A 72,089-nucleotide genomic window follows, 5' to 3' on the forward strand; every position below is an offset into this window, starting at 1 on the left:
GAGAAACCAGAGACTCAGATTTTTTCTTTTTAATTATGAAATCCTCCACTTTTTAAAAGCTGGCTCATGTGTTATGGGGAAAAAAAGATGTGGCTAAAGAAAATATGTATGTGGACTTAATTTATCTGATGGGCTACAAACTCATGGCTTCTGCAATAAGAAGTAACAATTATCTGTTTGATGACAGGTCAGGCACTGTGCTCAGTGATTTACATAACTTATCCTAAAATAATTTCTTTTGTGTGTATATGTATTCATATGTGTGTATGCATACATATATGCATATAGGATGTTATGTATGTTTTCCTGAAAACTCTTCCTTTGGCGTAGGCAATAATTCTCTCTCATTTTGCACCAATTTGGGCAATTCACATTAACCTGGTTTAATTGTCATCTTCTCCACACAGACTTCTCTAACAGTGATGTCTCCTATCTCTGAATCCATTTATAAATATTATCTTGCCACTAATTTGCTATTTAACAAATATTGTTTTATGGAATCTCTTATAGCAACTATAAAACAGTATTTGTCAAATCTCTTATAACAGCTATTCAACTTGTCTTGACTCTTATGTCTCGTTTTCTGAGATAGATTATAAGCTATTTTTTAGTTAAAAATTTTTTTTAAAAGATTTTATTTATTTATTTGACAGAGAGAGAGAGAGAGAGAGGCAGAGAGAGAGGGAACACAAGCAGGGGGAGTGGGAGAGGGAGAAGCAGGCTTCCCGCGGAGCAGGGAGCCCGATGGGGGGCTCAATCCCAGGACCCTGGGATCATGACCTGAGCTGAAAGCAGACACTTAACAACTGAGCCACCCAGGCACCCCGATTATAAGCTTTTTTAGCAAAAGGAATATAGCCTTTTTTTCTTAGCCTTTTCTAATGAGGTGTGTATGTATAGGGTAGGCTTATCAAATATTTGAATGAATGTTTAAAGTCAATAACTCTATGCCAAGATATACATAGATATTTAATTTTTTTTAAGTTTTTATTTACTTATCTGACAGAGAGAGAGCGAGCACAAGTAGGGGGAGTGGCAGGCAGAGGGAGAGCGAGAAGTAGGCTCCCCGCTGAGCAGGGAGCGCGATGCGGGGCTCGATCCCAGGACCCTGAGACCACGACCTGAGCCGAAGGCAGACGCTCAACCGACTGAACCACCCAGGCGCCCCAGATATTTTAATTTCTTAATTGAATATACAAACTTTATTGGGTTCTTGTTGGGCACTGTGTTAAGGGCTTAAAAGTCTTATTAGTTGGGTATTATTAGCTCTATTTTATAGAAGCAAAAAATTTTGAAGTTCTAAAAGTTAAATATTTTGTCTAAGTCACATATATTATAAGTTGCAGAGCTGGAATGTACTGTAATATTAGAAGTACTCATAATAGGCATGAACATGGACATGAGATGTGCAACCAAAAAGATGAAAATGCTCTAAACCACTGTAATCACCCACAACTCAGCACAAAGCAGCATGAAAAGAATTTAAAGACATGTGTTGCTACTTTCCATTCTCAGATGATACTAGTTAAGGCTTATCATTTAGAGCACTGACGCCAACACTGTAGCTATTCTCAACTTTTTAAATACAATGTTTTGTCTTCTCCACTCACCTATCTTGGAAGGATTCATTTTTTCAAAAGCTAGAAGCCTGAGTCATAAAAAAGAGACTGTTGGAATTAGAAGGGATTTTAGCAGCTATGTGGTCTAACCTATTCTTTATCAAATGAGAAATATAGACACAGGAAGAGATTTGCCCAAGTACTACCTACCCAGAAAATAATTAGTAGAACTAGTACTGTTTTTCCATAAGAAAAAAAAAATTTTTTTATTCTTAGGAAATATTTTTTATCCTGTGTAAGAGTTCTGGAGCCTAATCTCTTGATTGACAGAGAACAAATGCAAATGGGTTGTTGGCAGCTAATTCTTTATCCGGATTGACAACAATAGTCCTCTCCATTGATCTGAGCCAGCTGGATGGAGGAAGCTGTGGTAGATGAAGCTTGTGACAGATGATCAAATAATACGGAAACTGCCTAGTTCTCAAGTAAATATAACTGAGCTCTTCAAGAGCAGGAATGCCATCTTAGTCATTTTTATTTTCCAGGAAACAGCTGAGTGCATGACACTCCTTGCTTAAAGGAATGGTAGATACTTTGCTTCTGCTTTGATCCAATTAATATTTAATGATTGCTTTCTGTATGCTAGACATTGTACCTTAAACTATCACCTATATGAATCTCACTTATTCCTCACTAAAACCAGACAAAAACTGGTGAGATAAGTATTATCCCCCCATTTTGCCGATAAGGTCACAGGTTTAGAGGTGGAAATTGTCCCCTACCTGCCATTAGTAAAACTGATGCTAAAACATTTGATTCCAAGTCCAGAACCCTTTAGACCATACTTTTTCATCTCACACTGTCTGTTAAAAACATTTGTATTTGAAGCTGTCTGAGCAAACATTATACCATTGGGATCAGAGTATTGCACATTCACTACAGTGAAAACAATGTTATGCCCGTCTCAGCAGGAGGTGATTGTTGATGATGGTAACTAGGGTAAAAGCTGATTTTTGAACAGACATGTCAGACCTAAGCATCCAAAAAAGTATTGGCCCTCACTGGGAAGTGGTATTGTTCAGTCAGGGAAGAGCCACGGAGTTTGGAAGAAAATAACAAAGTCAAATATTGCTTTCTCCTCTACAAAAAATTATAAATATTTATAAAACCTGTCCCAGGAGACCCAAGCTATGTAATAGAACAGAAAACACTTGGATCAATGTCTAGGGAAATATATAGGCTGAAAGGATAAAACAATATTCTTGTCTGAGCCTGAACTCATGGACAGCAGAGACCAATTTTCCTTTATCTCTAAAACCAGGTACATGGCAGATGCTCAACACAGTGGTGGATGAATCCTAGAGCTAATTAGGAAAAAGTCCTCTTTTCCTGTTCCACAGGCTAAGCAGGTAAGAATACAGGAGGAAGACAAGGATTTTTTTTAAATCAAACGTTTAGAGTTGCTTATAATTACCAGATTTAAGTATCATTATGAACTTGTTTTTGTTTTAAAAAAGAACATAGTTATAGCCTTATTTAAGAGTATCAGAAAGGTGCATAGAAAAAAAAAAGCCTTGTTTCAACAATCAATATTTCTAAGAGTTTGTAGAGAACAGTTTAATATTCATTGAAGTATATCGCAGATCTAACTGTTCTGTCATTTACATTCCTGTGTTTGCAGTGATAAACATCAGTTCATCTTCTCTTTAAATCACCGAGATATTTAAATAAAGTTTTAATAAAACATAAAAATAGCTTTATTAGACACCTGTAGATTTCTATATAATGTACTTTGCAGACCTGACTTTTGAGAGCAGATATAAAAAGCAGCACAAATTGAGTTAATTTAAACTCAAACAAAAGGTCAGCTGGCAAAAAGTAAAGACCTCTGTGACCTCTTGTTCAAATCCTGGAAGCTATAAATCCCACTAAACTACTTAGGGCGTTATTAAGCAAGCCCAACAAAAGATAATCAACATTGTAATTATTGTTCAATTATAGACAGAATAATAAGCCTGGTTTTTATTTGTCAAAGCAACAAGCCTTAAGTTATTTGCAAAACCATTTTAATGAATAGGAGAAGGCTGCAGGTTACATAAGCAATTAAAGAAAAATCATAAAACCAAACACTTAAAATTGGTCGAAGCCCTAACAGTATCCATCAAGCTTTTTGAAAGTCAAGGTTACAAGGGTAACTAAAATGCAAAACTCAAGGATGAAATCCATTCAGGTTTCACAATCTCCAGTGTCTCATTTTTATCAAAAAGTTCAGCCAAAGAGAGAAGAAAAATTAAAAACCTGTAGGACTCCAAACCGCAAGTTGAGTGACCTTGATTTTTTTTCTTGTGAAGTGTCTCAAAAACAAGAAGCAGGATGTTCTGTAAACCAAAAGTTTAAAATCTGGGGTAATACTTTATGATGTATTTTATAAGTACTTTTTAAAAAAAAACAATAAATGACTGGAAGAAAATTGTATCCTTAATTATTTTAAGATGTATTTGTGCTTCATCGCTCATGTAACACATAATGCAATGTGTTTTACAAGGCCCTTAAAACTGATTATTAAATAATTTTAAAGCACTGTATTATTTCCTCAAAGCCTGCTAAGTTATTATAATCATTGAGTGGAAATAATTTTGAAAATATGTTTTTATTGAATTTTTATATTTGATACTTTGCAATTAATGATCATAATTTTTATAAATAAAAATTACAGAGGTGCCAGTTAACAATTTTCCTTTTCTAAATATATTTCTGTTGTTGATTAAGAAGTTAAAAATGGAAAGATAGAATGACACCTTGAAAAGAATTGAGTCCCTCTTGAAATGTAAACTGCTTGGTTTTTCTGTCTGAATATATGTTTTAAATTTCAAAAGTCTATGTTTTTGGCTTTGCATTGTAACTGAACAGCTTTGAGTGAGCAATCCCCAAGGTTATAGAAACCTTGTATAATCATCCTATTGGAGAAGCTTCATAAAACCCAAACAAAACTTCAAACCCTTCAGTACATTCCTACAACAGGGAGAGAAAAAGGGTGTCATGATAAAGTGAGAATAGTATCAACCAGCCTCTAGGGTTTGGTCTTGTTTTGTGTTGATCACTGATCGAAAGAGGAAGTAAATGGGGTAAATGAGGAACCCACTGAAACCTCCTGGTTTTGGCATTTCAACCAGGACTCAAACCTCTGACACAACACAGCATTCTGTTTCTAAGACAAGAGGTTTACAAAGCTCAGAAAACCTTGGACATCAAATAGCTCTTACAAAACAACATTTTGATGATTTAAGTGTAAATGAATCAGAAACATATGGATTAAATTTCTCTTAAAATACACATGGGTTTAAAAATAAGGGTGAAAGTGCTTGGCAAAATGAGTTTTTAGTTTTACCGAATCCAAAAGGTTTGAAAAATAGTTCAAGTTGTTTGAAGAACCCAGTGCACAGCTGGATTTTTCAGTGTTTGGTAGTATGAATCAACTCTGACCTCAGACACTGTGGGTTTCTGCTGCATTCAAAAGGTGAGTCAGATGCGGCCTTAGTCTGTTCCAGTTGCTATAGCAAAATACTATAGGCTGGGTGGCTTGTAAACAACAAACACTGTTTCTCATGGTTCTAAGGCTAGGAAATCCAAGATCAAAGCCACAGCAAATTCAGTGTCTGGTGAGAGCCCACGTCCTGGTTTATAGGTAGCCAACGTTTTATGTCTTCCCATGGCAGAAGGGGCAAGGGAGCTCTCAGGCATGAGACCTTTCATGGGAGGATGGATCCCATTCATGAAGGATCCACCCTCTGACCTATTACCTCCCCAAAGTCCCACTTCCAAATTTTATCACATTGGGCATTAGGTTTTAATATATAAATTTGGGGTTGATGGTAGGGGCACAACCATTCAGTTTATATCAGAGACATTCTTGTCGTTGTATAATCACCAGCAAGGTGGGTACACCAACCACTTAGGTATAATAGTTTAAATTATACATTAAATTATGTAATGTTCTATTTATATCTAAATCTTACAATCGTTGTTTAATCATTCCAGGAAACCAGAAAGAGCTTTCAGAAATTTGAAAGCAGGTCCAAACTCTTCCTACTTTTGCAAAGTTCAGAAGTGCTGATTACATCAAATGCTAATGTTTTCCAAAGTGTGGAATGCAGATTATCTATGTCAGAAATACCTAAATTCTTATTAAATCTGCAGACTCATAGTTCTTTTTTTTTCAGATCTACCGTATCAAAGCCTCTGGAGACGGGGCTGGGCATCTCCATGTTATACAAGCTCTGATTCTTATGCCTTCTAAACTTTGAGAATCACCGCTTTAATACAGGAGGTGAATACTATTAGATCTCCTGAGGGAAGGATATTATCATTTTCTGAGCTACATTGAATGTCCTATTGGTTTGATTTCTGGACTAAAAAAATTCCCATGGGCAGGAACTCTCCACTCACACTCACCATTGTATTCTCAGCCCCATACAAGTCATAAAGTAAAAACGAAGGTGTTCTAATAAATTCAATGAACTAAAAGGCAGACATTTTTCTTTAAAATCTTGGCCTGAAGGAATATACTTTGAGATATTTTTGAAGGGGCATGAAGGTATTAAATATTGTTCTATCCAACATTTAATTTTTTTTATTTTTATGATTGGATCTTAAAACGTAAATGAGAGAACATTTAAATAATTTTGTACACCAGAATTACAGAGAAATGGCTGAAAACTTATTGAAGCTTTACTCTAAGTAATATCAGTTCACCTAAATTGATCCTCCTCTGCTAAATCCCATGAATAATTCTGTCATGGGAGTAAATGTTAAATCCAGGATACAGTATCTTTACAAAGTTACTTGCTTAATGACTCCCTGTCTGTGTCTGGTATCACAGGAACAAGCAGAAAGTTTATCCCTGTAAGGTGATACTACAAAAGAAAAATAAGTGATGAATCACAGCCAGTTAAAATATTTATGCCAAAAGACACAAAGAAATGTAATGACAGATCTTAAAAGGATTATTTTTAGGTATAATTATTGCATATGTATTGCTTTTCTTTGTTTATAAAAGAAATATTTTATGTGTGTTAATGTTTGGGGAAAAAAAACCCAACGTATGAATAAGAAATCTCACAACCCAAAATCAGTACAAATGCTAATGACTATCCCTACCCACCTCACCACATCAGGTTTTCAAATGAGTTACACATGTACATGCACACTTTAAAATATACTGAAATTTGGACTTATAATTACAAGTGTGTTTTTCTAATTAATATGACAATACAAATATTCCTTATTTTAATGACTACAAAATAGCTCTTCTAAGCTATTTAATTGTCACCTGTTTTATATATCTAGCTCATTTGTCAATTATTAGATATTTATTCTCTATTGACTATTAAAGTGCATTTTAAAGCCTATCCCTCATAATGATCTTAAGATAACTCTTAATTCAAAATTAATAATGCTAATGACTATTGAGCAATTTCTATAGGTCTGACCCTGAACTAAGCATTTCATAAACATTAGCTTATTTATCTCTCACAAAATACCTGTGAGGTAGGTATTAATTTCCTATTTTATATACTCAGGGTCAAAAAACTAGTAAGAGTTAAAGTCCGAATTTGAAACAAGGACTGACCCATTCCAAAGCCTGTATTCTTCACGTAGATAAAATTAATGTTTTAAGGAATGTTTGAACAATTTTAAGGTCAATACCAAGTTGTTCTGTAGAAAGACTAAACCAGTTTTTACATACTATATGACTCAACAGTGTTAATTTGTTTGACAAAAATATAAAAACATAAATTTTTACTTGCCTTCTGTTTTTTCTCATTAACAAAGCTGAATCTTTTTTATAAGTTTGTATCCATTTAAATTTCTGTGAGCAGCCTGTTTTGTCTTTTGTCCTTTTTCTTACAGTACTTTTGAATTGTTTGTGAAAAAAACACTTCAAATATTTTCCCATTTTGGTATTTGCCTTGGTTTTTATATGGTATTTTTGATTTACAGAAGAATTACATTTTTGTGGAAGGAAGAAATACTGATTTTTTGTATGCTCTTGTTGGGTCTTATATTTAGGAAGCAATTCCCTTTTTATATGAACCTAAAGTTGTATTTCTACTTTATGTTTTCATTTTTCACATTCAACTCTTTAATTCATCTGGAATTTGTTTTGATATCTAAGCATCATATGTTAAATATTAATTTACTCATTATTTGGGGTTAATCTAGATGTTTTAAGTGTTTTCTATGTGTAAAAGTCTATAATCTGCAAATGGAGTTTTAGTTCCTCCTTTCCAAGTTTTGTGATTTTAAGATTTTTTCCTTTTCTGATTGCACTTACTAAGACGTTCTACACAACATTCGACTAAAGTAATAATAGTGAGTATCTTCATCTGGTTCCTCAGTTAATGTTTCTTTCTGGAGAAAACTTCTAACAGCAGCAAGCTTCTTACATTTCCCTATTTATTTTTTAAATAAGTATTATTTGCCAGTCCTTATTTTAGGCACTTGAGATAATACCTACGAATAAAATTCCTTGCCTTGAGGAACTCTTTGGATGATTATTTATCTTTTTTAGGTTAAGGATATTCCCTTACATTATGTTTATTTGTTTGTTTTTTAATCATGAATGTGCTGAATTTTCTCAAGTGTATTTTCTTTTCTGACTTTACTGAGATGATGTTTTTTCCTTCAATCCGTTAAGGTAGTGATCCACATTTATAGATTTTCTAATATTAAATCTTCCTTGCATTTCCAGGATAGATATAACTTAATTGCCATGTATTGCTTCTTTACACACAATTTTTTTGGAAATATTATGTTGATAATATTCATGAATGAGGTGGATCTCTAGTTTTCACATTTTTAATTTAGATATCTAATTTTGTTATCAGAGTTATATTGTTATATATTGGCTTTATAGAATGGAATGGAGAGGATTCCTCCTTAATCTATTTTCTGTAAGAAGTTAGATTAGAAGAATCTGTTCTTTGAAAATTTGGTAACACTCACTTGTAAAATTATCGGAGTGATATTTGCTCTATGGGAAGATTCATAATTGTGAATTTATGTTTATAGTTATAGAATACTCAGACTTTTTAAAAATCAGTTTATCTACTTTGTTTTTTAATTTATTACTATAGATTTATTGACAGTATTTGCCTATTCTTTTTAAAAGTTTAACATTTGTTTATGCTTTTCCTTAACATTTATTTATTCATCTGTTGTCTTTTTAATTAATCACACTGAAGATTTATATAAATTGCATTTTTTAAAAAAAGAACTCTTGTATGATTAAGCTTGCTATTAAGTTTATGTATTTTTTTTGCATCGATTTCAGCTCTGATATTTATTTTTTAACTTTGGGGCTTTTATTTTTTGTTTTCTTCAAATATTATGAGGAAGGCCTAGAGAGTCAGTTCAAGCACTTGCAAAATCACTCAAGTACTCATGCCTAGGTAATGGAGCCCCAGTAAAAATTCTGGACACCAGAGGCACCTGGGTGGCTTAGTTGGTTGAGCCTTGGAGTCTTGATTTCCACTCAGGTCATGATCTCAGGGTCCTGAGATCAAGCTCTGCATCAGACTCTATGCTCAGTGGGGGAGTCTGCTTGGGATTCTCTCTCTCCCTCTGCCCCTCCCCCTGCTCATGTTCTCTCTCTTTCTAAAGTAAATAAATAAAATCTTAAAAAAAACAAACAAACAAACTCTGGACACCAAAGATGAGATGAAATTCTGGGCTGGCAATACTCCATGCATATTGTCACACATCAGTGCTGTAGGGTAATATGTCCTGATGACAATCAAAGCTTTGCATTTGGAACTTGCCTAGATTCTGCCCTGTGTGACTCTTTTTTTCACTGATTTTAATGTATCCTTTCCCTATAATAAATTATACATATGAGTGTAATAGCTCCTGGTGAATTCTGTGGGTTCTAGCACATTATGGAAACCAAGTATGGATTTGGGAGCCCCAAACTCACAGCTGGTTTTAGAAATCTTGGGCAGACTTGGCAGTCTGGAGGACAGTGCCCTCAAATCTTATAGTTTAGCTACCTCTGGGGAGGTAGATATACCCACTTTATTTTAGGTAGCATTTTCTTGATATCTTTTGTTTAGTCTTTTAACTTTCAACCCTTCTTTGTACTTAAATTGTAAATAATGCTAAATTTTATATGTATAATCCAATCTGAAAATACCTTTCTTTTAACCAGAAAGTTTATTCTACCTATATTTATTGTGATAATTTATATGGACTTGTTTACAATAATTTACTTAAAAATTTCTACTTTGCCTTATTTTTCTGTTTCCATTTTGTCCTTTATTACTTTTTTCCTTTTAAAATTATCTTTTAAAGATTTTATTTATTTATTTGAGAGAGAGAGTGAGCAAGAGAGAGAGAGAGTGAGAGAGAGAAAGCATGCATAAGCAGGGGGAGGGGCAAAAGATGAGGGAGAAGCAGACTCCCTTGCTGAGCAGGGAGCCCAGTGCAGGGCTCGATCCCAGGACTGCGGGATCATGGCCTGAACCAAAGGCAAACCCTTAACTGACTGAGCCACCCAGCTGCCCCTCCTTTTAAAATTATTATAGTTTAGTTATTTTTCCTTCCACTTCTTTTTTTTCTTTACTGACTTGGAATTATACACTTTTTAATTATTCTTATGCTAATTAACTTGAAATTCTGTCACATATGGATTAAGAATATGAAAAAAAAAAGACTTTATTTTCATTGATTCCATTCCTGATACTCTTTCTTTCTTTATGTAGATCTGAGTTTCTGACCTATATTATTTTCCTTCTCCTTGAGAAACTTCTGGTACTATATCTGCTGGTAATGAATTTTCTCTGTTCTTGTTTATCTGAGAAAGTTTTTTTAAAAAGGTTTTATTTTTTAGGTCAGTTGGTTTTAGGTTCACAGCAAAATTAAGAGGAAGGTACAAAGATTTCCCAAATAAATTCTACCCACAATACATGCATAGCATCCCCCATTATCAACATCTACCATCAGAGTGGTACATTTTTTAAAATTGATGAACCTACATTGATACACCATTATCACCCAAAGACCATATTTTACTTTAGGGTTCACCCTTGATGTCATAGAATCTATGGGTTTGGGCAAATGTACAATGACATATATCCATCATTATAGTATCAGACATAGTATATTCACTGTCCTAAAATATTCTGTGCTCTGCCTATTCATCCCTTGCCCCTTCCTCCCCAACCCCTGGAACCACTAATCCTTTCACTTATCTTCATAGTTTTGCCTTTTACAGAATATCATATACTTGAAATCATATAGTATAGAGCTAATTGGAATCATACAGTATGTAGCTAATTCAAATTAATTTCTTTCTCTTAGTAACATGCATTTAAGTTTCCTTTATGTATTTCCATAGCTTGAAAGCTCATTACTTTTTAGCACTGAAAAATATAATATTCCATTTCATTCCTATTTATTTATATCCATTCACCTACTGAGGGACATCTTGGTTGCTTCCAAGTTTTGGCAATTATGAATAAAGCTGCTATAAACATCAGTATGCAGATTTTTTGTGTGGGTATTAGTTTTCAACTCCTTTGGGTAAATATAAAGGAGCATAATTGCTGGATCCGATGGTAAGAGCATGTTTAGTTTTGTAAGAAATCACCCGACTGTCTCTCAAAGTGGCTGTACTATTTTGTATTCCTGCTGGCAGTAAAGGAGAATTCTTGTTGCTCCACATCCTCTCCAGTTTTTGGTGTTGTCAGTGTCCTGAATTTTGCCCACTCTAATAGGTGTGTATAGTATCTCATTGTTTTAATTTGTATTTCTCTGATGACATATCATGTGAAATATTTTTTCATATGCTTATTTACCATCTTTATATCTTTTTTGGTAAGATGTCTATTATGATCTTTTGCGTGTTTATAAAACAAGTTGTTTTCTAATTCTTGAGTTTTAAGGGTTCTTTGTATATTTTTAATAATAGTTCCATTTTTTTTTAAATTGTATTTTTAAGTAATCTCCACACCCAATGTGGGCCTTGAACTCACAACCCCAAGATCAAGAGTGACATGCTCCACTGACTGAGCCAGCCAGGTGCCCCTGGATAATAGTTCTTTATCATATACATCTTTTGCAAATATTTTCTCCCAATCTGTGTCTCATCTTATTCTCTTGACATTGTCTTTCACAGAAGTTTTTAATTTTAATCAAGTCCAGCTATCAATAATTTCTTTTATGGGTCATGCCTTTCGTGTTGTATCTAAAAAGGCATCGCCATAACCATGATCATCTAGATTTTCTTCTGTGTTATCTTCTAGAAATTTTATAGTTTTGTATTTCACATTTGGGTCTATGATCCATTTTGAGTTAATTTTTATGAAGGGTGTAAGGTCCATGTCTAGATTCATTTTTTTTGCATGTGACTTTCCAGCTGTTCCAATACCATTTGTTGAAAAGACTATCTTTGCTCCATTGTATTGCCTTGGCTCTTCTGTCAAAGATCAGTTTGCTATATTTATGGGTGTCTATTTCTGTACTCTTTATTTTGTTCTATTGATGTATTTGTCTATTCTTCATCAATACCACCCTGTCTTGATTATTGTAGCTTTACAGTAAGTCGGATAGCATCAGTCCTCCCACTTTGTTCTTCTTTAAATTTGTGTGACTATTCTGAGTCATTTTCTCCATGTAAATATTAAAATCATTTTGCTGATAGCCATAAAATAACTGGCTGAGATTTTGGTTGGGATTGCACTGAATCTATAGATAAAATTGAGAAGAACTGACATCTTAAAGAGTCTTTATATCCATGAACATGGACTATCTATATATTTTTTTTTATTTTGTTTAGCAGAATTTTGTAGTTTTTCTCATATAGATCTAATGCATTTTTGTTAGATTTATAGCTAAATATTTTATTTTGTGATGTTAATATAAATGGTGTTGTGTTTTTAATTTCTAATTCCATTTGTTCATTGCTGATATATAGGAAAGCAATTGACTTTTGTATGTTAACCTTGTGTCCTGCAAACTTGCTGTTATTGCCTGTAAGTTCCAGGGTTTTTGTTGTTGTTGGTGTTGATTCAAATTTTCTACACAGATAATCATGCCCTCTATCAACAAACACTTTTTTTATTCCTCCTAATCTGTATACTTTTATTTCCTGTTATGTTTTATTGAATTAACTAGGACTCTCCTATACTTTTGAAGGATAGTTTCACATGACATAGAATTCTAGCTTAGTTTTTGTTTTAATTTAATTATTAATTTAATTTAATTTAATTTAAATATTAATTACACTCTCTTCTTGCTTGCATTGTTTCTGATATGATATCTGGTATAATTCTTATCCTTATTTCTCTGTGGAAAAGAGTCTCCCCACCTAGCTTCTTTCAAAATTGTCACACTCAAATTTTTGCAGTTTGAATAAGATATGCCAAGGTGTAGATTTTTGGTATTTATTCTGCTTAGTGTTCTCTGAGCATCCTGAATCTGTGATTTGGTGTTTGCCATGAATTTTGGAAATTTCTAAGCCATTATTATTTCAAATGTGTTTTGCTCTATTCTCTTTTTCTTCTCTTTATGGTATTCCAATTATGCATATGTTATGTTTCAAAAATTTCCTGGATGTTTGGTTGTCATTGTCCCCCACCCCACTATTTTCTCTTTGCATTTTTATTAGTTTCCTAGGGTTGCTGTAACAAATTACCACAAACTTGGGAGCTTAAAACAGCAGAACTATATTTTTTAGTAGTTCAGGGATCCAAAAGTCCAAAACTGAGGTGTCAGCAGAGCTGCATTCTCTCTAAAGGTTCTAGGGAAGAATCTTCCCTTGCCTCTTCTGGCTTTTGGGGGCTGCTGGCAATCTTTGTTATTCTTCTGTTTTTTGATGCATTATTCTAATCTCAGCCTCCACATTATTATCTCCCTCTCCCCTGTCTCTCAAATAGCCTGCCTTTTTTTTTTTTTTAATAAGGAAAAGATTTAGGGCCCACTCTACATCCAAGATGATTTCACTTTATTATCTTTAATTACATCTGCAGTGACCCTTTTACCAAATAAGGTCACATTCGCAAGTTCTGGGAGTTAAGATTTGGAATATCTTTTGGGGCCCCAGTCTTCAACCTACTACAGCATTTTATTTTGGGAGGTTTTTACTTACCTATTTGCAGGCTCACTGATTCTTTCTTAAGCTATTTATATGACTATTCTGTGTTCACTCGAAATGAATATTTGTTCTGCTATTATTGGTTTAAGTGTTTTATAATGCTTATTGGATCATGTTGGTTGATAATGTTGTCTGGCTCTTCTACACCATTTATAGTTTTTGTCTACATGTCTACATGTTTTAACTACTGAGAGGAATGTAGAGGTCTCCAACTATAACTATGGATTCACATATACCATATTGCTATTTTCTATTTCTTACCCTTTTTCTCTTTATTTTGTCTTCCGACCACCTTTTGGATTAATTGATCACTTTTACAGTCATTTTTATGTCACTATTTGGCTTATTAGTTGTATTTATTTTTAAGTTTTTAAATGATTGCTCTATTGTTTATGATATACATCTTTAATTTATGTCAGTCTACCTTTAATAATGTTATTTTACTTATAATAACCATATAAGAGTATACTTTCATTTCCCCCATCCTTTGTGCATTTTTGTTATAAATTTTACTTCTCTCTATATTATAAATTCCATAATACTTTTTTTCCAATTTTTGCTATAGATAGTATATTATCTTTTGAAGTCATCAAAAATAAGACAAAAACCAGGGGCGCCTGGGTGGCTCAGTCAGTTAAGCATTTGGCTTTGGCTCTGGTCATGATCTTGGGGTCCTGGGATTGAGCCCCTCATCGGGCTCTTTGCTCAGCAGGGAGTCTGCTCCTCCCTCTCTCTCTGCCCTCCCCACCGCTCATGTGCACTCTCTCTCTTTCTCAAATAAATAAAAATAAAATCTTAAAAAAAAAAATAAGACTGAAACCATATATATATATTTTTTGTTTCAAATTTTTACTTAAATTCTAGTTAGTTAACATATAGTGTAATATTGGTTTCAGGAGTAGAATTTAGTGATTCAGCACTTACATACAACACCCAGTGTTCATCACAAGTGCCCTCCTTAATCCTCATGACCTATTTCACCCATTCCCCTCACCCACCTCCTCTTTAGTAACCATCAGTTTGTTCCCTATAGTTAGAGTCTGTTTTATGGTTTGCCTTTCTTCTTTTCCTTCCCATATTTTCATCTGTTTTGTTTCTTAAATTCCACATATGAGTGAAATGGTATTTGTCTTTCTCTGGCTGACTTAATTCACTTAGCATTATACTCTCTAGCTCCATCTTGTCATTGCAAATGGCAAGATTTCATTCTTTTTGATGGCTGAGTAATATAATATTCCATTATATATACATATATATCACATCTTCTTTATCCATTTATTAGTCAGTGGACATTTGGGCTCTTTTCATAATTTGGCTATTGTTGATAATGCTGCTATAAACATTGGAGTGCATGTGTCCCTTTGAATCTGTATTTTTGTGTCCTTTGGGTAAATACCTAGTAGTGCAGTTGCTGGGTCATAGGGTAGATCTATTTTTAACTTTTTGAGAAACCTCCATACTCTTTTCCAGAGTGGCTGCACCAGTTTGCATTCCCACCAAAAGTGTAAGAGGGTTCCCCTTTCCCTGCAACCTTGCCAACACCTGTTGTTTCCTATGTTGTTAATTTTGCTATTCTGACTGGTATGAGGTGATATCTCTTAGTAGTTTTGATTTCTATTTCCTTGATGATGGACAAAATTTTTTCACCATTTCTAGTGCTCTTCATTTCTTTGTGTAAATACAGATTTTTACCTTTTATTATACTGTTCTGCATGAAGAACATCCTTTAACCATTTTTTGTTGAACATGTCTGATGGCAATGAAATTCTCTCAGCTTTAGTATGCCTAAAAAAGATTTTAGTTCACCATCATTATTGAAAGTTATTTTTTTGGATATTCATTCTGTTTAGACAAGTTTTTCTTTTTCCACTCAGTATTATAAAGTATTGTTTTCTGGCTTACATAGTTTCTCAATTAAGATACACTACAATTTTTATATTTGTTCTTCTGTATGTGATGCTATCCTCCCTTACCATGACTGCCTTCAAAATTTTCTCTTTATTTTTTATCTTCAGCTGTTTGACCTCAAAGTGTCAGGTTGTTGTTGTTTAAAAATTTTAATTTTGTTTGAAGTTCTTATAGCTATTTTGATCTGTGACTTGTTGCCTATCATTAATATTGAAAATTTCCAGCCAGTATGTCTTCAGATATTTCTTGCCATGTTCTCTCTTCTCATTCTCAGACTTCAATTACATATATATCAAGCTATTTTATATTGTCTCAGCTTTGAATGATCTCTTCTTTTTTATTCACTCTTTTCTCCTGTTTGTATTTCAATTTGAATATTTTATGCTGATTTATCAAACACACTAATTCTTGGCTGAGTTGTGTCCAGTCTTCTAGGTAGTTTGTCAAAGAGTTTCTCTATGTTTTGAGACCATGCTTTTTTATTTCTAGTATTTGCACTGGACTATTTTATACTTAAATCATTCTGCTAAAATTCATGCATGTTGTACAAATTTCCACTAGATCCTTGAACATACTTAATTACAGCTTTGATAAATTTTCTGTTGTATATTTCCAAAATTGCATTTATCTCCAAGTTTCATTCTGTTGATTACTTTATCTCTTGATAATTTTTTTCTTGCCTTTTTTGCTCTCATAACTTTTGATTGAATGCCAGACATTATTTTTAGAAGAACAGTAAAAATGGAGGTGTGTGGCATTTATATCCAGTAATTGATATGCCATTTCTTCTATCAGATTTTGAGTCCATCTTATTAGTTTTGATCTTTGTTTGGGCTGTTGTTGTTGCCATAGTTACTTTCCATTTACCAGACTTCAAATTCCTCCAGGGGTAGTCAGCTGCTTCTCTGTGTGGGGCCTGAGATATTAGAAGGTTTTCTTAGTATCCCTACTCCTCAGCTTTCAGAAATCCATGCTTGCACAATAGAATGAGTCTCTCTTACATGTTTGCCGCTCCCACAAAAGAGTTATTTTGCTTGTTGCTCAATGGTTGTCTTGTGTTGAGGGCAAAGGTTGGTTCTCCAGGTACAGCCTCAATACTAGGCAGACTCTGTGCATGGGAGAAGGGTTTTCTTAGTATTCCTGCTTCTCAGGCCATGGTATCCAAATCCTGTCCATAGCTGTGAGCATCTTGGGTGGTAAATAATTTCCTGCCCATGCAACAGCAGCAGCAGATCTCAGTTTTGTATCAGTGTAGAATCTTACATTGGAGTGACTTTGTTGCCTCTCTCACAGGGGCAGTGACCTTTTACTTCTATTCCTCCCCAGGAAGTAGTAAATCTTTGCCTGATCCCTGGGAGTGGGATATTTTTCTGTCCATCCAAAAGCAGAAGAGTTTTGCTTCTACCCCCTTCCTGTCCTAGGCTTTTGCTTCAAAAGAGAGAAAGGTCCATGGAAGTTTTATGGTTTCATGCTGTTGCATCACTGACTTTGTTTCCTTCTGTTCTCCTGTCTGGTCCTCCATTTATCTCTTGAATCTGCAAGAGAGGCCCATGGAAATGAGTTTGTAAATGAGTGTCAACTCCTGGGTGTCTAAGGCTTCCAGTTATTCTAAAGTGTCATATTAACTCACAACTGGCCTTTAAGAAATTGTTAGAATTTACCTGTTTCTTCTTACCTATATCATGGTTATACTCTGTCAAAGGGGAAACAGCTCATTTATCTGGTACCTCTTTGGAGGGGCTTGACATTCTTTTGGATTTAATTAATCTGAATACTTTCCGATGAGGTTGAGAAAGGTTATGATTTTCTGCCCAGCTTGTTTTCACTGTTAGGATGGGAACAAAGTTCTTTTGTGGTTTCCTGCATCTTAAGCATAGTTATACTATGCATATTTGAAATAGAAAATCACACCATATCTTGATGTCCCATCCCCATCTTAAATAATAAAAGGATTGTTGAATAGTTTACCTCTAATTTTCTACCTTCCAATTTATATACTATTATTGCTTAATATTTTAGTTCTATATTCAGTTTTGTGTTTGTTCACACTGCAAGTTAGGAACTATTTTTAAAATTTTTCTATGCAAACCAGTTTATTTTACCTTTATTTATATGTCCACCTTTGTGTTCACCCTTCATTCTGAGTCTCTGACTGTTCTGGTTTTGTTTTCCTTTTCTTTCAGAATTTACTTTAGATAGAACATTTTTGTTGTTGTTTATCCATAAATGTCTTTATTTAACTCTCATTTTTGAAAGATAAAATAGTTGAAAATAAAATTCTAGGTTGGCATCTATTTTCTCTCAAAACACTGAAAACCATATTTCACTGTTGCTGTTGAGAAGAAAACTGCCATTCATTGGTATTTAATCTATTCACTCTAACTGTTTTAAAGTTCTTCTTTTTTTCCTTTTTCTTTTTCAGTTTTATTGTAATATGTCTAGGCATAGATTTGTTTTTATTTGTCTTTCTTTTTAGATATTGTTCTTATATCTGGGCTTCAGGACCCCCAAAGAGACGTATGTTAGACCTTCTTACTTGATCCTTCTTGTCTCTTAAAGTGAGCTTATCTATTTTTTAAAAAAATATTTTTTAACTTTGTTACATTCTAGATAAGTTCCTAATATATATGTTTTCTGTTTAGAAATTTTTCAACTATGACTAATTTACTATTGAACTAAATCACTATTACTTTTAACTATATTTTTTCTTAAAATTATTCTTATTATGACTATTGATTTTTAATTACCTCCTTAACTTTCTAAAATAGGTAATGCCTCTTCAATCCATATTCTGTAGCTCTCATTTTCAACGTCTACTTAACTTTGGTGTTGTATTAGTTTGTTCAGGCTGTCGTAACAAAATGCCGTAGTGTGGGTGACTTGAACAACAGAAATTCAGAATCTGGAAGACTGAGATCAGGGTGTCAGCATGATGCAATTCTGTTGAGAATTCTCTTCCCGGCTTGCAGCTGGCCACTGTCTCACTGTGTCCTCACATGACAGAGGGAGAAGTATCTCTTCCTTCTTTTATAAAGGCACTAATCTCATCATAAGGACCCCACCCTCATGACTTCATTTAAAACCTAATTACCTTCCAAAGGCCCCATCTCCAAATACCATCCCATTGGGGGTTAAGGCTTCAACATACGAATTTTGGGAGAATACAATTCAGTCCATAGCAGGTGTCTAAATAACTTGCATTTTATGTCTCTTCCGTCTTACTCATAGTGGCTTGCCTTGAGGAAATTTTACTCCAGAAGATTATGCTGGTAGTTAGGAGCACTCCTTATTTCAGTCCTCATGGCAAGAACAGCTCTCCCAGCTTCCCATCATTCCTAGCCTCGCTGCCCCCACCACAGTGTCGTTATATGAGGAATCTGCCTTAGAGGGCACCCCCAATTCTGGCTGCTGACTTGTCCAAGTAGACTTTTTGCTGCTCTGATTCCTTGTACTCTAGCCCTGCTTCTGTCCAGTGCCCCAGCCTCTGAAACCCTGAATGGAGTTCCTTTAGCCCATTTTAGAGGTATTCTCATTCAAAAGAACCTATAGAGTTACTTAAGATATACATGCTAAAGTATCATTTGTGTATATAGTATATTTATAAAAGTGACCTGGATGAGCTAGACTCTGGATCATTATGTTAATTTCTACATCATTCATTTTTTTGATTCAATGAGGAGAATTAAAAATAGTGTATTGTTATCTTAGAGTCTTTATTTTGCCAAGCTGCTGTTGGAGGGGGGTAATCAATAAACTATCAGATAATTCTGGCCATATACAGAGGAAATGAAGTTTCGGGAGGAAAGGTATATTTTTATACTGCTTTTCAGGACTACAGTGAAGCCAGGGAATTACATGGATCTGACTTTTTTTTTTTTTAACTAAACAACATTTTCCTTCTCTGAAATATAAGCATATTATGTTTAGTCTGAAGTGAGCTTAGAAATTTGTTCATGATTTGGCACACATGACTAAAAGGGAGAGAATCCAACATTATATAGGAAATACAGACATGATATAATGGTTAACTTATAGCTTACTTTCATCAACTTTTCTCTTCAATGAGCTGAAATTAAACAGGAACTTTTGGTGTTTCTGTATCATTTTACTTACTTATAAAGCTATGGATTTGTTTTACCTGTACATTCTTTATACTTATAACACGGTTTTAAAAGTAGGGGAAAATACTTATGATATAATAGTAATTGAAAAGAAAAAGAAAAAACACGCCTGGATGCATTTCACCTAAATTCAATTATTGTTAATATTCTTTCATATTTGCTTTCTTCCTCCTTCTCTCTCTCGCTCTTCATTCACATGTAGACACACACCACATACACATATACACACTTGTGTACTAATATGGAACTATTTGAAAGTGAGTAGCAGAGATCATGACATTTTATTCCTAAATAGTTCAATATAAACCTTCTAAAAATCAATACACCTTCTAAAAATGAAGACATTCTTTTAAGGAAATGAATAATTCCTTAATAAAATAAGATACCCAATCCATATTCAAATTTTCTCAATTATCCCCAAATGTCCTTTATTGGTTTTTATTTTCTACCCAGGATCCAATCAAAGATCATGCATTGCAATTGACAGTTATGTCTCCTTAGCCATTTTAGATCTAGAACAATCCTTCTGCTTTCTTTTTTTATGACATTGACTTTTCAAAGCGCCCAGGGGAGTTTTCTTGTAGTTAACCTTCTTGATCTATCTGATTGTTTTCTTGTGTAATGACTTAATTTGGTCCTCTACTTTATTTCCTATAAACTGTAAGCCAGATAATTGGTTAGATTCAGGTTAAATATTTTGGGCGGCATACTTCATGGATAATGCTATTTCTTATTACAGCCCATCAAGTGATACAATACTAAGTAGCCCCCTATTAACAATGCTGTTTGTTCACTTAGTTAAGGTATCTCCATTTTAAAGGTACATTTTCTTATAGTTTGTGTTTTGGGTGGCTATACTTTGATACCAAGTATATTGTTCCCCAGTGATCTTTCCTCTAATGGTTAAACAAATTCATGATCCTGGCCTAAATCATGAACCAACTCCCCATTTTGCATAGGACCAAAATCAAAGCTCATGTCCTCTTGTGGCTGAAAAATCTCAGCTTCTAATCATTAAGACATTTATGCATGGCTCCTAACTCTCCTCTTGTATCCTTTACATACAGATACCATGTAGTCTTATATACTTAGAACTCTTGCTTTGTGGATCCTTTTCACTTTTCCCAATTTTCTTTCTTTATTTTGAGCTTGGTAATATATATTTATTTTAATTTAATATTTCTGTGTGTTATGATGCTAGGAGGTCTGTTGAAGTTCATTTTGGTTCTAAGATTATTCCAGCAGATGCATGAGTTCAGGAGACAAAAAGGAGGAGGAGAAAGAAAAAGAGGAAGTAGGAGAGGGGTGGAAGGGAAGAAGAGGAGAGGAAAAAGAGGAAGAAAAGGAGAGGAAGGGAAAAGAAATTTAATGGTCTATTAGAAAGGATTCTTGGACAATAGCAATTTCTTCTTTGCAGTATTTGTATACCACCTGTTGTTTTAGGCCATAACTAGGATAGTTCTCCACCAATAGTTCCACTAGATGCAGCAAGAACAGATATGCTATGCTTATGTCAGAAACAGCTGATTGGGTAAGGAGGGTAAGTGGAAAGGAGAATTTGAGAGCGACTCTCAGGCTTTTGCCTTTGTGAACTGGAGCTAACTCATATTGAAATGATTAAATCTTTTAATATAAATCATGACTATAAAAAATGAGATTTCTTTTATTTGAATAAATTCAATAGAAATTATTTATATAATTGAGTTTTGATTTCTCTACTGTTTTGAACCTCTTCAGTGTTGAAGCATTTTCATTTACTGAAGTGAACTTGATTTTTGAAAACAGTTGGAATTTGTGAACTAAGCCTGGTGACTAAGAACTGTGAAATAAACAAAGTAATACCAATTTGGTAACATCAAAAATATTTTCACTGAAAGTACCCAAAATGCTAAAATGGATAAGGAGCCAATTATTGTGCCATAATTCACACCTATTTATGAATATCATATGCTGATGATACATAAAGTTGATTGATTTGCTGCCAGTTTAATAATCACATAAACACAAGCATTAGATTTTCATTATAATTGTTGAAAATTTGAAAAAACTTTTTTAATGTAATTATCTTGCAATTGAAAGGAAATAGATCACTTCTGTCAATATCTTACTCTGCTACCCTTTCTCTGTACCACTGTTATCTTTTGCATTGTACCATTCCTAGTCAAAAACATTTCATGCCCTGACATGGCCACCAGTTTAAGACTAAAATCTAGCACTCAGTATGATCCTATCATCCACCCCATCATATCAGTTGTACATATTTCCCATATTTTCTCTTCCGTCAGTCTAGCCAGGATCCTCACTTCTCCTTCCTGTATACAAGTTAGTAATTTATTAATCATGCATTTATTAAATACCCATTATATATTAGACACGGTGCTAAGATCTGGAAATAGCCTTGAGGAGCTCACACCGTAGTGGGGTTGCCAGGTGATAAACAATAATTTAACACAATGAGAGAATCGCATTCTGGTTATCAGGCAAGTCTGTGACAGATTGTTCTTCCATCCACTATTGGCCAGTTTTATTTTTTCCTTCCAGTCTAAAATAAAACAGAAGATAAAGAGTGAAAGCTCGATGGCACTCTACAGCATATATAGTCCAACCCCCTCGTTTTTCAAATGAACAAAAAGAAGTTTCAGACAGGAAACTAAGAGTTAGAGGGTTAGAACTCAGCCTCTTAACCTGGAGCCCAGTACATGTTCCAGTTATTAAGCTGGATTAATTGAAAGCCAATGAGTGGGTAACACAGGAATATTGGACAGACACATAGCTTGGTTTCCCCCGCCCCAGAATAGATCCTATGACAAGGACTTGAATGTAAGTAGCTTTTTGAGATGCTTCTCACAGAAAATGTAAGTGAAAAAAGGAGAGGAACCCACAAAAGGTGTGATTATGAGTGAATTGCCATTGTTAACACCTGGGGCTCAATCCTGTTAAAGACCCTCAGACTTAACTGTGTAGAACATGCCTCAGAATTATACACGGAAAGACAGGGAAGCTGGGGTCTTTACCAGTGGCTCATGTCCCTCATTATTTTGGAGGTTGCTCTGGGACCATTAAGTCCCCAGAACTCCCCAACCTTGAGCAGTCTGAACAAGTTTTTATGGAGCCAGAAACAGGCTTCAGGCAGCAAAGCAGAGAGATTCCCCATCAGTAGTTATAGAAAATGTCCATCTGAGCTAAAGATGAACTCAGAGGGAAGCTAAGGACATGGAGTAGAGTATCAGTGGAATCTGCTAATAATTCGCCAGTGCCAGATCTATGGCCGAGCATATAATTTCGTAGGTCAGCATTAGCAATTACTCTTGTTGTGGGTAGTCACTGAAGTGTAAGGATTTTGCTCTATCCATCAAAGAGAGCTATTCAGTGCACTTTGTAGAATGAGATGAGAAAGAGTTAATTTTCTTTATCCAAAATGTTCTCACATAGAGTTTTTCTTTATAGCTTCTGTAATTTGTTTAAAAATTATGTATCTTGGACTTTTTGACTAGCCCACACTACAATCATTTTTTTCAAATTAAATAGTCATTTTCATTTTGCTCTAGTATCTTTGAGAGGAGAGTCTAGGATGTTGCTAACAGGTTTAAGTAATTGATGAGAGTTCAGTTATTGGTTGCTCAAGTAAGTGTCCAAGTATTCAGAAATGAATCTAAATGACTTGGTCTGGGAGTTGTCTCAGGACAGTTTCTTTATCGGGGAATACAATTTGAGTTAGAAGTCCCAGAAGAACTATTTTGTTTGTTTCTTTGTTTGCCTAGTTTTTTGTTTGTTTGGTTTGGTTTTTGTTTGTTATTAGACTGTATTTTGATACTCTTAACTTGTAGATTAGGTGTAGATTCCATGACATTAGAAGATGTGCGCTTTTTTGTCCTTTTTGGTAAAAAGTCAACCAGGATATTTGGAATATCAGAAACATGATCTGTGTTTAAGACTTTAGAAATTTGGGTTGATTCTTACACTGTGTGTCAATGCGTAATGGTCTCTAATCTACCTGCCCTCCATTTTCTTTGATATGTGTTAATAGGAGACAAAAGGATTTGGGGGATGGCTATATTTTTCCAAACTTACCTGTTTCATAGAGATTTGAAAATCACTAGAGTAAAGCAAAATTTAACTGGGTCTTCCTTGGGCTCTTGCCATACTGTGTACAACAGTGTAAACAAAATAAACCTTTCTAGGACTCAATTTACTCATCTATGAAACATACACATTTACATATTTGGCACTAGATGATCTCATAGATCTTTAATTCTCTGTGATTCTGCAATTTCTTATGGATGTCGACAATTTTTACCACTTCCTGTTTCACAACGTGCTTCTCAGCTAGTTTCCTCAAACTGATGAAGGCAGATGAACTCAATATCATAATGAGCAAGATAAACTTAGACACTCGCTGTGATATTCTTATTTCCATTGTAGGGTTGCAACCTTAGTCATCCAAAATTTAAGACCACTTAATCTCATGATAATGCAGAGGGATTGGAGATTGGTTCCTATCTTCTAACTAGCACCCCACGATGTCTGGTCTTCTATGGGTGGGAAATGAGAGAAAAAAAAGAAAAAACAGTGAAGGGAAGACAGGGCAGGAATCTCAAGAAGCCGTGTTCCCAGGATTCTCCTGGCCCAGAAAACTGAGTCAGGGAAGCAGGGGTCATTAATATACTGAATCACTGACCGTGTCCTAGAATTCCTAGCCAAACAGGAGCCAGAATCTTCCCCAGGGGTATTTGAACTCAATTAGACAATGGACACCAGGTGGCGCCAAACTGCAGCTAAGATCCAGGTGAATTTGAATCAGTCTTTTGGATCATACATTGTTCTTGGTCATTTTATAAATCTTGAAATAATTGGACCCAGAATTCTAGGGGGCCTTTCTTTTTTTGACATCGCTGATACCATTATGAATAAATGCTGTCGATTTTGATAACTTCTCTTCACTGCCTGTAGGTAAAATTGAAAATCTTCAGCATTGTCTAAAACAAAGTCTACCTTATTGTTCGTTCTTGTTCATTACCCCCTTCCTCTGTCCCCTGATCTCTCACATAGTACAATTTAGTCTCATGAGAATAGCAACCATTTACTAAATATCCATTTCTCCATGCCTTTGCAAATGCTTTTCCTCTGTCTGAGATGTCCTTCCTGCCACACTCCTTGTGCTCTAGATCTAATTAAAAGCATTTGCTCTGGAAAAGGTCAAACCTAAAATAATCCACCTTCTTCCAAAGATCCACCAAAGATCTCCTCTTCTGTGAAATGTCTCAGAGTCCTTCTGTCCTTATGAAAGGCAAGATTTTTAATCCCAATTTTTCTGGTCTTCCAAAGCATTTTGCTCATATTTGTTGTTATTGTCATTTTTCACGTTAAAAAAATCATTATTGTATCTGTCAGTTTGCCCCTTAGAATGTAAGCCATTCAAGCCTATGAACAAACCAAACTTTTCATCTGTGTGTCACCAGTGACTAGCACCACATCTACCCTGTCCTATTCCTTCAATAATTGTATCTGGAATAAATAAAACAGTATTTGAATAAAAAATAGATGTATATCTAAATTTGCAAGTTGAATTAAGTTAAAACAAATTAGGGCAGCTGAGCATTTAAAAGAAGCAACCGGTGATCTCTCTGCAAAGCAAATAATCCTTTTCTAATGTAGATGAGCACTGCATTCCTTGTTTCTTAGGTCCCTGTGCTGTCATCTTATAGCAAAGTAGTCATGTATATTATGTTTGATAAATGGTCTGAAGATATTTATGTTTATCATTCTTCCCAGAGTTAGTTGGTTTATAGGACATTGTAAATATAATTGGTGATGAACATAATTCCTTTCATTGTGATCTTTTCCTAAGAGAGACTGGCATACTATATAATCCTTAATTCTGACTTTCTTAGTCCAAATCTTAGCTACAGTGATGATCATTGAATGGACATTGGCATATGGCTTTTTACTGATACCTAAAATCTCCAGCTGAGTTTAAGATCAGGAAGTAGTTTATTTCAAGAAGTGGAAAGGATCATAGTCCATAGGTCTCATTTTCACAGATGCAGGAACTATGACATAGTAAAGTGAGAGGAATTTTTCTGGTCTTCCAAAGCATTTTGCACAACTTATTTGTGGGAGAATTGCAACCAAAACCACACTTACTCCCACTCTACCCTGTTACTTTCCTCTGACCCACAGAGTTAATAGATCATCGTGATTTACTTGGCATATGACTTAGATTAACAAACAAATCTGAGCAGTGATAGAAGAAGAGTCTACAAATGACACATTGATTGACCAACCATTGGCTAATGTCTTCTCAACATTCTTCCACCAGAAGCCATCTCAATACTCAACTCTGGTCCAGTGTTTTGGTTTTTAAATCACATCTCTGCTTCTAAGAAGCACTTTATAGATACTCTAGAATCCTTTCTACTTTTGATCTAGTCTGGATCTGATTTTGGCAGTTAAAGGACTTGGAGTGACCCACAAGAGACTGTTTGCTTTCTTATCTAATCTTTAGTGCATCTAGCAGCAAAAACAGGCCATTTCATGGTATCATCCTGCCAGCAAAAGGTTGTTTAAGGATACACAACTCCTGTCACTTTTATTGTGTGGTCGAGTAAATAACTTGAGGCATTTCCAGCTTCTGACTAGTCATATATTTGTCATTTTCTTTTTGCAGCTCTATTTGCTTCCCCTCTTTCGGGTTAGGTTCCAACTCAGAAGATCCGGCAAATGTTGTCTGAATAGGCGTGGCCTTACTCTGCTTAGGCAACACAGATTAAGAAGCCTCGAAAATGCAATTTGATGTTGTTTTCTGAATTCTCTGCTACCTCCCTAGTTGTGAAATACTTGGACAGCAGTTCACTTGGCCCCATCTTTTCACCTGCTTCCTCTCTTTTTTCATATCCTCAGTGAATTGTGAAAGCAATTTTAAAGAAAAGGATCCTATTGCCGTGCTGTCTCCCCTTTCAATCACATACGAGGTGTTTGGATGAAGCCTTATACCCTCTGGGCCTGTCTGCCCTGTATAAACATTAATGTACCCATGAGGATCTGTAATATGCATCAGGGGTGATACTGATTTTGGAACCTGGGTAAACCCTGGAGGGGAATCCAAGACCATGAGTTCTTTCTTGGCAGGCCAGGCCACCTGCTAACAAACCAGAAACATGCAGGGAGTTTGCAGCCACGAGTCAGAAAGAAAATAAAATTGTTAATGCCAGAAGCTTTGTAACTTACAGCACAAACTCAGGAAAGGGGAAATTAAGAGGTTAGAAAGTGGACAACGGCAGGAACACCTGAATCTAATAACAAACTAGGGAGTTTTCAATTGACAGAAAACTTGGACATGGAAAAAGAACCACAGCTCTGTTTGCCTCTGGCCAATGAACAAATGCTACTCTCTGACGCTGCTCATCAAAGTCTGAGCTTGACCCCACCTAAACGCCAGCTATACCCATTGACGCCTCTGGCTGAGGGCAGCAGGTGCTCCAGGGAAGACTGTAGCCATGCCTTTTCCTACTTGAAGGGTGATTTCTGGATGCAGAGCCTCGGCAGAGGACAGTCTAGTGTTAGATTTTTATCAGTCAGTGGTAAATGAGAAACTCAATAGCTTTTCATAATGTTAATTAAATTTATTCAATTTTAAAACTGTCTATTCTTCTGAGAAATTGATTTTCCTACTTTTATTTGCTATTAAAATATCCACTGCTTTATGAAGTAGTGGAGAAAATAGAGAGTACATGGTAAATTTTTCATTTAAATCTCTGTTTTGGCAAAATTACAAGTTGGCAAACCTAAGTCATTCTTCCCAGCTTAACGGTCCTGAAAAAACAAATAAGAAACAAGGAATTGTTGAAGTTCATTTTAGCAAATTTAGTCCAATGTAGCAGAATTCTTTGTTGACCGGAGTTTGGATGTTATGGTCTCTTCTGCAGCAGATTTGGTTTAATTTAAAAGTCGTCAACGAAGGGAAGGGGGGTGTCAGACCCAACACTGGGTTATAACTTCCTTAGATGACTAACAAGATCATCACCATTCCTGTACGTTTAGCTCTCCCCAAAGGTTGGCACCCCCAACGTTAACTATATTAAAAACTATGCTTATGGACTCTCCCATGTCTAGCCTTCATGTGTATTTTACTATCACATTTATGAGTACTCATGCTAGTGTTGCCTTGACCTTCCTTGGCTTAGGCAACACAGATAAAGAATGCTAAGATAAGCTGATGAACACTACCTGAGTGCCATGCTTGTTCAAACTAACGTTCGAGGTGGGGAAACTGAAGCTCAGGGATTCTGAACACTTTCCAAAGATTAGCCAGCAAAAACCTACATGTCCCTATCCCAAGTCCAATGATCTTCAATATCCCCTTATGCTATTGTTGATAAACCAATAATATAGGAGCCAGGTAATAAGATACAACTCTCAAGATATAGAAAACTATTTAAAGTCATTAAGTGGGAGAAGATGGGAAGAGTATTGTCCTTTTATCCAGCAAAGGGAAAAGAACATAAATGTCGGCCATGATTTAATTCTGAGAGCAGCCAACGATGTGACGTATGGCAGATCACCTCACTAATGTGGGGACAGATGAAATTGACTAATTCAGATTGAGTGAGTTAAATCCATAAATCCAGGTGACTTTCACACTAAAGAACTTAAGGAATTGTCACAGTCATTGCAGAGTCACAGACGATAATCTTCAAGAACTCACAGAGGGCTTAAAATAGCCCCCAACCTGAATAGATCTTATTCTTTTGGAAGAGGATTATGGACCAACCAGGACATGGCTGGATTACCAGAGCACACAGAGAGATTAACTCAAATACTGGTTTTTCAATGTGTAGAAGATAATAGCGTTGCAGTCAATTGGACTTGTGGGAATGGAATCATAAAATTTGGGGCTGGATGTGATCTTAGGAATCATGTAATGTATTGCCTTCATTTATAGAGGAGTCAACTGAGCTTTAGAGAAGTGGAATCAGAAATCCTTAAGAGTTCATTTCTAATTCAAAGACAGTGTGGCAAGTCTGGAAAGCCCAGACAAATGCAATACCTGTAGACGTTTCTTGCCTCATCTAAATGATTTTTTTTTCCTTTGGACAGGTGCCTTCTCTTATACATTAGGAAAGGAGGCCATAGCTAGAAATTCTGGCACCACACAAATAGCTAGAGTTTGGAAAATAATCAACATCTTGACAAACTAGAGGTTATGCTATAATTGTTACACTTCAGAGAGAGAAAAATAAGTCTTCAGTTCAATAAATTACTGCTACTTTTTCACTTCCCCTTTGTAATTCAGGTTTCTTAAAATTTTAACTCTGAGTGATCTGAGTAAACAAGAGAGGAAGTCTTACATCAGAGAACTTACTTGAGGTGGTGAATATTGACTATAAAAATGTGGCCTTACAAAGTCTTTACAGATTCAGAGTAGTCCTTGTAGAATTAGAGGGATTTCAAGTAATCAAGAAAATGGCACTGGGTTCCTTTTCTTTGACTTCTAGTTGGTTTATTTGAACTCATAACAAGCCTTGGAATTCCCTTCTCCTAAGTTTTTCTGAGGTACTTTTTGAAAATCATTGGTAGGGCCATGCCTGAGGGGGGAAAACAGCAACGGTCCACAGTAAACTCTGGCATCCCAGACACCTGCTGCCGCTCTGAAGACATGTTCTAGAAAGATTAACCAAGTCTTCTATGGGCAGCAGTTCCTTTTTTTGTCTCTCCAAATTTCGTTCCCTGATCAAAATTCTATTGTCCTGTATTTTACTTACTTGGAATCTTTTTGGGTGACAATTCTTTTATATAATAAATGAATTCTGACTGTAGGTTAATTCATGCTTATGCTAAATTGTATTTAATGTGTTACATCCCTCTATTTCTGCTGGCACTCCCATTCTGTTACTGGCTGGTGAAGGGAGTGCTATAAATTACCATGGTAAGAGAAGAAAGCAAGCGACCCAAGAGCTTATGGAGGGTAAACGTAGGAATAGTGTTAAGTCATGAGAGAGAATGCTTTTTTTTCCTACTTAATGAATACCTATTAACTCTGCTAGAATCCAACACAGATAGGTTTGCAGGAAACAGATATTTGAGACTAACCCCTCATCTGATTCTTCTTTCTTCTTCGACGTCTTCAGGGACCTAAAGGTACAAAAACAGTCATTCTATTTTCTGGGAGCACTAAAACTTAATATTGCATAGAAAAAATTGTATTGTGTCAAAGCCAAATCTACCCATATATTTTTTTTACCTATTGCCCCTACTTGTATCTTCCACATCAGGGTACAACACTTCTCACACCTCTTGCATATAACATCTCTTGAAATAGATTTAAGTACAACTTTCACATTCCCTCACACATGACTGATAGAGGTGTCATAAATATTTAATCCTTTTTATCCTGGAAACTTTTCTTGTATTCTGAAAAGCCTACTTGCCAATTCTGATAAGAGTGAATATTATACAGTCTTGCAAAGGGTTTAGGTTTTCTGTTAATATCACATGAATATAAGAAGCCAACTTCAGCAGCTTTCTGGTTAGAGACTCTGGCTCTTCTAACTCAGTATGTGCAAGTCTTCACTTACATACACCTGCTTGGATAGATTGTGGGAAGACCACAGACAAGTGATTAAATTTGAGATGTTTCAGGCAAAGCATGCTATTTCTTCTTACTGTAAAAAATAAGGAACATTTCTGAGTCATTGCAGTCTTGGAATGTAATACCAAACAAATGAGAACCAGACCACAAACAGTGGGGCCAAGTACATCATTACTGAGTGAGTAATGTGAACAACTTACATAAACTGTGGCTGAAACTGAGTTTTTAGCAGACAACCATAACCTTTTGATTGCATCAAGAACAGTTAAAAGCTCTTTAATCTGCATGTTGTCCTTCGGGAAACAAAAACTCATCAATCCAATTCATAATCTCTAAGACCTGCAATTCTTCATTAGGATTTAACCCTATTTTTCTCTGATTCCTTTTCTCCTAGCCAGCAGCAGAGGCTACTTAAGAAAATTAGCTGGGGTCCAAATATATTGTTTCTTGTCTATTGACCATAACAGGAGAAGCATGTTGCAGGTTAGCACAATCTTCCCCCTTCCTTTAAAGCACTGTGGAGTGGTCTGCTCCAAAACTTTAGCTAATGGAATAGTTTATGTATTTCTTTGCATACCTGTGTTATATACAGAGTTTATTATCCTTTAGGAAATAGATTTTCATTAGTATCAGAATCATTTCTTCTTAATCATAATGAGCCACATCTGCCCACAATCTTCATTTCCTTGAGGTCTATTTTCTTTAAACAAATAAATGAAAAGCAACATAACTTTTTAGTAGTGACTCCCTTTAAAATAGAAGCAAAGAACTTCAGTAACTCCTTCTGGGAAGATTAAAAATTTTCCTTTCTGGTTTTATGCCCTGAATAAAATATTAATTTGCACAGCACTGCTTTTTAAACACATATTTAAAACAGCTTCTCATGTACCAGACATCACTAATAATAAATCTCATAGCTGAGTCAGCTTTAACATTTTGGATTCTTTCTTTTTCTCTGTTCACATTTGAATGAGAGTCTAACTTGTTCCTGTGAACCCGGGAAGAAAATAAGAAAAACAAAAAAGGAAGGCAAGAAGAAGTTGAGTTTTGCTGAAGGATGTTTGGTGTTCTCTAAATTTAAATCTTCATCCAGTCCTTCCCCCTCGCTCTCCTATTCCATTTTCTGTACTATGATTGCAGAATCTCAACCTCTACCCCAGACCAACTAAATCAGATTCTTGAGTTTAATACGATCCCTCATGATCCACATGTATATTGAAATTTGTTAATAGCTGTTTTCCAACTCACTGAATATCTAAAATTATGATTAACATCAAATAGTCTCACCTGGAAACTCCTATTGCCTTACTCCACCTGCTGCTTCCTCTTCCTTTGCCCAGACCTTCTCAATATTAATTTTCTTCTGTTCTCAACCCTTGGGAAAAACTATGTAATTTCAGTAGCCTTGCATAGAATCCTTTCAATATCCTGGCTTTTCAGGCCTTTGGTCTTCTCTCTTCCAATCATCTTATCCTCCTCCCTTCTTACGATTTGATCTTAAAACTCTGAAACTCTGCCATTACTGAAAACTGCTAACTCATTGCAATACCAGTTTTGAGCACCCGGCTCCCTTTTGATTTCACTCCCTTTGGTACTACTCAAACATTAATGAATTTTTTTTAAGATTTTATTTATTTATTTGACAGAGAGAGACACACAGCAAGAGAGGGAACACAAGCAGGGGAAGTGGGGGAGGGAGAAGCAGACTTCCCGCTGAGCAGGGAACCCGATGTGGGGCTCGATCCCAGGACCTCATGACCTGAGCTGAAGGCAGACCCTTAATGACTGAGCCACCCAGGCGCCCCTGTAAATGAATTTTTGATCCCACTAGGATCTCCAGTCCATCTGATTCTTCCATTCTTCCATGACTCTTCTCACATCTTGGTGTCCCTCTTACCAGTCCTACATTCCATGGCCCATCAATAATCACTCCTTTGAATTGGTCTTCTATAATCCTGCACTTGGTCTTGTTTTCTCATTCTCACCTTCCAAAACCTCATCAGTGGCTAAATTAAACACTTCACCTACTCCTTTTAAGCTTTAGCATATTCAACTTGGCTGAAGAAAAACACAAAATCATGCTAATGGTCTTACCTTAAGTTAAAGACCATTAATCACAAGTACAACCTTAGGGCTACCTGACAATTTTGTATATTTCTGTCCCTTTAGACAACTACACTTTTCTCTCTACTCAAATTTCTAAAATCTCCAGCACATCCCCTTTTCCAATGATCATCTCTTTCCCCATCCTCAGTCTCTGTTGATGACCCCACTCCCTATTTCCTAGATAAAGTATAGGAGCAATGAGAAGATTTCTCTCCCCCATACACATATATCCATATATCTGCATCTGGGTGCCTTTTTCCTATTGGGAAATATGAACTGTCCTTACTCTTTTAAGTCTAACATCTTCACTTGGGCACTAGATGCCATTTTTATATCCCACTTAAAGACTTAGATCTGTAAATTTCCTCTCTCTGTTACATGATCAATTTTCTCTTTGTATTGGATTCAACATACAATAACCTTGAAAGCTATTATCCCATTTTTCTCCTCCCTATTATAGAAAACTCCTTGGAGAAGTTATCTGTATTTGCCTCCAATTTCTTCTCTCCTCTTTATTAAATCCCCTCCCATAAAGCTTTTGCCTCTAGCTCTCCAAATAAAACTTTTTTTTTGTCAAAGCCATCAATTATCTCACTGTTTCTAAATGCAATACTCAATACTATTGATAATAGTCAATTATTTTGCTTGATTTATCAGCAGCATTTGACACAAATTGACAATTTGATTTATCTTTCTTGAAACAATTTCTGTAGTTGGCTTTCTGGATATTACCCTCTCCTGGATTTCTTATTTAACTGTCTCTTCTTTCTCAATCAATCTTACTAGTTTCTTTCTGTTGCCTCAGCCCTTGATCTTTTCTTTACCTGTACTCTCATTCTTAGTGATATCATTTATTCCTAATTGTCTATCTCTAGCCTTGGACTCTTCCCTGATCTCTAAACTTGCATAGGTATCTGCCTACTCAGTATCTCCAGTTGGATGCTGAATAGGCATCATGTACTTAACATGTCCAAACCTGGACTCAATCTTCCTCCCAAAATCTTCTTCCACCTACAGTCTTCCACATCTCATTAGCTGGCAGTTGCATCTGTCCTATTGCTCAAGCCAAAGACTAAGTCATTCTTGGCTTCTCCACCAGCAGATCTTGTCAGCACTATCATCAAAATGTATCCCAAATCAGACCACTTTTCTGCTATTACCTCCTACAGCCAAGCCTCCACCATTTCTCAGTTGTATTACTGCATAAGTCTGACTAGTTGGCTTACTTCTGCCCTTGTCAACCTACTCTTTCGTCTCCTAATACAGCAGTCAGAGTGATCCTTTTTTTTTTTTAAGATTTTATTTATTTGACAGAAAGAGACACAGCAAGAGAGGGAATACAAGCAGGGGGAGTGGGAGAGGGAAAAGCAGGCCTCCTGCAGAGCAGGGAGGCTGATGCGGGGCTCGATCCCAGGACCCTGAGATCATGACCTGAGCCGAAGGCAGATGCTTAATGACTGAGCCACCCAGGCGCCCCGACAGTGATCCTTTAAAGTAATGTTAGGACCTATATCCCCTCTCTTCAAAACCCCCCCAATGTATCTTAGACAACCAGAGAAAAGCTAGATTCATTACAGTGGCCCCAAATGATCTACATCTTGCTATTTTTCACCTCATTCTGCTCCTTCTATTTTTCATTCTAATACTAGCCACAGATGTCCTGCCCTAGGGCCTTGGTACCTGTTATTTTTTCTGCTTGAAACATTTTTCTCTCAAGTTCCCCCCAATTTGGAAGCTTCTATTACTATATTCTAATTTCTCTTAATTGTATTTATCACACTAATATCTATGTCTATGTGTATCTTTGTCTATATCCATATCAATAACTATTCTTATTTAAGATCTGCCTCCATTGTCAGAATTCAACCTCCACACGGTGATGGTTTGAGAAAATTTTGTTCACTGCTATATTCTCAGTCCTTTGTTCAGTGCCGGACATGTTTTGTGCTCAATATATGACATAATGAATATATAAATTATTTATTAGCCTAGTTCTGAAGTGCTAGAATTGATTATGGCCCAGACTTTCTGAGTTATTCCAAGATTACCCCCAATCACAGACATATATTTTTTAAACTTTGTAAGTTATCTAATTCAATACCTCTCAATGATGAAATATTTAAAGGTCTGTTTTCTTTGATTTGACATTGAACAGAATTGTTTAATGGCGGCTCATTGGTGGCTCCCTCTTCTGTTGCACTCAGCATTGATGAGCCACAGGGAGCTCAATGTTACTTTGGTGGAAAAAATCTCTGTTATTAATATATGTATTTTACAAGGACCTAGTAAAGTGCTGTGCACTCTGTGGGTGCTTAATAAACAGTTGAGTAATGACTGACCACAGTAATTGAATCAACCTGAAATTAATTTTTCTTATCTTGATCATTTTTTCTCCAGTTTGACAACAAGGCAAGCCTGTTGCAATTTGTTTTTGGTTGTTATATACATGCATAATGTTCCCTGGAGATCCCAAATATATGTTAATTGATGATAAGGTGGATAGTACTCTTACTGGCATCTGTTATGGATTTTCAAAGAAATCTCCCTAGTATTTTATCATAGAATTTATTAAATCCAAAAACATTTCCAAAACATATGTTTATAGTTTTATATTTTGAACTGTTCCAAGAATGAATTCTCCTCACTGGTGTTCCAACCTCCTGCCTGTCTCCCCTCCAATCCATCCTTACATCCCTGTTGAGTCACATTCCCAAATCTTGGCTTTAATCAAGCCATTTTTCCTGCTGGAACAGTGTTGATGGTGCCCTATTAAATGCCAAATGAAGTCCAAATTCATCAACATATATGTAAAGTGATGATCCCAGTAGCTACTCCATTGCTTATATCCAATATTGCCCACACTCTGTTTTATAAAACACTTGAGTCACATGGGATGTTAACAGCTATTCTGTGAAAAAATGATTAGAAGCCAAATAAATTCGGGAGCTGCTGGGTTAACATGAAGCCAGCTTCTTGACTTCAGGACTTTTCATAGACTTTGAAATTCTCAATGTGAATCAATGAAAGGGAGATTATTTTGACTATAGAATTTTTTTTTTTTTCCAAAGAGAACCTGCTATAGAATTCCAGACCTGTAGAATTCTAGTCTTCCTGTGTAACACAGTTTGGAAGATGCTAACCATAACTTAACTCTCAGCTTATTATCATGAAATACAAGATCCTGTCCATCACCTAACCAACTAGCCCCAACTCCTGGTACTCGTCATAGAATAATAGAATAATACTTTACACGTCTATCTGAAATGACTTACAATCATCGGGCTAATGTCTCACCTTCAAGCATTTGGCCAGAGATGAACGCATCATGTAAGCCTTTTTTGAAACCAATATGTGTCATAATACCTCTTATCAGAGATATTACCACATTAGATTGATACCTCTTTAGGTGTTCATTTCCTCCGCTGCCTCCAGCACACTGGGAACAGGGATTGTGTTTTATTCATGCTCACATACTCATTGCCTAATATAGTATCTGGAAAATAGCAGGCACTTCATAATAATTTATTGAACTAAACTAAAGATAGCCGATGACATATATTTGGAGAAGTGGACTATGGAAACTACTTGTAAGTTATACTTTACATACACAAATACATTCTTCAGTTTTGATGGTTATGTCTTTGTGAGAATGGAGGGAATTAGGGTAAATAAAATCATTGCTAGCAAATGTACTCCTTTGTAAGGTAGGCACACTGTATTTCAATAATTTGCTATATTTCTTTCCTTTTGGGATATGCATTGTGGGTATTGATAAAAGAGCATCAAATGTTATTGAAAAATGTTTTGCAGTGCTTTAGAAACCATGCCCTTGGACTAAGGTTGCTAATAAGATAAATAGTTAGTGATCTCATCAGCTCTTTTCCAGCAGTGCCCTAAGATGATTTGGCAGATGGCAGAAGAGAAAAAGGCAATGGTGATAGGTAAAGCAACTATTCCTTTTGTTGTTTCTTGAAGCTTGGCTGAAGCTTGAATGCAGAGCATGGATGTAGGAGACCCCAAGCTGCAACACTTTTCTTGCTTGGTGGAATGATGCCCAGTATTCCCAAGCCAAGGGTACCCACTGTTCTAAGAATATTTCTCCTGTACCAGGAACGCCTCATGATCTGATATCAGAAGACCAAAAAGTAATTGCTTAACTCTATGGCAGTTGGTTTTGACTATGATAATTCTGAAAATTATTAGTTTTCATACTTTCTAAATAAACCTGTGTTTAATGATGTGGGAGATTCAAAGATGGGCTAAATAATTTCTGCCCTCAAAGAACTTACAATGTAATTGGGGAAATAGGCTAAAACCTCAAATAATTACAAAGCAATGCAGCATAATATACCTGCATTTTGAATGATACAAAATGCTTAAGAATTCAATGCATGGGAATTGCTTCCATATGGGCTTCTCAGGGAAGTCTTTGTGGAAGGGACTTCGTACCAGATTGTGGTTCCAGTTGGTTATAGAAATTTGAAGACTGAGGAGGGAATTCAAGGCAGAAGTAGAGAATAGATATAGGCATAGAGATGGTAAATGATGGAACACGTCTGGGAAATATCCTGTAATCTAGTTCGGTTGAGGTGTATATTTTGAACAGGGGCAGAGTGGAAAATCAGATCAGAAGATGTATTAGATTAACATTGATTACATGTTAGACTTAAACATTAGACCAAGTTCTTGCTTTTTTTTTATTTTTAAGAAACTATGAAACCATTAAGATAGTAAGGGGAAAATTTTTTATTATCTTAGCAGGTACCAGAGTTTCCCTTAAGGCAAAAATTGTCTGTGATTGGAAAAATGCCATGACTTCTGAAAAAGGGTAACAGAATAAACATATGCTAAAAATTCTACCTCCCATAGCAAATATATAGGAATGCTAAATGACGGTGTTGGGGGAAATGGGTTGGCAGGTAGGCCATGTTAAGATGTAAAATAGTGCAAAATTCTCCACGTTTTTTTTTAATAGGGACACTGATTTTTTAAAGATATATGTTATGTTAATCTTCAAGTTTAGAATATAAAAGTAATAATTAGTATTTTTATAAATAGATTGGTAAAGGAAAAAAGTTAATTCAATAGATGCTAAGAAAAGAGTAAAACAAATGCTAATTAGTGCCTTTTAAAGTAACAATAAAAATCTATTATATGTTGATATAAGTAACTTTTTTGAAAAATGACTATATTTCCAATACAAACAATAGGTTAGTGTGAAGAGTGGCATTAATTAACATTTTTGCAAATCTTTAATTTCTTGGTTTATATAGGACAACTGGATTCTCATATCTGTGTCTACATTCAATATGTTGTCATGTTACTTGTCATGCAGTCTCTGAAAGCCCCACTGCTACTGGTGAGACATTGAGAATAAAAGAGATAAAGAAGATCAACAGTTTTACCCCCATAGAACCTCTGAAAGAGTCTTAGCGACACCAGGAATCCCAGGACCACACTTTGAGGTATTAGTTTTAAGAAAGTTGGAGGGCAATATAAATGGCAGAATCATATTTAATGTGAAAAACATTAAAAAGAACAAAGGGGAAGAATTTTGGTGCATAAGTGAAGTAATCCACAAAGAAGATGTGATCATTACAGATGTTCATGGACCTAATATCAGAAACTGGAAATAAATATATCAAGAAATATTTAACAAAATTATAGAGAATTAATTAGAGCTTTATAATCATTCTAGGAGATTACAATCTCACAGAATCAGCAGATAAGAAACAAACATTGACATCAGTGGCTTAGTGATATAATTGATAAATCTGACCTGATAGATACACATAGATATTTGCAGGGCCCAAACAGAGCACACGTTGTGTAAAAACACACCTGAAAGATATTTTATGTGTATACATTTGAAAACCTAGATAACACTGGCAATTTTCTAGAAACATGTACTTTACTAAACAGATTAACATGTTTAAAAAAAATACAAAACTTGATGGTATATTAGGCCCTAAAGGGAATCCCAACAAATTCAAAATATTAGACTTTTACAGATTACTTTTTCTGAATATGATGCTTTAAAATTAAATACCAACAACTGTAAGATAGTGATGAAACTCCCTATATAAATTTGCAACTTAACAGACTTCTCAACAATGCGTGGTTTAAATAAAAAATCAATTTGTTTTTGGTTTTGTTTTGGACAATTATGGGATCTTTATATCACTTTAGGGTAAAATTTTTACCTTAAATTTATTTCGTAGAAAATGAGAGATACTGATGATAAGTAAGCTAAACAATTAACTCAAGAAGTCAGTGGGATTGAAAATAAGTATAATTAAATAGAATAAAATAAAAGGAGTAAATATTAGGGATTAATGAACAAACTAACAAATACAAAAACAAATGTTAACAAAACCAAAAGCGCTTTGTTTTTCTTAAACAATGAGAGACAAAAGTCTGGTAAGATTGCACAAAAAGTAACAATAAAAGAATGGACTCAAACAGTATTAGGAATAAAATGGGTTGCATAGGCAAAGTAGTGCAGAAATTTAAAAAAAGAGAATGTTGTAAACAATCTTATATGTGTGAAAAACTAAATGAAATCAATAATTTTTGGAAACATGTAAATTATCAAAATTGATAAACATGTTAAAAAAAAAACCTGAATGGACAAAACAACATATAAGAATTGAATCAGTAGCCAAAAATCTTTCCATTTTTTGGCCTGCCACGACCAAATGGTGTTACGGGTAAGTTTTGGTAAAATTTTAGGAATGGAAATTCTGTTATATCTAACGTATTTTCTAGATAAGGAAAGAAAGGAGAGCTACAAAGTCAATTTAGCAGGACAGCATGACCTTGATAGTAAAACCAGATAATGCCAATCAGCCAATTTCACTTAACAAAAGTCCTGACTAAAATGTTAAATTAAATCCAGCCATATGTTAACATACATGCAGACTCATACACACACTCACACAAATACCACATTACCTAACAGACTATATCCTAGGAGTACATGGATGACACAGTATTATTAAAAAAATCCATCAATATAATTCACTATATTCAAAGATGATCAGAGAAAAACATACAATCATAATAGACCAAGACTTTGAAACAGTTAATAATTACTTATTGCAAAAACTCCTAATAAATAAGAGCTATAAGGGAACTTCTTTAGCCTTGTAAAAGGTAGCAACTAATAACCTATAGTAAAAGACACACTTTCTGGTGAAACTCTGGAAGCATTTCTGTTAAACTCGGGAATAAGATAAAATTACACCTTTGCTGAAACAAGTCCACTAATATATGGGGGATGAAGAGGTAAAGAAAAGAAAGAAATAGACAAAATTGATATTATTTTAGATAGCATCTAATAGAAAATCCAAGATCATAAATGATTGAAACCAGAAATTATAAGAGAATTTGGAAAAGTGACCTGCTGCAAAATCAACATAAAAAGAAAAATAATAGCACTTCTATATGAACATGAATACTGCTCACTGCTTTTCCTTTCCTTCTTAGATAACATAAAGAACTATATTTCCCCAGTGTTCCTGCAGTTAAACAGAGGCATTTGACTAGATCTTTCACGTGTTATTTTTCCCAGAAGTGCTTCCCAGAAATAGGACTTGTTTTATTTTTGACTGACAAAGTCCACACTGTACTCAATACCCCTACTCTACTTTGATGACAAAGGCCATCTCATACCTGGCTCATCACTTCAGTAACAATTCTCTCCTGGGAGGCTCTTCAAGCCTAATGCAAAAGAAATTCTGTAGAACTTTTGTGGGCCCCACCAATTAACGTCCAGACATATTTAACCCTAGCAGTGGATATAGTTTAAATGCCGTCTGGTAAACTTGGTTCTGACCCGTTTCAACATTTCCACCTGAATAGAGTTAAAGACTCTAAATACAAGCAACAAATTGATAGTTAATCCGGGAGTTTTCCTTAAGAAATTTTCCAGTAAAAGCGCTTATAAATTTGAATGCAAAAATCTCTCATGAGGTCTAGCATGCAGCATATGCCCTTAAATGACAAACACATGTTTACCTTTAACGGATATAAGTGGCCGTGGCACAATGTAAACAACAGAATAAAGTTTCTTTTAAAATCTCAGCATTATTAAAGGTCAACATATTCATAATATCTGGTGTTGGTTTGCTTTTCTCTCCTAATTCTCCTAGTTGTAGTTTGCTTTCTTTCTGTATTCTGTAGCTTTTCAAGACGTTTGGTTGTGCAAGTTAGTTGAGATTCCTTAGGGGAGCCAAGGCAGAGTCAAGGTTTATTTTCTTAATCCCTGTGGAAAAGATGACTACGGGTTTTAAAAAAATGCTTCCTGTGGCTATATTTGAGCCACTTGTGATGTGACCATTAGTGTGGGGGCAGAATGCTAAAAATGTTGTTCCCCCAAGTTAATCAATATCCAGGCACTGCTGTGAAGGGACTTTGCAGATGGAATTAAGATTACTAATTAGCTGACTTTAAAATAGATTATCCTGGACTCCCTGTGTAAACTCAGTGTCTCATAGGGCTTTTAAAAGCGGAAGAGGATGGCAGTCAGGAGAAGTGCAGAAGGGAAATTCAGAGAGATTCCAGGCATGAGGACTGAGTGCGCTATCGCTAGTCTGAGGTGGAGAGGCCTCGGTGCAAGAACTGAAGAGAAGCCTCTAGGAGCCGACGGTGGCCCCAGCTGACAACCAGCAAAGACTTGGCATCTCAGTTCTATAACCACAAGGACCTGAATGAGCTTAGAAGCAGATTCTGAGAGACAATGAGCTGACACAGCTGATCATGTCCTCTTGGGATCCAGAGCAGAGACCAGTGGAGCCAGCCCACTCAGACTTTCGGAACCATGAGAATTAACGGGAAGTTGTTTTAAGCCCTTACCTCTGGGATAATTTGTCATAGCAGCAGTAGGAAACTAATACAACATGCATCACATCACTTTGAAGCAGAGAAAAGCGAATATGGCAGTCGATGTCACTACAGGAGAAATTGTAATAAACCTTTCTTTTACTGAGCAAAACCACAAGTGAGAATGCAGTTAACTTAATACCTATCATTTGATTAAGTACGTAAGTATAGCTCAAATTTGTGTATCAATTGGATATATGAAAACCCAGATTAAAAAATTAGGGAAGTGCTTTTTTTTTTTCCCTGTGGGTTTATTTATATAAAATATTCATTTTTGGGACACCTGGGTGGCTCAGTTGGTTAAGCGTCTGCCTTTGGCTCTGGTCATGATCCCAGGGTCCTGGGGTCGAGCCCCACATCGGGGTCCCAGCTCAGTTGGGAGTCTGTTTCTCCCTCTGCCTCCCCCACTCCCCGGCTTGTGCTTTCTCTCTTGCTCATTCTGTCTCTCCAATAAATAAACAAAATCTTTAAAAACAAAAAAATAAAAATAAAATATTCACTTTCTCTAAGAATCATCTTGGATTCCCTGTACCACTGAATATCTTTAATGCATTGAATATAATTTTTTTCAAAATTTATATTTTTTCATAGCTTTTTGAAACATATCTATCACTAATATTTCAAAGTACTTGACTTTTGAAAATTAGTTACAAAAAAGGAAGAAGAAAGCAAATACACTAATTTTACTGATTGCTGAACGTTGTGGCACTGTATCTAGAATTATTAGTTAAAATAAAATTCAAATATCTATTTTTATTTTTATCTAAAGGAGAAAGTATCTGCTTTACCTATGTTTTAAAAAAGTATGAACTATTTATAAATTGATTGCACAGATTAAAGACTCTAAGTGAATCTCTTATGTTAAAAATGCAAATAAAGGGAAGTATTTGCTCGTATGGCTTAGTGACTATTTCAGTTAGGTACTTAAGTCAACTTGACTGAAGCAAATGCTTGTGTCACTAGTAATTATACGGGCAGGCTCTTTCAATGGTGCTGGACTACCCCAGGGAGTAATTGGCAGAATTGTTTGCTGGCCTGTGGGGTAACCTGTACTTTTTGACTTTACTCCATTTCCTGTACCTCTAAAGAAAATATGACCTGATGTGCTTGGAAACTCTGTCTACTGATTATGACCTTGTATAATGTGAGTTTGCTGGGCCTGCTTTGAAGAGGTGGCCTGACTCTGAGCAGATCCCCTTGACTTAAAAAAGAAAGCTAATTAGGTCCTAAGAAAAGTCTCATTCTTTTGAGACTGAAAGCAATCTATTTAGTTTGTTCACATTCAATGGTCTGACTTAATAGTTTTTTTTTTAAAGAATGTCTCATTGAAAACTAATAAGGATTTTGCATTTATTTGGGTTATTAGAAGAAATAAATTTAAATTCTATTTTCCTAGTACATACTCAAATTTTAAGGTAACCTACTCTATCTAGGACGGCTATCTTGACATCAGTTATTTTCTTAGTAAGTGCATCAGGTTTTTTCATTTGAACTAAAATGTGAATGAGTCATTGATTAAGTTAAGATGTATAGCTTTGTTTTCTTTGCCCACCAAAACATCACTTAGAAAAGTTAGGTAAAATTCTCTGCCTAACAGCATGGAGGTAGGGGAGCTTTTCAGAAATTATGTAATAAAGCAGATCAACGACAAATAGTTTTGTTTACAACGTTAACAATGTCTTCTATTTCCTTCTGTTTTTCTTCAAAGGAACTTAACAGATATCAGAGGAAGTATCTTATTAAAATGTCTCTATGAGAATTGTAAAGGAGGGACACCATTTATCTCATTTTAAAGATAGAGAAACTTAGATCCTGGGAAGTTTCTGTTATATAAAATATATATTAGATAATGTTTTTGGTCCACTCTTAGAGAAACTGTTGGTCTGACTATAAATTTTAGCCTGTTTCTGCATGAGATGACCTAATGAAATCTGATCAAAGCTTCCCATTTGACCAGTCAGCCTGCCCTTCCTCTACACTCTCTGTTTACTTCCAATTAAAACTGGTGTCAAGCTCTCCCTGGCTGATGACACAGATATTTCTACACTTAATCTTGCCTGAAGTGGATGAGGATGAATTTTCTATTCTGTCCTTCTTGGCCTGTTTCTTTGATGAGCAATGGGCCCTGGTTCTAATTATCATGGAGGTCCTCCATCTTTATCCACCGCAGAGGTCCAGTGCCTGGACACAAACGTAGGAAGGCCTCTTTCTCCTTCATTTGATTTGTTTTTCAATTTTTTATAAAAGTTTTATCACAATCACTTTTTTTTTAGTTTTACTGAGAAATAATTGACATATCACTATATAAACTTAAGATGTACAGCATGATGATTTGATTTATATGTATTGTGAAATGATTAACACAGTAAGTTTGGCTAATATCTGTCTTCTCATATAGATACAATAAAAAGAAAAAAAAAGGAAAGAAAAAAGGAAAACATTTCTCCTTTTTTTTTTTTTTAAAGATTTTATTTATTTATTTATGAGAGAGAGTGCAAGCTAGAGAGCACAAGCAGGGGGAACAGCAGAGGGAAAGGGAGAAGCAGACTTCCCACTGAGCACAGAGCCCGATGTTGGTGAGTGGCTTGATCCCAGCACCTGAGCTGAAGGCAGCCACTTAACTGACTGAGCCACCCAGGTACCCCAACATTTGTCCTTGTGATGAGAATTCTTAGGATTCACTCTTGTAGGCCAACGTGGCAAGTAGCTTAGACTGTGGGAATTTGCTATAAAACGTTAAGGCACTATGTAAGTTACCAAAGAAGGTAGGGTGTCCTATACAGTCCGTTAAAAAAGAACCATACTGTTAGCTGGTCAAGCATACACACGGAATCCTGAAGAAGGGTTAGTCCTTCCTTCTCTCCATGTTTAAATTCCTTCTCTTTATGGTCCACCTGATACAGAGTTCCCAGCTTGGCACAGGTTAATTGAGACCTCTCTATGCTATATTACTTGCTCCTGAACTGCATCAGGACATCAGGCTTAGTCTTACTCTCTTCAAGAGCCACAAATTGCCACTCTTGTTTGAAAAGAAACATTGCTTCTTCTGGACCGTCTCTCCTTCATAGTTCAGTCTTCTGTCATTCGGCCTCCATTCTCTGCTCTGTGTATGGCAACTGTTGGAGCAAGAGAGTGGAAGATGGGATGAGGTGAGCCTGAAAGGAAGAATTCGGATTCTGAAGGAAGTGGAAAGGAAGAAGAAGCCTTTGAGATGGTTTAACCCCAGGAAGGAGTACCTACAGCAATCTGACTTTAACTCTCAGAAAATGAACATTGGGCTCAACCTTATGATAAAAAATCATGTCTGTGGAGCATCCTTCCTGGCTTTAACTTAGGTAACAGAAGGAAGTGTGGGATTGGATGTGCGGATGATTGTATAGGCAGAAAGAAAAGATGGTAGTGCTACTGCATTTACAGGTGGTTTACATAACTTGCACTACTTGTGTTACATATGAATGCAAACGTTTGAAATAGGCCATACATTTGTAGGCATACTCTTTACCCTCTGAATCCTTAAGAGCCAAGTGATATACTTGATTAAAATTGTAAAATAAAAGGAAGAGCTGAGACCTCTAAAGAGACCTCTGTATTTTGCCACAGTAGAGTATTTCCAGAATACTTCTGGAGGCTGGAGGTCCAAGATCAACATATCCACAGGTTTGGTTTCTCCTGAGGCCTCTTTGACGTATAGTTGGTCTCTTTCTTATGTGTCCTCACATGGCCTTTTCTCTGTGTGCCTGCCTCTTGGCTCCTCTTCTTCTTTTTATAAGGATACCAGTCATACTGGATTAGGGCCCGCTCCTTAAAGACCCTATATCTAAATACAGTCACGCTGAGGGTTAGGGCTTCAACATGTGAATCTGGGGGGGATGATACAATTCAGGCCATACAACCCCTCACTCTCACTGTATACTGCTAGGTTACTGTTTCTGTGAAGCTCAGAATGATTCATGCCTGTACCTTATTCCCCGAGTCTTGCCATCTAATACTTGTTTGTTTTTTTTAAAGATTTTGTTTATTTATTTGAGAGAGACACAGCGAGAGAGGGAACACAAGCAGGGGGAGTGGGAGAGGGAGAAGCAGGCTTCCCGCCCAGCAGGGAGCCCGATGCGGGGCTCGATCCCAGGCCATCTAATACTTGTAAAGGGAATCCTCTGATTCCTACTGATGAGAACCATAATCACAACTGGAGACAAATTCTACATGACCCTTGGTTTTAACCTGGAAGGGAATTCTGTAGTCTTGGACCAGCACTGACTTGGGCCACTCTGTGACAATAGAATATTTCCATTCGTGAAATTTGCAGGCTTCTAAAATGACCAATTAGCACCCTCCAACATGGCACGTCTTGTGAAGCTGGGACACCTTGATCTTTCAAACCAATATTCTCGTTTATTCTGCTCAAATTCTAGGTCTTTTATAGTCTTTGTAAGAAAAGAAAAAACTATTGTTGAACAAAGAGCTGAAGGATAAAGCTAAAGAATAATAGATTTAGGAGGACGTATAAGTGATACAGTTATTAATGAAAGTTTTGAAACATAATTTGTAATATATCCTCAATACATACACACAGGAATAGCTGAGGTGAATCTCTACAAACCTACAGCTGGGGCCTATCCCACCCCAGTTCTTTACATGTCAGGAAAATGGCTCAAAATCCTCCAACCTCTTATGATTCAGAAATTATTTTGATATGCACAGATGCAAACAAACTTGTACATTTGAAAAATAATTCAAGTTTACAAGAGAGCAGTAGTAAACAGGTAAAATATACATTCAAAAGGAGATTAGATACATATTAGAAACCAAGAGGAGTCACAGTAAACAAGGTAATGTAGACATCTAAAAGGCTATTCAGATATACATCTGAAACAAAAGAGAATTATAGCATGTGTTCAGAAGAAAAAAGGGAGGTTTGCACTGAGGAAGTAAATTATTGGTTAAAGTTTTAATTTTTGGAATACTTTACCTGACTATCGAGGGGCTGTTTTGATTTTTCCCATCATTGTCCCCTCAGTGGATGGGCAAATCATTCGGTTATCATTGCACTGTAAGAGATGCTGAAGGAGGGGGACAAGGTGATGGGTTGGGAAGGAAGACCTACCTTCCTTCTAGGCAGCAGGAAGGTTATTAATCCTTCAATCAGGATTATTCATGATTTCCCTGGCCTTACCAGTAGTCTCGAGGTTATTTACTCTATATCTTCCTAGTTCTCAAAGACTTCATTTTGGTCTTCACTCAGTCTTAGGTATTATAAGTTAGCCTCTTTGTTTTCTTCTTCCAGTCAATGGCAATGCTTGCTGCCTTTTCCCTATAAGGAAAGCCTTGGAACACTGAAGGAATATCCATAGTGTAGCTGGACATGGGAATAGCCTATTGCCTATATAGAGCCAATAAAATCCGTTTGCATCAGGTTGAAGGACCCTAACCTCTCAATTGTACTTGGACTTGTTTCTCAGTATTACAGGAAGCAGAAGTAGCTAGGGCACATAATGAGAAACAGCCCTATTGGAAAATCCAGGAGCAAATCCAATATTTTTAAGTGCTATGTAACCCTTCTTTTTGAATACAATGTCTAGATTAGGATAAGGAGAAAGAATTTGAGGCCAAGGGATGCTAGCCAGGATATACCCAAATTTCATTAAGATTTAGTTTGGTGACAGTAGGGAAGATATTTATAAATCTGTCATTGAACAGTCTAATGGTTAGTTTGGTAAAGAGTAAGAAAGAAGCAATTTAAGAAGAAATGGAAAAATCTTATGTTATGGGTAGTTATAGTTAAATAGAAAACGTTTACATTTATTTAATTATCTTAACACTTACAACACTAGTAGGTTTTGTATTTCTGCCATAACAAATCACCATACACTAATGGCTTAAAACAGCAACCTTTATTGTCTCACAGTTCTTTTTTTTTTTTTTTTTTAAGATTTTATTTACTCACTTGACAGAGAGAGCAAGTGAGCACAAGCAGGGGGAGAGGCAGAGGGAAAGGGAGAAGCAGACTCCCCACTGACATGGAGCCCCCCATGGGGCTCCATCCCAGGACCCTGGGATCATGACCTGAGCCGAAGGCAGACGCTTAACCAACTGAGCCACCCAGGCGCCCCTGTCTCACAGTTTATAGGTTAGGTGGTTCCTCTGCTTCACATCTCACAAGGCAGAAATCAAAGCTGTGTTTCATTCTGGTGGCTCTACATCCCTTTCCTTGAGGACTCTCAGCTGTGGCCATTCCCAGCTTCTGGATTCTACCCACATTCCTTGGTTTGTGGCTTCCTTCATCTTCAAAGACAGCAACAGCAGGGCCAGCCCGCCTCTTTCATTTCTCCTGCCTCTTCTGTTACATTTCTCTGACTTCAGAGGGGGAAGGCCCTGTGAATTGGCTTTCAGCAAGTTAAAAACAGCCTTATAAAAATTAATTGATTAAACTTGCCTGGAAAAATCTGAGCATTTATATACTAATCATCAAACGTGTATCCTAGGGAATTCTATATAATTAAATCCTAACTAATGAGCAGAATAGAAGTCTGGACATGATTTTAAATATTCTAGAAAAACCAGGAAAATTTTAGGGTGTTGGCAATGGGAACAAAGTGTAACTCCTCAAATCGGAAGATAGACATTCTAAATATCCTCTGTCTTTGAAGGCCCCCTAGAATTATAGCAGGGACTATAAACTTTCCAACCCCAGTCTCTATTTCTCAGATCACCTTTCATACCATCACCAAACTAATTTTTTAAATTTAATTCAGTCTTTTCTCTTTCCTGCTTATAATTCTTCAATAAATATTCTTTGGATACAGAATAAACTCCGTATCTCTAAGTGACATATATAGATTTCTCATAATCTGTATAATATCTAGACTCCTATCACAAGGCTCTCTAATATACAACCTAAACTCTAACTGCCCCGAGCTTCTTGCCTTTCATGAAATGTGTCATGTTTACTCGTAATTCATTCCTTTGCAGATGTCACTTCTTGTTTTAATAGAAATGAATAAGAACATCCCCCATTCCTTTTGTTTGTTTGTTTCAATATTCAGCAAACCTACTGTGCATCAACTTGGTGCCAGACACTGAGAATACAGATCAAAGACACACTTGTTCCTTAAAGAGGCATAAAGATAAGCCACAGACAATAGAATGTGAATAAGGTCTGTGGTACAGAATAATGGTCCTCCTAAAGATGTCCACATTTTACTTGTTTGGCAACAGAGACTTTGCAGATGTGATTAAATTAAGGCTCTTGATATAGAGAGATCCTCAATTATCCGGGTGGGTTCCATCTAATCATATGGGTCCTTAAAAGTGGAGGACCTTTCCCAACTGTGGTCAGAGAAGGAGATGTCCTGATGGAAGGAGGATCAGAGAGATGCTGTGCTTCTGGCTTTGAAGATGGAAGAAAGGGGCTAAAAGAAAGCCAAGAGGCAAGGGAGGCCTCTAGGAGCTGGAGAAGGCAAGCAAATAGATTCTTTCTTGGAGCTTACAGAAAAGAATGCACTTGCTGACCCCTTGATTTTAGCCCAGTCAGACCATTGTTGCACTTCTGATCTACGCAACTGTAAGATAATTACTTTGTGTTGTTTTAAGCCACTAAGTTTGTGATAGTTTGTTAGAACAGCCATGAGGAAACGAGTGCAGGCTTTGTAATAGAGTTTATATTTACTGTATTTCAATGATTCCAACATAGACTTTCCCACCCATGCCGAACAGCTGTGAAATTGGGGACCGTCTTCCAATTGCTGTCATCCAGGAAGCGGTCATGACACGGTTGAAATTATCATTGTCCGCCCATCAGAATTTGTAGAATAGGCATCAGTGGCTTGCAAGAGAAACCTGAAAATGATGTCAGACTACATTTAAAAGAAATGTTTTATTACCAATGCTCTTGATGGAGCAGAGGACACTACTAGGTGGAAAAATACAGCTACTGATAACTCTGAGTAGAGAAGTGATTCCAAAAATTGAACTTGAAATGTGAAAAAGGTATAGAGAAAAGCTGAGCCAGTTTATTTCACTTATATTTTTGAATATACACTAGACATACATTACAAAAATATAAATAAGTCTAAATGAGCCCTTTCACAAGTATTAAAATTCTAAGTGATAAAGCACTGTATAGTAGTTTATTTCGCAGTGTTAGTTCCTGCCTGTATTTGATAACTAGGAATACCTGTAAAAGTAACCACCCTGTTATGGGTTGAATTGTGCCTCCCCCCCAAATTTATCTTGAAGTCCTGACCCCTAGCACCTCAGAAAGTGACCTTTTTTGGAGACAGTTTCATTGTAGTTGTTAATTAGTTAAGATGAGATCACACTGGAGGGCGCCTGGGTGGCTCAGATGGTTAAGCGTCTGCCTTCGGCTCAGGTCATGATCTCAGGGTCCTGGGATCGAGTCCCGCATCGGGCTCCCTGCTCTTTGGGAGCCTGCTTCTCCCTCTGCCTCTCTCTCTCTGTCTCTAATGAATAAATAAATAAAATCTTTAAAAAAAAAAAAAAGATGAGATCACACTGGAGTAGGGTGGGCCCCTAATCCAGTATGACTAGTATCCTTATAGAAAAAGGAATTGGGGGGTGCCTGAGTGGCTCGGTCGGTTAAGTATCTGACTCTGGATTTCGGCTCAGGTCATGATCTCTGGGTCATGGGATTGAGCCCCACAGCAGCGGGCTCTGTACTCAGCAGGGAATCTGCTTGAGATTTTCTCTCTCCCTCTCCCTTTGCATCTCCCCCTCCTGGTGCATGTGTGTGCACTCTCTCTAAAAAATAAATAAATCTTTTTTAAAAAGAAAGAAAAAGGAACTGTGGGCACACGGAGAGAAAAACACACAGGGAGCATGCCCCGTTCCCTAACCCCTCTGTTGAGTGATGAGTTTGGGAGAAGGTGCTGACAGAATGTTTCAGTCTCTTTCTTTCATATCAGTCTGGGTGCAGGGAACATGGGTTCCTACTTGTTTCTGGCCAAGGAGTGAGCTTCTCAGCTAGGCTCTGTCCCTGTGCAAGCTGCTGCTGTCTGTGTTATATGAGCACATGTAACTGAGACGTAAAATATTAAAAAGCCCACCTGGCACATAGGTCTGAACCATATTCCCTTATATCACTTTCATTAACTAAAAGGGTGATATTTTGACCTGTGTCTGCTTGAATTCTGTGCTTGTCAATTGGTTTTGATAGGCGGGGAAAAGGGAGAGCCATTTATGACCCTACTGATCATCAGCATAGGATCTCAAGCACAGTGTGCCCAAGAGAGATATAGATCCACTGATAGAAGATAATATAAAACAAATACGTAAAAGGGCCAAAAAGGTATAAATGAGGGGGGAGGTAACTCATAAATGGAGGTGGAGGTAGGGAAAGTAGAAAAAGGAAGGTTTTGCAGGGGAGGTGAAATTTGACACTAGAATGATGACTAGGAATCCTTGAGACAGCATAAAGGGTAAGGACAATCTAGGATGAAGGAAGAGACAACAAAGTCGTCACACACACACACACACACACACACACACAGCTGGGCATCTCCAGAGAACGTGGAAAAATTTATTGTGACTGAACTGAAGCTCAGATAATATATGACTGGTACGAGGCAGGGTGAAGCAGGAAATGTGGGCACAAGAAACTATGAAGCATTTTGAAGGAATAAGAAGCAATAAGATTAAGTTTACATTGGAGATAGAAAATTCTGGCAGCAATGGGCTGTAGTATAGGAGACAAGGAAGGGGGCGCTAGTCTGCAAAATGCCATAGGGCACTTGCTGATGATGATTTGCTTTGAAGTGGTGGCAGGGGGTGATACCATGGGGAGTGACACATCTGTCACTCAGGAATATTTGTTAGTTTTACTCTTTTTGAACAAATGAACACAGAAAACAGAGTGTGGTAAACTTTTCATGGAATGCTATTTTAAAAACTTTACTTGTGAGGATTTTTGCCTACACATATCTGTAGGTTCAAGATGACTAGGGTTGGGCTAGCTGTAGACTATATATGGCTAGGTAGCCGAATAGCCATGGTGATCTTGTTCCAGTGGCCACCATGAAGCACAATTTTTAAATTTTTATATCTGGAATGAAACTGAGCCTCATAAAGAAACTTTCCCTGAAGGAAACAACAACAACAACTGTGTCTGCCATTTCAAGATAGTAGATGGAAGGAGGGCTCTCTAGGTAATTATTAGCATGATACCAGACGTGCTTGGAGATGACCATCCCACCACATCAAAATAGAGCAGAGAAAGAAAAAGCAAAAAAGACAATCTTCTAAAGTAGCATGAAGCGTTCAGAGAGTTATGAGGTAATTTAAAAGCAGAGCCTGCCATAACCAGGTAAAGTGCAGAACTCAGAACAAGTGGGAGAGAAGTTAGCTATTAAAATCTCCACTAGAAAAGAGCTGTCCTGGGGGAAGTGAGAGGTTGGGACCATTGTTGGCAATTGAAGGGGAAAGGAAGTGAAACTGGAGAAAGGAGAGTACAGGAAGAGGAAATTCAGATTCACACTGCAGCTTGCCCATGTTTTATAGGGTAAAACTTTAAAGCTGGGAAATTGGACGTCAGAAAACCTTTTATGTGCTTTTGGAATCCAGTGACTCCTGGCTAAAGTCATAGTAAATCTTTCTTTATCTTCTCTCTGGGACTATCAGCTATGCTCTCATGCTGGCTTTTTAGTGACCTTGTAACTAATATTAGTATTTCAAAAGAGGCAGTGCTGATGCTGGATGTCACTATTAATATCATTTTAAAATAATGATGCAGCATTCAGATGAATCTAATGGCCTTGATAGGCTAGCGTTTTTATTGATCATTGTCCTTTGCCTTTTCAGATAATTTTCATTCTTTCTTTCTTTTTCTTTTACATGCAATTTCTCCAATGTAGTAATTTAATATAAGTGAATCTTTTCCCATTCACAGGAATTACTTATACATGTAAAGGTTATTCCCCTAAATGAACATTTTTAAAAAAATTTTTAAAGTAATCTCTACACCCAACATGGGGCTCAAACTCACGACCCTGAGATCAAGAGTCGCATGCTCTACCAACTGAGCCAGCCAGGCACTCCCCAAAGTGAACATTTTTAATTATCTTTGAGACCTGGGACTGTTTTAACATTAAACATTTCATCTGTTAATAAGTAAAATTTTCAGAAAGAAAATCTCAATTTTACTTGTATATAATTTCAGTTGTTTCAACTAATATATCCAGGGAAAGTGAATGTGTAGGAGTTTATACCCATTTTAAAATTTATATTGGCAAATACCTTAGTGTGCTATAACTACTACCAGTTACTCATTATATGAATATCTTGATATTATGTCAAATCAGAATTTTGGAAGAACGATTGCTGCCTTTGGATGAGATATTATTATAATTTAGTTTTGAGAAGATTCTGTAAAAGGCACAGAGTTAATTTTAGCAAATCATTTTTGTAAATGATAATGAAACTATTTCTAGCATAGATCACAATATAACTTGTACATTATTTTTTTTTCTCCATTTTTTGGTAAAAGAGTCTGTCCTTCCTTAAGATTCACTAAATATTAGAACCCAGATTAGATTTATAGAACCTTCAGAATTAGAAAAAGAAGACTTTTATTTTTTATTATGTTCAGTTAGCCAGCATATAGTACATTACAAATTTTTGTTGTAGTGTTCAACGATTCATTAGTTGTGCATAACACACAGTGCTCATCCCAACACGTATTCTCCTTAATAGCCATCACCTGGTTACCCCATCCCCCCACCTCCCTCTTTTCTGTAACCCTCAGTTTGTTTCCCCCAGTCCAGAGTCTCTCATGGTTTGTCTCCCTCTCTAATTTGTTCCCATTCAGTTTTCCCTCCCTTCCCCTGTGGTCTTCCGCTCTATTCCTTATGTTTAGATTATGGTCCTGCATTTCTGAAGATGAGATTCTGTACAGCACATTATTCCTGAGAAATGTTCCTTTTAAAGACATTTTGTGGTTGAAAGGGTTTGGGAATCACTGAATATAATATACTTGGAAACCTGCAGTGTTCATTTGTATAGTAAAGATTATAAAGAAGTTCTATGATGAAGTTGGATTTAATTTATTTTCCTCCAGTGTTTCTCAAACCTACTGGACCACTGAAAACTTTTCTCATGGTTCCAGCAGTGATATCTTGGGAAATTTGGGAAAAAGCAATTCAGGGGCGCCTGGGTGGCTCAGTTGGTTGAGCGACTGCCTTCGGCTCAGGTCATGATCCTGGAGTCCCGGGATCGAGTCCCACATCGGGCTCCCTGCTCGGTGGGGGGTCTGCTTCTCCCTCTGCCCTCTTCCCTCTCGTGCTCTCTGTCTCTCATTCTCTCTCTCTCAAATAAATAAATAAAAAAAAAAAAGAAAGAAAAAGCAATTCGGTCCCATAATAATGTGATTAAGGAACTTGATATGATCCCCAAGGGGTTTAAGCAGCTGGTTCAAGGTGGTGCTACTGGTATATATCAGGATCTAGAAAAATTTATAATTTTCCAAACTACCAGTGATTAACAATGAGTGTTCCTATTGGCATGGGGGCGTTATGATTCTTTATTTTTAAAAAAGTGCTTTATAATTTTCTTTTAAATCTCCTGATACCTGATGAGATAAGGTGCTACATCATGCATTCCTCCTTTCACTTTTTCCATATCATAAATGATATAACAACATAGCTAAGAGACAATGGGAGAGTTTACCTCTAAGCCCTGGTTCGTCTGACCAAAATGAAAATGTTTCCTTTTTCTCATCCACCTATCACACTCACTCCAATTCAAAAGACACAAAGACTCATAATTCCCATTCTCTTCCTTTCATTCATCCCCACACACATATTTGAGAAACACTTTGGCTTTGGTTCCAAGGTTTCCTGATGGGTTGTAGGGCACCTACACACAGTGCTGCTCTAACCGATTGCTCTAGATGGGGTTATATGATTATATTCCTTTCAACTACTTTCCTCAAGGTGATAGTTGAGAAGATTGTTCCCTGGTCTTCTCCTTCATCCTTATGCTGTGTGACTTTGGGCTATGGTCAACATGACCATTGATCCTTTGCAATGAATTCATCTCTTGAAAGGAATAATTGTTACAGAGCCTGGATACCAGAGTTTCACCAAGGAATGGACACTTATTCTTTGCATATCAGCATCTATCCCATCAATCTCTGGCAGCCAAGATCACCTGGATGGTCCTCCCTCCCAAGATCCAGTGCATGGTATATAATCTAATTCTTTCATGTTAAGAATCAATTAAGACTCAATTCATGGACTTTTTCTTTTTAAGATCTATTTTTTTTTTTAATTTTAGAGGGAGAGAGAGAGAGCAGGGTGAGGAGGGGGGCAGAAGGAGAGGGAGAGAGAAACTCAGGATGACTCCATGCTGAGCGTGGAGCCCCATGTAGGGCTCAATTTCAGGGCCCCGAGATCATGACGTGAGCCAAAAACAAGAGTGTGGCACTCATCCGACTGCGCCACCAGGCACAACCTCATGGACTTTTATTTTGAGCAAATGGAGAAGGAAGCTCTCTTTCCTGCAGGGCATGGTCCTGAAATCCTAGTGAGCTATAACAGATATAGTCATTTTTTAACTATGAGGGAGGAATTTGAGAATCTGAGAACATGAGAAAGGAGCCAAGATAGTATAAAGTAGATCCAAGAAATGGAGAGAGAGAAATGAGGTCCTGCTGATATTGTCTGATCAGGTGGTACTTGAAACCAGTTACCCTCAAATTTTTAATGACAGGAACCAATAAATCTTTTTTCCCTCTAGGATGTGTGGGTGGGTTTTGTCCTATTTACAACAGAAAGTCCTAACTGACACATATCACTTGCTCTACCACTACATATCTTTGTGGTCTTCAGCTTCTTAGGTTGCATCATTTTCAAAATAAAGGTCATAAACTACTGCCTGAATGAGTCCTAATTTCCTTCCAGTTATAACTTTCCATGGCCCCTCCGTAGCCAGTAGTAGAATGAATGGCTTTTAACTTTCAAGTCTGGGCTCAGAATGTACTCCTTAAAATTCCTTTTAATTGTGGTAAGGGATATGGAGGGTTTTTGCTTTATAAAGTTTACACAGTTCTGTTCATTGACCCTCAGGTTAGAGAACTGGGATTAATAAGTTTTAATTTCTATATCATAAAACAATGCAGTTATTTATGAACATGATTTTAAGATTGCTTAGCCAGGACTTAGTCCTATATGAAACTTGAGAAAATTAGAAGCAAAGAAAATTAGTTCTTTTTAATAATGTCTGATATGTATTCTGATTGTCTGATGCCATTTGGTCCATTTCAAGGAAACATATCCATGTTTTAGCATCCACCCTGACAGCAGAAACAAAACAAAACAAAGTAATAACAAAACAATAAGTTCTGGGCAAAAGAGATGATTTCTTTCCTCCTTCCTTCTTTTCCTCATATTGCATTTAGGGTGGTAGGCATCCAGCAAAGTATAAAAGAAACAACTATGCAAAACAATGAGATATTTTCATGGAAACTTACAGTCTAGTGAGGGAAAAAGATACAATCAAATAAGTGAATGAACAGTTATTACACATAATGAGTCTTTTCTCTGAAGGAAATGTGCTGGGTGCTATGCACATGTGAGACCGGTAGCTGACATGGTGGAGAAGGATTTCCCTAAAAGAGTGCTATTTGAGCTAGGATCCCCAACAAAATTGGAATGGAATGATGAAGGAGATACTGGTGCTCATGCACTAGGCAGAGGGAAGAGCATGCATGGCTCTGAGATGGGAAGGAGTCTAGCATGTTGAAGAGATTAAAACAGAAGAGTCCAATGTGGTTGTAGTACAGACAAGAAAAGAAGGGGAGCAAAGCCAAGGCTGCAGTTTGAGGGAGGAGGTCTTGCAGGACTGTACAGGCTAGGTCAGAGGGCTAGGTCTTTTCCAGAGGACAATGAGAAGACATTAACATCGAAACCTGGAAGGGACACCATCAAACTGGCATTAAACACGATCACTTTGTAGTGTAAAAAATGACTTAAGGGCACTGTACTGAGAGTGGATGCTTTGAGATCAATGAAAACTTTCTAGCAGTTCAGGCTAGAGATAGGGAGCGTGGGGTGGGTGGGGAGAAAATATGTCAAGCTATACTGAGGAGGTAAAAGGAGAGGACTTCTTAAGGTTTTATATCTCATTTACTTTTGAACCCTAAGAATCTAGCACAATGCTCAATTTTAAACAATGAACAAAATAATTATTGAGTATAAATGTAACAGTGACTCATGTACTATTTAAGGATAGCTGACTCGAGATAATTATTTAAATAAATATTGACATATTCAACACAGTTATTCTCCCTCCTTTAGGAAATGTTAATATAGGCTTAATAAACCATAGAATTGAATTATTATCATGTGTAAACAGCCAGTGTGGCTTACTTAGACCCAAATCCCTACGTTTTACTTTTAGCTGTGTAGACAGTTACTGGCTGTGGTTTTCAGCTTAAGTAGTCAAGAGTCCTTGCTTAGATGATGACTCTTCTGGAAACTATTCTAAATTCATTTACTTTAAACATAAGGAACCATTTCCAGGAAATAACAGCCTTTTTGGCAGGAATTTTTATCACCAGAAACTCAGACATTTTACAGAATGTAACAAATAAGTAGTACAAATATGGCATATTCAAAGGGAATTTTAATTTTAATTAGTCTACCCCCCACTTTTAAACAAATCTTGTTAAAAATATTTCCTCCCCTTAAGATGGTTATAATTTTAGGGTAATGTCCTCTAACAAAAGCCAGAAGTATCTGTGATCCAATGTAAATGTAACATCTTAAGTGCAAAAAGTAAAGCAAAATTCAACAAATAACAGTATTTTAGAGCTGAATATGGTCTGAAACATTTTAGTGAATGGATTTATAACATTTATTTCTTTGGTAAATTAGTTGAAAAGGAGTCTCTTTTCCAAAATATATGAGATTTATCTCTAATAAGGGACAACATTTAACATAAAGTTATATTAAGGTGTTAACTCTATCTACAGTTGCATTGTTAATGTATAAGTAAGCAACTGATTTCTGTGCCTTGATTTTGTATCCTGCCATATTACTGAATTGCTGTATGAGTTCTAGTAATTTGGGGGTGGAGTCTTTTGGATTTCCCACATAAAATATCATATCATCTGCAAAGAGAGAGTTTCACTTCTTCTTTGCCAATTTGAATACATTTTATTTCTTTTTGTTGTCTGATTGCTGTTGCTAGGACTTCTAGTACTATGTTGAAGAATAGTGGTGAGAGTGGGCATCCTTGATGTGCTCCTGATCTTAAGGGAAAGGCTCTCATCTTTTCCCCCATTGAGGATGATATTCGCTGTGGCTTTTTCATAGATGGATTTTATGATCTTGAGGAAGTTCCCTCTATCCTTATATTCTGAAGAGTTTTAATCAGGAAAGCATGCTGTATTTTGTCAAATGCTTTTCTGCATCAATTGAGAGGACCATATAGTTCTTCTCCCTCCTCTTATTAATGTGTTCTATCACACTGATGGATTTGCAAATGTTGAACCACCCTTGCATCCTGGGGATAAATCCCACTTGGTTGTGGTGGATGATCCTTTTAATGTATTGTTGGAGAAACGATTCCATTTACAATAGCACCAAAAACCATAAGATACCTCAGAATAAACCTAACCAAAGAGGTAGAGGATCTATACTCTAGGAACTACAGAACACTCATGAAAGAAATTGAAGAAGGCACAAAAAGATGGAAAAACATTCCATGCTCATGGATCAGAAGAATAAACATTGTTAAAATGTCTGTGCTACCCAGAGAAATCTATACCTTCAACGCCATCCTGATCTAAATTCCAATGACATTTTTTTGAAGTGTTGGAACAAACAATCCTAAAATTTTTATGGAATCAGAAAAGACCCCAAATTGCCAAGGAAATGTTGAAAAAGAAAAACAAAGCTGGGGGCATCACGTTGCCTGATTTCAAGCTATATTACAAAACAGTGATCACCCAAGACAGTATGGTACTGGCACAAAAACAGACATATAGACCAAAGGAACAGAATAGAGAGCCCAGATATGGACCCCCTACTCTATGGTTAAATAATCTTCGACAAAGCAGGAAAAAATATGCAATGGAATAAAGACAGTCTCTACAATAAATGGTGCTGGGAAAATTGGACAGCTATATGTAGAAGAATGAAACTCGACCATTCTCTAACACCCATACACAAAGATAAACTCAAAATGGATGAAAGACCTCAAGGTGAGACAGGAATCCATCAAAATCCTAGAGGAGAACATAGGCAGTAACCTCTTAGACATCGGCCACAGCAACTTCTTTCAAGATACATCACCAAAGGCTAGTGAAGCAAAAGCAAAAATGAACTTTTGGGACTTCACCAAGATAAAAAGCTTCTGCACAGCAAAGGAAACAGTTAACAAAACAAAGAGGCAACCCACAGAATGGGAGAAGATATCTGCAAATGATACTACAGACAAAGGTCTGATTTCCAAGATCTATAAAGAACTTCTCAAGCTCAACACCCAAAAAACAAATAATTCAAAAAGTGGGCAGAAGACATGAACAGACACTTCTCCAAAGAAGACATACAAATGGCTAACAGACACATGAAAAAATGTTCATCATCATTAGCCATCAGGGAAATCCAAATCAAAACCACACTGAGAACCACCAATTAGAATGGCAAAAATTGACAAGTCAAGAAACAACAGATGTTGGAGAGGTTGTGGAGAAAGGGGAACCGTCTTACACTGTTGGTGGGAATGCAAGTTGGTACAGCCACTTTGGAAAACGGTGTGGAGGTTCCTCAAAAAATTAAAAATAGAGCTACCCTATGACCCAGCAATTGCACTACTGGGTATTTACCCCAAAGACACAGACATAGTGAAAAGAAGGGCTATATGCACCCCAATGTTCATAGCAGCAATGTCTGCTATAGCCAAACTGTGGAAAAAGCAGAGGTGCCTTTAACAGATGAATGGATAAAGAAGATATGGTCCATAAATAAATGGAGTATTACTCAGCCATCAGAAAAGATAAATATCCAACTTTTACATCAACATGGATGGGGCTGGAGGAGATTATGCTAAGTGAAATAAGTCAAACAGAGAAAGTCAATTATCATATGGTTTCACTTATTTGTGGAACATAAGGAATAGCATGGAGGACATTAGGAGAAGGAAGGGAAAAATGGCGGGGGGGAAATCGGAGGGGGAGACGAACCATGAGAGATTATGGACTCTGAGGAACAAACTGAGGGTTTTAGAGGAGAGGGGGGTGGGGGGATGGGATGAGGGCACATACTGCATGGAGCACTGGGTGTTATACGGAAACAATGAATCATGGATTACTACATCAAAAACTAATGATGTATTGTATGGTGACTAACATAACATAATAAAATAAAATAAAATTTTAAAAAAAGGTGTTAACTCTAAAGGCTAAATATCAAGCCATACATGCGTATCTTCATGAAGACTCAGGAATTTCAGGTCGCCATTAGTTTACACACCCTTTCCTTTCAGTGCAATTATCAGTGCATTCTTTTTTTGTTCCCTGGGATATTATGTGAAACGTAGTCATAAAATATACAGATTTTCATTGATTCCCAAATTAATAATGAATGTGACTTCATTGGATTAGAAAGCTTCCCCAAGGCTATCTACTTGCACACTGGCTACCCAGGAAAACCCTCCTGATCCACCCTTGAAGACCTATTATTTCTGCTGTTGTAGGTTTCTTGCAGTTGGAAGGCACTTCACCTCTTCCCATTGCACATCCCAAGGATCTTTGTTTCACACTGAACACTGTGATTGTTAATTTTTTCTGTCAACTTGCCCAGGCTAAGGGATGCCCAGATAGCTGGTACAACTTTATTTCTGAGGGAGTCTGTGAGGGTGTTTCTGGAAGAGATTAGCATTTGAATCAGTATACTAAATAAAGCAGATGCACTCTCACCAATGTAGGCAGAATCATCCAATACCTTGAGGACCTCAAAGGAACAAAACCGGGGAGAATGGGTGAATTCTCTCTCTTTTCTTGAGCTGAGGACCTCTACCTTCTCCTGCCCTCAAACATCAGAGCTCCTTGTTTCTCGGGCCTTCAGACTCTGGACTTACACCAGCAGTCCTCCCAGTTCTCAGGCCTTCACCCTCAGACTGGAAGTTATATATACCATTGGCTCCCCTGGTGCTCAGGTCTTTGGACTCAGATGAAATTGTATGGTTGGCTTTCCTGATTCTCCAGCTTGCAGAAGGCAAATTGTGGGATTTCTCAGCTTCCATCTTCCATGATCATGTGAGCCAATTCTTATAATAAGTCTCCTCTTGTCTATCTATCATCTATCTCTGTCTGTCTGTCTGTCTGTCTGTCTTCTTTTGGTTCTGTTTCTTTGGGGAATCTGACTAACACATATACCTTAGGCTCAACCATGAGAACCTGAAGGCAATGTCATAAAGGCAACTCTTTTGGATGTCATTACATGCTAAGTAAGATCTAATACCAGTTACTGCCATGTACCCTCTTGTTTCCTCTTATCCTCTTTGATGTCTCATGGTCTCCAACTTTGTCAACTAGCAAGGTTATTTGCATTTTCTTCTCCCAACATTTTCTCCCCAGTGTATGTATAAAATTTATCAATCCAAAATGCATGGCATTCTTTCTTTTTTTATTATTTTTATTTATTTAGTTGAGAGAGAGAGCACAGAGGGAGAGGGAGAAGCAGACCCCCCACTGAGGAGAGAGCCCAATGCAGTGCTCGATCCCAGGACCCCAAGATCATGACCTGAGCCAAAGGCAGACACTTAACCAACTGAGTCACCCAGGCACCCTAGCATTCTTTCTTTTGATATAGTTTATTTCTAAAATCTAAGAGATATTCTAATTTAATCTCCTTTTTTATAAATTAAAAAAAAATTTAATGAGAAAACTTAGACACAAAGAATGAAGATGGCTCACTTAAGTTCACAAAGTGAATTAATAGCAGGCCTAGGACTGCAACACATATTTCTCTGTTCTGTCTGTAAAAATTTACATAGAGAAGCAAAGAACATCTTAAAGTCATAGTGCTAAGAAAAAAGTTAAACAGATGGATACATGTAACATAACACCATTTACATAAATTAAAAGCTCAGGTATTAAAGTGGCAGTACACATTAAATAAGTTAGAATATTTGCCTTTGGGGTGGAGGGAAGGGAATGGGAGTGAACATGGGGAAAAAGTATAATAAATAACTAGAAACATGAGAGACTTTGCATGGATCAAATATGATAATGGGCCATGAACTGAGTATAATTTTCTATTGATCCTTTCCTTAGGTAGCCTTTTATTGCCAAGAATTGAACTATCTTTCTGTCACTCGTGGCCTAAGCAATCCTACCAAATGCAACTTATATCTAAAACTGTTATACAAGTTTATAAAATTAGTTGGTTATCTAAACCAAATGAAGTGTGTAGAACTCAACTTGGCAGTAGGGGAAAAGGAAAGAAGGGTGCCAGTGAATATAGAGAAGGGGGAAATACTAGCATCATTTATAACAGAAAACCATATTATTTTTGCTGGTTGGTATAGTCATGATGCATGAACATTAAATCTAATGGTGGGTTAGAAAGGGATCTTACTTAATATGAAATCAAATGTCACAAATACGTTGTATGTGTCTTTACTAATGGAAAAATATTTAAAAATTTAACCAAGGGCAAAAAGATACACTATATTCAAAGATATGCTTCTGAAGAGCCTTTTGTAAACAAATTTTAAAAAAATTTTTTAGTGCAAAACAAAGTTCTTTGCTTCTATGTGGAAAATAAAGAAATAAATATGACAAATATATTTTTAAATAACTGAAGAAAAGAAATAAAGATAAAAGATTTTAACTAGCATTGACTTTTTTGATACACCTCAATAATACTATTTCTACTTTAGCGTTGGTCAAATCAACAGAAAAGACCTTTATTGATGCTCCTGAGGTTATATAGAAAATGTAATTTAAACCACAAAGTCTCAAAATGAGTTCTAAAAGATCACCTTAGGGGTGCCTGGGTGGCTCAGTCAGTTAAGTGGCCGACTCTTGGTTTCAGCTCAGGTCATGATCTCAGGGTGCTAGGATGGAGCCCCTCATTGGGCTCCGCAGGGAGTCTGCTTCAAAGATTCTCTCCCTCTGTCCCTCCTACTACTGACGTACACGGGTGCACACATACACTTTCTCTAAAATGAATAAATAAATCTTTAAAAGATTACCTTAAAGTCTATGATATGATAGGAAATTAGTTCTATATTACAAAGATAAGAAATTTTTAGCTCCTCTCAGATATTTTGTGAGCAGGTAATTCTTTCTGTGAGCTTTAAAATAATATTTATAAACCATTTAATTGAAATTATAGATACTATACCAAAAGACTCACTGGTTTGAGCTTTAAAAATAAGAGTCTCTCTCTTTCCTGCCTTTTAAACACATTTCCACCTGTGAGTACATTTTTTTCTACTCAACACTTTTCCCTGGAAAATGCTCCTTCTGAATTTTAAACTATTCCCTAATTTGCTTTGAAATGTACTAGATAAGCTATTATTTTTAACCTGCTTGCAGAAAGGTCAAACATTCCAATTTTCTAAGGTATCTACTCAAATATGTGTATTTTATGACTTTTAGTAAAGTTCTGGCACCAACAATGTTATCCTTTGGATAAAAAAATCTGATACCTAAAGTTTCATTTATCTGTGGTGATTGAAATGCAGGAAAGAAAAGTTGCAATGGCAACAAAAACAAGAATACTGGAGGATCTATTGCGCTATTAAAATCAGCCTAATACTATAAGTTATATTTAATTAGAAGCCCTTTATGTTATTATGCGTGCATGTTGTTTCTTTCACATATGGTAGTTCTAGGGTATTTTAGGTTTGCCTTCAGGCCTAACTTGCTGTATTTTGTTTGAAGTTAAGATTGCACCAAATCCCCTTGCAGACCCGCATATTTCCTAATCACCCTTTGTTAAATATTGTTAATACAATCACATATTATGTGATACTGTCATATGAGGCAGGAAAGAGGCCAAAGGATATTTCTGCTAAGAATGTAGAGATTTTGGCATGTTTTTATGTTCACAAATGTTATTTATTTGTTTAGAGATTATTATCTTTTAAAGGTTTGTAGGGTAAATCTTTCGATTTCCATTGGATTTTTTATGTAAATCCACTAGTTTGAATCTGGCAAATTATATACAAATTATAATACAAGAATTCTTGTATTATATACAAGAGTTATATACAAGACCAAGGTCTTGTCTTGGTCTCTTTTCTACATTTAGTAACCTAGGGCAAATCACTTACCATCTGTAAACCTCAGTTATCCCATTTGAAACTGAGGCAAATCCACCTAATAAGGCAGACTAGTCTTAAAAAGCATTCATGTAGTTTATATCTGTGAACAATATAGTAACTTTTTGGTCCAGAACTTCCTTTCAAGATGATATGGCTCAAAAATCCTCATCCTGAATGAAAAAAATTGTGACCCTGAGATAATAATGAATGTATTTTACACATATTAGAAACCAAAATGACTTCAAGAATATTTGATTTAATAAGGACCTTTATTATTAAGCTATGAGGGATTACCTCACCTTTGTATGGAATTATTCTATAGTAATTTATAGAAGCATGTTTCCAATTGTATCTAGTAATCAAAACTATTCACTAAAATATGAAGTAAATAAATGTCACCTTGAGCTTTGTATACCTCTGATACGAGACCCATAAAGTATTTAGAATTCATTAATGCCTTAATTCTATTTGTTTCATATTGGATTTCCATTCCTCAATAAAATGTAATCTCTATAGAGTTATTAAAAATCATATAGATTTGTGTTATTTCTTCTTTTATGGTAGAGAAACAAAGATATGTTTGGCAGCATGTTCTAATTTATATAATTTATTACAAATTAAACTCAGGTTTCTTTTATTACCTGGGCAAATTCCAAATAGCTTATTCTTTATTTTTGTTCAGTCATCAAAATGATTACCTTGGGGAACAGAGTGAGCTGTTCTAGAACAATTCTGGAAGCACCTCTTTGCATTAAACAAATCCAGTTAAAAAGGCCAATAAAAAGTCTAGTTGAGATGCCATAGGTAATGGTTCACAAGTAATTTGATTATAGGAATTTTAAATGATTCCCATGGTGGAGGGGAGCAAAAATGAATCATGAGCTGTTCACCAACCTTTGTTGTTGTCGTATATTATACTCTTCCTTTCCCTAAACATTTTGTTTTGTTTTTGTTTTTTTGTGTTTTTAAAATTTTATTTATTTGTTTTTTAAAATTCCAGTATAATTAACATATGGTGTTATATTGTTTCAGGTGTACAATATAGTACTTCAACAATTCTATACATTACTCAGTGCTTATCATAATAAGTATACCCTTAATCCCCTTTGTCTATTTCATCTATCCCCTCATCCACCTTCCCTCTGGTTACCACCAGCTTGTTCTCTATAGTTAAGAGTCTGTTTTCTTGTTTGTCTCTTTTTTCCTTGCTCGTTTGTTTTGTTTTTAAAATTCCACAGTGTGAGTGAAATCATACGGTATTTATTTTTCTCTGAATGACTTCTTTCATTTAGCATTATACCCTCTAGATCCACCATGTTGTTGCAAATGGCAAGATTTTATTCTTTATTCTTTATTGTTTTGGGTGAATAATATTCCAGTGTGTGTGTGTGTGTGTGTGTATACACACCACTTTTTTATCCATTCATCTATCGGTGGACATTTGAGTTGCTTCCATATTTTGGCTATTGTAAGTAATGCTGCAATAAACATAGGGGTGGGTGCATGTATCTTTTCAAATTAGTGTTTTCAGATTCTTTGGGTTAATACTCACTAGTGGAATTATTAGATCATATGGCAATTCTATTTTTAATTTTTTGAGGAACCTCTATACTCTTTTCCACAGTGGCTGTACCAGTTTGCATTCCTACCAACAGTGCACAAGGATTCCTTTTTCTTCACATCCTCAGCAGCATCTGTTGTTTCTTGTGTTTTTGATTTTAGCTATTCTGACAGGTGTGAGGTATATCACACTGTAATTTTTATTTGCATTTCCCTGATGATGAGTGATGTTGAGCATCTTTCCATGTGTCTGTTGGCCATCTATATGTCTTCTTTGGAGAAATATCTGTTCCTGTCTTCTGCCCATTTTTTAATTGGATTTTTTTTTTTTGGTGTTGAGTTTGATAAGTTCTTTATATATTTTGGATACTAGCCCCTTATTGGATATATCATTTGCAAAAATCTTCTCCTGTTCAGTAGGTTGTCTTTTAGTTTTGCTGATTGCTTCCCTCACTGTACAGAAGCTTTTTATTTTGATGTAGTCCCAATAGTTTATTTCAGCTTTTGTTTGCTTGCCTCAAAAGACACACCTAGAAAAATGTTGCTACAGCTGATGTCAAAGACATTACTCCTGTGCCCCTTCTAGGTTTTTATGGTTTCAACTCTCACATTTAGGTCTTTAAAACCATTTTGAATTTATTTTTGTCTATGGTATAAGAAAGTGGTCCAGTTTATTCTTTTGCATGTAGCTGTCTACTTTTCCTAATACCATTTATTGAAGAGACTGTCTTTTTCCCATTGAGGATTCTTGCTTCCTTTGTCATGTGAATTAATCGACCATATAATTGTAGGTTTATTTCTGGGGTCTCTATTCTGCTTCATTGATCTACATGTATATTTTTGGGCTAGTACCACACTGTTTTGATTACTACAGGTTTGTAGTATATCTTGACATCTGGGATTGTGATACTTTCAATTTTCTTATTCTTTTTCAAGATTGCTTTGGCTATTCAGAGTGGTTCCGTACAAATGTTAGGATTATTTGTTATAGTTCTGTGAAAATTCGCTTGATATTTTGATAGAGATTGCATTAAATCTGTAGATTTCTTTGGATAGTATGGACATATTAACAATATTTGTTCTCCCAGTCCATGAGCATGGAATATTTTTCCGTTTATTTGTGTTGTCATCCATTTCTTTCACCAATGTTTATAGTTTTCAGAGTAGAGATCTTTCACCTCTGTGGTTAAGTTTATTCCTGGGTATTTTATTATTTTGGTGCTATTGTAAATGGGATTGTTTTCTTAATTTCTCTTTCTGCTGCTTCATTATTAGTGTATAGAAATACAACAGGTTTCTATATATTGGTTTTGTATCCTGCAACTTTACTGAATTCATTTATTGGTTCTAGTAGTTTTCTGATGGAGTCTTTAGAATTTTCTATATATAGCATCATGTCATCTGCAAAAAAGTGAAATTTTTACTTCTTTCTTGTCAATTTGGATGCTTTTATTTCTTTATTTCTTTTTTTGAGTTTATTTATTTTTTATTATGTTCAGTTAGACAACATACAGTACATCATTAGTTTTTGATGTACTATAGAACACTTTCTGATTGCTAGGACTTCCATACTATGTTGAATAAAAGTGGTGAGAGAAGACATCCCTGTCTTGTTCCTAATTTTAGGGGGAAAGCTTTCAGTTTTTCACCACTGAGTATGATGTTAGCTGTGGGTTTTTAATATATGGCCTTTATTATATTAAGGTGTTTCCTCTAAACCTACTTTATTAAGGGTGTTTATCATAAATGGGTGTTGTACGCTGTCAAATGCTTTTTCTGCAATTCTATTGAAATGATCATACAGTTTTTATCCTTTTTCTTGTTGATGTGATATATCATGTTGATTGATTTGCAAATACTGTACCACCCTTGCATCCCAGGAATAAATCCTACCCGATCATAGTGAGTGATTTTTTTAATGTATTGTTGGATTTGATTTGCTAATATTCTGTTGAGGAATTTTGCTTCTATGTCTAGCAGAAATGGCCTGTAGTTCTCTTTTTGTCCCTGTGGTGTCTTTGTCTGGTTTTGGTATCAGGGTAATGCTAGCCTCATAAAATAAATTTGGAATATTTCCTTCCCCTTCTATTTTTTGGAATAGTTTGAGAAGAAAAAGGATTAACTCTTCTTTAAATGTTTGGTAGAATTCACCTGTGAAGCCATCTGGTCCTGGACTTCTGTTTGTTGGGAGTTTTTTGACTACTGATTAAATTTCATTTCTGGTATTCAGTCTGTTCCAATTTTCTATTTCTCCCTGATTCAGTTTTTGAAGGTTATATGTTTCTAGGAATTTATCCATTTCTTCTAGGTTGTCCAGTTTGTTGGTATATGATTTTTCATAATATTCTCTTATAATCCTTTATAATTCTGTGGTGTCACTTGTTATTTCTCCTCTTTCATTTCTGATTTTGTTTGAGTCTTCCCTCTCTCTGTTTCTCTCTTTTGATGAGTCTGGCTAAGGGTTTATCGATTTTGTTGGTCTTTTCAAAGAACCAGCTTCTGGTTTCATCAATCTGTTCTATTTTGTTTTTTTGTTTTGTTTTGTCTTGTTTTTAGTTTTTATTTCATTTATTTCTACTCTAATCTTTATTATTTCCTCCCCTCTACTCATTTTGGTTTTGTTTGTTCTTTCTTTGCTCCTTTAGGTGTAATGTTAGGTTGTTTATTTGAAATTCCTCTTGCTTCTTAAGAGAGACCTGCCTTGCTTAAACTTTCCTCTTACAGCAGCTTTTATTGCATCCCAAAGATTTTGGACCACTGTGTCTTCATTTTCATTTGTTTCCATTTATGCTTTGATTTCTTCTTTTATTTCTAGGTTGACCTATTCATTGTTCAGTAGTATGTTGTTTAATCACCATGTATTTGTGTTCTTTTCAGATTTTTTCTTGTTATAGATTTTTGGTTTCATAGCATTATGTTTGGAAAAGATGCATGGTATGACTTCAGTCTTTTTGAATTTGTTGAGACTTGTTCTCAGGCCTAACATGTGATCTGTTCTGGAGAATGTTCTATGTGCACTTGAAAAGAATGTGTATTCCACTGTTTCAGGATGGAATGTTCTGAATATATCTATTAGATCCATCTGGTCTACTGTGTCATTCAAAACCAGTTTCCTTATTGATTTTCCTGTTGGATGATCTATCCATAGATGTAAGTTCGGTATTAAAGTCTCCTAGAGTTATTGAATTAATAGCAATTATTTCCTTTATGATTGGTAATAAGTGCTTTATATATTAGGGGGCTCCCATGTTGGGTGCATAATTATTTACAATTGTTATATCTTCTTGGTGAATTGTTCCCTTTATGATTATGTAGTGTCCTTCTTTGCTTCAGTCTTTGTTTTAAAGTCTGTTTTGTCCAATATAAGTATTGGTACTCCAGCTTTCTCTTCTCTTCTGTTTCCATAATAAATGTTTTTCCATCCCTTCATTTTCAATCTGTATGTGTCTTTAGGTCTGAAATGTCTCTTGTAGGCAGCATATAGATGGGTCTTGCTCTTTTATCCATTCCTGTGTCCTTTGATTATAGCATTTAGTATATTTACGTTCAAAATAATTATTGATAAATATGTACTTATTCACATTTTGTTACTTGTTTGTGGTTGTTTTTGTAGTTCTTTTCTGTTCCTTTTTTCTTCTGCTCCCTGATGGTGTGCTGGCTTCCTTTAGTGATATTTTTGCATGTCAGTTACTGATTTTTGATTTGTCATTATCATTAGGTTTATATATAATATCTTGTGCATATAGCAGTCTATATTAAGTTGATGGTCACTTAAGTTTGAACCTATTCTGAAAGCACTAAATTTTCACTCCCCTCCACATTTTAGGTATATGGTGTCATACGTCACATCCTTTTATTTTGTGAATCTCTTGACTGATTTTTATAGATATACTTAATTTTACTGATTTTATGTTTCCTACTTTTTTTATTCTGTTTATGATCTTTCCTTTCCACTCAAAGAATCCCCATAATATTTCTTGTAAGGCTGGTTTAGTGGTGATGGATTCCTTTAAATTTTGTCTGGGAAGCTCTTTATTTCTCCTTCTATTCTGAATGATAATCTTGCTAGATGGAGTATTCTTGGCTGCAGATTTTTTCTTTTCAGCACTTTGAATATATCATGTCACTCTCTTCTGGCTTTTAAAGGTTCTGCTGAAAAATCAGCTGATAGCCTTATGGAGTTTCCCTTGTATGTACCTGTTTTCCTTTCTCTTGCTGCTTTTAAAATTCTTTCTTTCTTTCTTTTTTTTTAAAGATTTTATTTATTTATTTATTTGAGACAGAGAGAGAGACAGAGAGCATGAGAGAGAGGAGGGTCAGAGGGAGAAGCAGACTCCCTGCCGAGCAGGGAGCCCGAAGCGGGACTCGATCCCGGGACTCCAGGATCATGACCTGAGCCGAAGGCAGTCGCTCAACCAACTGAGCCACCCAGGCGCCCTTAAAATTCTTTCTTTATCATCCTTCTGAAATCCCTATAATGCAAATGTTGTGATGCTTGATGGTGATGCTGAATTCCCTTAATCTATTCTCATTTTTTGTTGATCTTTTTTCTTTCTCCTGTTCAGCTTGATTGCTTTCCATTACTCTGTCCTCCAGGTCACTGATCCATTCTTTCCTCTAGTCTACTATTTATTCCCTCTAGTGTATTTTTAATTTCAGTAATTGAGTTCTTTATCTCTGATTTGTTCCTTTTTGTGTTTTCTGTCTTTTCATTGAGGTCTCACTGAGGTCCTCTGCCATCTCTCAATCCAGTGAGTATCTTTATGACCATTATTTTAACTCTCTATCAGACATATTACTTATCTCCATTTCATTTAACTCTCTTGCTGTGATTTTGTCCTGTTCTTTTATTTGGGTATATTTCTCTCATTTTGTCTAACTTTCTGTTTGTTTCTATGTGTTAGGAAAGTCAGCTACATCTCCTGCTCTTGCAAGTAGTGGCCTTATGAAGAAAAGGTCCTGTACTGCCCTACATTGCAATGTCCCCTATTCACCAGAGCTTGGCACTTCAGGGATATCTCCTCTGTGTGTTGTGCATGCCCTACTGTTGTGGCTGAGCCACATTTACCTTCTGTCCAGTCATCTGCAATGGCTCTCTTTGCCCGTTGTGGGCAGAGTTTGGGCCCTGTGTTGTTAATGGGCCTCCTTGGGCTTGAGTTGGATCAGACCAGGTGTTGCCAGACCTGCGGTCACAGTGAACTGCAGGGTACTCTCTCTTTGTTGTCCCCTGACAAACCTTCATTGGTGGGTATGGTCTGCCATCAGACTAGATGTCTGCTCACAGCTCACTGATGCGGCCACAGCTGAACTAATGTTTGTGGTTATCGTCCCCTCTCCTCAGGGCTAGACTCACTTTGGAGTGGTGCTGGCTCCTGTTGGGGCTGCTTGCACAATGCCACACTTGTTTGCCAAGACATTTTTTAAATGGGTTGTAGTAGTCTATTAAAGCACACACACTTTTTTTTTTTTTAAAGGTTTTACTTATTTATTCAAGAGAGACAGAGAGAGAGTGTGTAGGGAGGATCAGAGGGAGAGGGACAAGCAGACTCCCCACTGAGCATGGAGCCTGACACAGGGCCCAACCCCACAACCTGAGCTGAAACCAAGAGCTGGACACTCAACCAACCGAGCCACACAAGCACCCCTAAAGGACACACTTTTTACTGAAGTTATTCCATCACCTCACATGTTGAGAGAGTAGTTTATATATAAGTTCAGTGGCTTTCCAACTTTTGATCATAATCCATTTAATAAATTCATTTTGTATTGCAGACTAATACATATATATGTGAATATATAAGTGCATATCTATGTATAGGTAAAAAAAATTAAAGAAAACAATATCCTTATTATGTCCAATACAACTTTATATCATCTATTATATTCTATTCCATTACATTATAATACAATGTGCTGATAATAGCTTTAGGAACTAATTGGTCATAAATATATTAGTTTGAAATACTGACCCTAAATTTGAGAGAAAAGTACTGGAATCTGTTTCTACTCTAGTCAGAACTAGTATTAGGGTAACCAAAAATGTGAAATTGGGTATTTTATGTCTAGCAACTCCTTTCTCTTCCTTTACCCTAAACATGATTACCTTTCTCCCCCTCTACCACACTCAAGTTCAAAAAACAAGTAGGTACCTCAAATGGAGAGCTGGGGTGGCAAGACCTAAAGTTGAGGTAGACATACTTTTTCTGCTGAAGGAAATCATGAAGAGATACAGCCAAAACCTAACCTGCTTTTCAGACTTTGGAAGAGGCAATCTCCTCTTTGCTCAGGGCCTTTGCCTCCATCACTGGTCTCTTTGGAACACTCTTATCCTACGTTTTTCATTTTGCTAAGTAGTCTGTCTAACATGTCAATAAAACAGAGATGCTAACATATAGTCTTTGAGACAGAGTCTGCCGCTGCTACTTTGTTTCTGTATTGATGACACCTCAATGTGTGGGACTATTGTCTGTTACTAGAAGCATTTCTGTCCCTGGTATATATGCATGTTTGTGGCTTGGCATTGCATAGGTAACAGTGCCCTTTAAAATTTTAGTTTTAAACAGTTTGACCAGACTTCATGCTAGAAAGAAATGGAGAGATAATTTTTTTCCCCAAATAATGATCAGCTAAATTATAATCATATAATTTTATCATCTGAGATTTTTCAGAGTAAAATTAATGAATTAGATTAAAGGTACACAAGAGTTTAAAAAAATCTTCCATTCTTTTAACTATTGGTGACAACAGTAAGAGTAATTTTAGTGGCATAGCAGGGGTGGAATTCGATTAGAGGTGAGTTGAAGAATGAATAGGAAGTAAGTAAATGAAGGTGAATATCAAGACTTTTTGATAAAACATTGACCATGAATAGAAGACAGATTTAAGGAGGTGCTTTGAGATGGATGGAAATAATATGAAGTGAG

The sequence above is a fragment of the Mirounga leonina genome, unplaced genomic scaffold, assembly GCF_011800145.1.
Source record: "Mirounga leonina isolate KUSES-001 unplaced genomic scaffold, KU_Mleo_1.0 Mir_97, whole genome shotgun sequence".
Taxonomy (NCBI): Eukaryota; Metazoa; Chordata; class Mammalia; order Carnivora; family Phocidae; genus Mirounga; species Mirounga leonina.